Consider the following 72089-nt stretch of genomic DNA (forward strand, 5'->3'; position numbering starts at 1 on the left):
ACAGGGTTCAGTGCTAGGACCAATTCTGTTTACATTATACATGCTTCCCCTAGGCAGCATCATTAGAAGACATAGCATACATTTTCACTGCTATGCAGATGACACCCAGCTCTATCTGTCCATGAAGCCAGATAACACACACCAATTAGTTAAACTGCAGGAATGTCTTAAAGACATAAAGACTTGGATGGCCACTAACTTTCTGCTTCTCAACTCAGATAAAACTGAGGTCATTGTACTCGGCGCTGAAAAGCTTAGAAATATGGTATCTAACCAGATTCTTACTCTGGATGGCATTACCTTGGCCTCCAGTAACACTGTGAGGAACCTTGGAGTCATTTTTGACCAGGATATGTCCTTCAACGCACATATTAAACAAATATGTAAGACTGCGTTCTTCCATTTGCGCAACATCTCTAAAATTAGAAATATCCTGTCTCAGAGTGACGCTGAAAAACTAGTTCATGCATTTATTACTTCCAGGCTGGACTACTGCAATTCATTATTATCAGGATGTCCAAAAAACTCACTGAAAAGCCTTCAGTTAATCCAAAATGCTGCAGCAAGAGTACTGACTGGGACTAGAAAGAGAGAGCATATTTCTCCTGTTTTGGCTTCCCTTCATTGGCTTCCTGTTAAATCCAGAATTGAATTCAAAATCCTGCTCCTCACATACAAGGTCTTAAATAATCAGGCCCCATCTTATCTTAATGACCTTGTAGTACCATATCACCCTATTAGAGCACTTCGCTCTCGCTCTGCAGGCCTACTTGTTGTTCCTAGAGTATTTAAAAGTAGAATGGGAGGGAGAGCCTTTAGTTTTCAGGCCCCTCTTCTGTGGAACCAGCTTCCAGTTTGGATTCGGGAGACAGACACTATCTCTACTTTTAAGATTAGGCTTAAAACTTTCCTTTTTGCTAAAGCATATAGTTAGGGCTGGACCAGGTGACCCTGAATCCTCCCTTAGTTATGCTGCAATAGATGTAGGCTGCCGGGGGATTCCCATGATGCATTGAGTTTTTCCTTTCCAGTCACCTTTCTCACTCACTATGTATTAACAGACCTCTCTGTATTGAATCGTATCTGTTATTAATCTCTGTCTCTCTTCCACAGCATGTCTTTATCCTGTCTTCCTTCTCTCACCCCAACCGGTCGCAGCAGATGGCCGCCCCTCCCTGAGCCTGGTTCTGCCGGAGGTTTCTTCCTGTTAAAAGGGAGTTTTTCCTTCCCACTGTCGCCAAACTGCTTGCTCATAGGGGGTCATATGATTGTTGGGCTTTTCTCTGTATCTATGAAGCGCCTTGAGGCGACATTTGTTGTGATTTGGCGCTATATAAATAAAATTGAATTGAATTGAATTGAACTGGCCAGCGGTTACAGTATCACACCCCAATCAGGGACCTCACCGACTCTGGGCTGGGCACACAACAGACCCCACCACCAACCATGCTTTCACCCCAGACTGATCTTGGTGTGGCTCCAGCTCATGCACCACCACTGCCAGCCTATGGAGGCCAAATGCAGGTGCCCTCACACCTATCTGAAATTCGCCCAAGTTCAGTGCCAACCAATCAGACAAGCCAGTCCAACAACAGCCCTCTAACTACAGCCCCTCCAGTGTTTCAGCCAGATGTACAGATAACTATGCCCCCTGCTTTTTCCCCTCAGGCCCTGTTGTTTACACTGGTCGTAAGGTACACATTCAAGCAGGGAAAGAGATGGATTTAATGTGCAAAATAAAAGCTGGACCACAAAGAAAGACTTATACAGCCCTAATTGAAGGCCACCCCTCCCTGCGGCTCAGCCAAGACATCCTGGTCGCCAGAGTTCTTGCTGATGTAAAGAAAGGATGTGCCCCGGTAAGAGTGATGAACCTGTCCCAGCATGCTATCACTATCAAGCCTCACACGCATCTGGCCAAGGCATCTCTGGTGGAAAGTATTGTGGGCTTTTCAGACAGGGTGCGGGGCAGTCATCACATTAGCGGAGGCAGAGAAGCATGCCTGGGTATGGACCACGCTGTGGCAAGCCAGGAAGTGGATTTAAGTGGAGCAGATGTCGAAAATGAGCACCAGCATTCCCTTCTTAAAGAGCTTGTGGAAAGGAACGTAGGTGTGTTCTCACAGCATCCCATGGATTATGGCCATACAAAGACTGTGCAACATGAAATCCCTCTGGTTGACTCTAAGCCATTTCGACTGCCTTACCGTAAGATCCCCCCATCACAGTGGCAGGATGTGAGAAGGTTGCTGACAGAAATGGAGGCAGCAGGAGTTATCAGGCCCAGCAAAAGTCCATATGCTTCACCTGTTGTGATCGTAACCAAGAAAGATGGATCACTAAGGCTGTGTATTGACTACAGGAAACTGAACTCCTGTAGCACGAGAGATGCTTTTCCTCTCCCCAGAATAGAGGAAGCCCTGGAGGCTCTAGGGCAGGCAAGATACTTCTCCACCCTTGACCTCACTTCTGGTTATTGGCAGGTAGAGGTGGCGGAGCATGACAAACACAAAACGGCATTCAGCACCCCTATGGGGCTTTTTGAAGCAAATCGTATGCCCTTTGGACTGCAGAATGCTCCCTCCACCTTTCAGAGACTCATGACCTGCTGCTTTGGCGATCTGAACTTCACCCACCTCCTAATCTATCTTGATGACCTCATCATATTCTCCAAAACCTTTGATAAGCATCTGGAAAGACTGCAGCTGGCGTTCGATCGGCTTCGGGAGCATGGCTTGAAGTTAAAGCCTTCTAAATGCCAGCTTGTGAGAAAGGAGGTTCAGTATTTGGGTCACTTGGTGTCTGCTGAGGGGATCCGGACAGACCCAGAGAAGATCAGCAGGGTGAAAAACTGGGTGAGGCCCACAAACCGCAAAGAAGTGTTGCAATTCCTGGGATTTGCTGGATACTATAGGCGGTATGTAAGTGGGTACTCTACCCTAGCTGCTCCCCTGTACCGCCTAACTGCTGGTGACCCCAGAAAGAAAAAGCGAGGGGGAAAGAAAAGTCTGGCCACCGATCCACCCTTTTTGTGGACAGATGAATGCGAGAAGGCATTTAAGACCCTAAAAGAAAGGCTGACAAGCGCTCCAGTGCTGGGATATCCTGACTATAGCTTGCCTTTCGTTCTCCAGATGGGCGCCTCAGGGGAGGGTCTGGGCGCCGTTCTAGCTCAGGTCCAAGGGGGAGCTGAGAGGGTCATAGCCTTCGCCAGCAGAGACAAGGTATCCTGCACACAAACTCGAGTTCCTTGCTCTCAAATGGGCGGTCACAGACAAATTCTACGACCACCTCTATGGGCGTAGGTTCTCTGTCCAGACAGACAATAACCCTCTCAAGTATGTTATGTCCTCAGCAAAGCTGGATGCCACAGGCCAGCGGTGGGTGTCTAGGTTGGCTGCTTTCGACTTCGATGTCCAGTATCGGAGGGGACAGAGCAACACAAACGCTGACGCCCTCTCTCGCATGTCTAACCAGAAGGTCATGCACATCCTACAGACATGCCCTCAGTGGGTGGGTGTCGATGAACAGGGGCATGGTGTGACACAGGCAACCCAGGATACTCAAAGCCTCACTGGCCATGGCACGCCTGCAGGGGAGGAACTGGAACTTGGGCCCCCTACATCCACTGAGCCTTACAGGGATGTGGGGATGGAATCCCTGCCCACCATGACCAAACAGGAGATCCGTGCAGGGCAGAAAAAAGACCTTGTTATTGGCCCTGTCTTGCACTATAAGAGTATGAACCAGAAGCCAAGCCGCAGTGAGCGAATGAGTGCTGAAGGGCACGTGTGCCTTCTCTTAAAGGAGTGGAGAAGGTTAGTGGTAAGGGATGGCATCCTGTACCGCTGCGTCCAAGACAACCAAAGGGGAGTAGTTAAGCAATTGGTGCTACCAGAGGATTTGCGTATATCAGTGAAGACTGCTCTCCACGATGACTCAGGCCACCTTGGTTTTGAGAGGACATTGCACATAATAAGGGAGAGATTTTATTGGCCACGGATGTTTCAGGAAATCAAGGCTTGGTGCGAGCAATGTGAGAGGTGCTGCCTTAGGAAAACTCCAACCGCAGGGGTCAGGGCCCCCCTGGTCAGTATCCACAGCAGTGCCCCCTTGCAGCTAGTTTGTGTGGATTTTTTGACTCTTGAGAAACCAAAAGGTGGTATCGAAAATGTCCTCGTTGTCACTGACCATTTCTCACGCTATGCACAAGCAAACCCCACTAAAGACCAAAGAGCCAGCACAGTGGCTAAGGTGCTGTATAGAAACTTTTTCTGTCGGTTTGGCTTCCCAGCAAAATTGCATGCAGACCAAGGGCGCAATTTTGAAAGTGCTGTGGTGAAGGAGCTTTGTAAATGCACCGGAATCACTAAGACCCACACCACGCCCTATCACCCACAGGGTAACGGGTGGGTGACTGAACGGTTCAACCGCACCCTCATGAACATGCTGGGGATGCTAGAACCTCACCTGAAGCCCCGGTGGCACGAATATGTGGATGCAATGACACACGCCTACAACTGCACCCGCCATGATTCGACAAGGTACACACCATACTACTTGATGTTTGGCAGGCATCCACGGCTCCCTGTCGACTTGGTTTTAGGGCTGTCAACCACTAATGGGTCGGGGGGATTCAATTCAATTCAATTCAATTTTATTTATATAGCTCCAAATCACAACAAAAGTCGCCTCAAGGCGCTTCATAGATACAGAGAAAAACCCAACAATCATATTACCCCCTATGAGCAAGCACTTTGGCGACAGTGGGAAGGAAAAACTCCCTTTTAACAGGAAGAAACCTCCAGCAGAACCAGGCTCAGGGAGGGGCGGCCATCTGCTGCGACCGGTTGGGGTGAGAGAAGGAAGACAGGATAAAGACATGCTGTGGAAGAGAGACAGAGATTAATAACAGATACGATTCAATACAGAGAGGTCTGTTAACACATAGTGAGTGAGAAAGGTGACTGGAAAGGAAAAACTCAATGCATCATGGGAATCCCCCGGCAGCCTACATCTATTGCAGCATAACTAAGGGAGGATTCAGGGTCACCTGGTCCAGCCCTAACTATATGCTTTAGCAAAAAGGAAAGTTTTAAGCCTAATCTTAAAAGTAGAGATAGTGTCTGTCTCCCGAATCCAAACTGGAAGCTGGTTCCACAGAAGAGGGGCCTGAAAACTGAAGGCTCTCCCTCCCATTCTACTTTTAAATACTCTAGGAACAACAAGTAGGCCTGCAGAGCGGGAGCGAAGTGCTCTAATAGGGTGATATGGTACTACAAGGTCATTAAGATAAGATGGGGCCCGATTATTTAAGACCTTGTATGTGAGGAGCAGGATTTTGAATTCAATTCTGGATTTAACAGGAAGCCAATGAAGGGAAGCCAAAACAGGAGAAATATGCTCTCTCTTTCTAGTCCCTGTCAGTACTCTTGCTGCAGCATTTTGGATTAACTGAAGGCTTTTCAGTGAGTTTTTTGGACATCCTGATAATAATGAATTGCAGTAGTCCAGCCTGGAAGTAATAAATGCATGAACTAGTTTTTCAGCGTCACTCTGAGACAGGATATTTCTAATTTTAGAGATGTTGCGCAAATGGAAGAACGCAGTCTTACATATTTGTTTAATATGTGCGTTGAAGGACATATCCTGGTCAAAAATGACTCCAAGGTTCCTCACAGTGTTACTGGAGGCCAAGGTAATGCCATCCAGAGTAAGAATCTGGTTAGATACCATATTTCTAAGCTTTTCAGCGCCGAGTACAATGACCTCAGTTTTATCTGAGTTAAGAAGCAGAAAGTTAGTGGCCATCCAAGTCTTTATGTCTTTAAGACATTCCTGCAGTTTAACTAATTGGTGTGTGTTATCTGGCTTCATGGACAGATAGAGCTGGGTGTCATCTGCATAGCAGTGAAAATGTATGCTATGTCTTCTAATGATGCTGCCTAGGGGAAGCATGTATAATGTAAACAGAATTGGTCCTAGCACTGAACCCTGTGGAACTCCATAATTAACCTCGGTGTGTGAAGAGGACTCTCCATTTACATGTACAAATTGGAGTCTATTAGATAGATATGATACAAACCACTGCAGTGCAGTACCTGTAATACCTACAGCATGTTCTAATCGCTCTAATAGGATATTATGGTCAACAGTATCGAATGCTGCACTAAGGTCTAGCAGGACAAGCACAGAGATGAGTCCACTGTCAGAGGCCATAAGAAGATCATTTGTAACCTTCACTAAAGCTGTTTCTGTGCTGTGATGAACTCTGAAACCTGACTGACTGTAAGTGGGTGTACCATGTCTAGCAAAAATGTCAGTGACGAATTTACCAGCTGCTACCTGAGATGTAGCTTCTTTGACAGCGCTGGCTTCAACCCATTTAGTCAAATAGTCAACAAACATGATCAAATAAGCATTACAAGTGGGGTTGCGGGGAAGTGGCCCAACACAATCCACACCCACATACTCCCAGGGTTTCTGGGGGACAATGGGAACCATAAGACCGGCTGCTTTTTTCTGACTTGGCTTGGTGAGTTGGCACACACACATAGCATTTCACATCAGCTGCCATTTTGGGCCAGAAAAACCTAAAACGCAGTCTAGCCAACGTCTTAGAAACACCCAAGTGACCTGCTGTGGGGTGGTCGTGGTAATAGTCCAGCAAGGTGCCTCTCATGGAAGTAGGAGCAAACAGTTTCAGCTCTTTCAAAGGGTGCAAAGCACATGTGGATTTGGGGTCTCTGTAATACAAAAGAGAGTCATACACAACATACTGTAACAAGGTGGCATTGTCCGAGCTGTTCAGAGAGTCTGCTTCAGTGTCTCTGAGGAGTGGACCTGTGACATGATCGTCTAACTGCAGCTGTCTCAATTGTGAACGGTCAGCCAGAATGACGGGGGGCAGAGTACGAATGTCCAGGCTGCCCATGACAGCATGATCTGGTAAAAGATCAGTCGGCCTGTCACAGGTCAGAGGCAAAGGGTTGCGTGACAGTGCGTCGGGAACTTTGTTTTGTGCACCAGGTTTGTGCACTATTGTGAAATCAAAGTCCTGCAAACGAAGTGACCAGCGGGCGAGTCGGCCCGTTGGGTTTTGAGGAGACATGAGCCACCTGAGACTGTTGTGGTCAGTGAAGATGGTAACATGAACACCTTCAACATATGGGCGGAAGTGTTTCAGAGCCCATATCACAGCAAGGCACTCTGAAGTGCAGTAGGGGAGTTCAGCTTTGTGAAGGGAGCGACTAGCAAAAGCCACAACATACTCACGACCCTTGTCATCCTTTTGCATCAACGCTGCCCCGAGACCAATGTCACACGCATCTGCGTGAATGGAAAAGGGATGGTTGAAGTCCGGAAATGACAGGACCGGGGCTGATGTGACATGGTCTTTCAAAGTGTCCATGGCACTTTGACAGCTGTCGTCCCAGCGGAAAGCATTGTCCTTTCTGGTGATGGCGTGAAGAGGTTCGGCATGTCGGGCATAATTCTGAATGAAGCGCCGATAATAGCCAGTCAAGCCAAGGAACTGACGGACGTGTTTCACCGAGGTTGGTGTATCAAACTCCTTAACCGCCTTTACTTTGTCTGAATCGGGCTTAACACCTGATGATGTGATGCGGTACCCGAGAAAGGTGAATTCATCGAGGCAGAATTGGCACTTTTTGAGCTTCAATGACAAGCCAGCAGCTTGGAGTCTGCCCAGCACCTCCTCAAGATCCACCAAGTGCTGTTCAAAGGTAGGTGAGGCGATAACAATGTCATCCAGGTAGACTGCGCACGTTTTGTAAATAAGGCCAGCAAGCACAGAGTTCATGAGTCTCTGAAAAGTTGCAGGTGCGTTGCAGAGCCCAAAGGGCAGCACCCGAAACTGGAAGAGACCGCAGTGAGAGATGAAGGCAGTTTTTGGCTTCGAGTCCTCTGCTACAGCAACCTGCCAATAGCCTCGCGCTAAGTCCAATGTCGAGACAAACTTTCCCCGTGCCAGAAAGTCCAAAGACTCATCTACACGAGGCAGGGGATAAGAGTCTTTTCGGGTAACTTGGTTGAGCCCTCGAAAGTCCACACAAAACCTTGGTTCCGTGGCCGCTCTATTTACAATGACTACAGGAGCTGCCCAAGGGCTTGTGGAAGGTTCAATGATGTTGTCCTTCAACATTTGTTGCACTTGTTCTTCAATCACACGTTTCTTAGCAGGTGACGTGCGGTAGGGTGGGAGATTGACGGGTGTTGCATTGCCAGTCTCTATGGCGTGCTCAGTGAGAGCCGTTCGACCAAGTTGACCATCAAACAAGGAGGTAAACTTGCTGAGCAGATTGAGTAAAGCATCCTTGTTGTTCTCTGAGAGACTTGCTTCAGACAGTTTGGCTGTTAAGTCTGAGCGAATCAAGTCCAAAGACATTAGTGTTCCAGGTGAATGTGAGTATTCATTTTGAAGGTCCTCTTCATCGTCTGCGAGTGGGCAGGGGATGTCCTCAATGTAGACTGTTCTAGTGGGAATGTGAATAGAAACAGAAGCTCTTGCCATAAAATCCATTCCCAGAATGAAAGGAGAGGACAAATCTGGTATTATTGCAAAACGCTGGTAAAAGTTCTTGTTCATGAATCCAATATTGAGCCAAATAACACCCTCAGGGATACAGGGAGCATTATTGGCGAGGTTAACTGCAGGACCATTCCACTTACTTGTGTTTCTAGGGTAAGAGTCATTTACTCGAATGAGATCTGTTCGTACAGCCGAGAGGGAAGCACCCGTGTCGAGGGTAGCATCCACAGATGAAGCATTGAAGTTCACTTTCGTTCTTAGCGGGGTATTCCAGTGGACTTCTGAAAAATTGTTTTCCAAGTGTCCAAGACTGTGTCCACCCTGTAGTGAATCGGGCATGTGAGGCTCCGTTAGTAACTGGGGGAAGGTTGGCCTCTGTGAAATAACCTCCCCCCCTGTAGTTTCCCGACTGCCTGTATTGTGGCTGGGATGTGGTGCTGCTTAATTCCACCTTTTCATGGCCAGGGTCAGAGGGGCCAGGTGCCGGCAATGGCTGGACTGGGCCATGCTTAGCGGTGTTTGAGGCTCGTTGTGGCAAATGAGGTTGGGTGTTACAGTTTGGGCAGGTGCGTGTAGTGAACCCTGGCTGAGAGCATTTGAAGCAGTAAGGTTCAGGCTTATAGTTGTCTTTGCCACATAAAGCAGACTTTATGGTCCAAGCACTGAGTGAAGCTCATGAGCACGTAGCAGCAGGTCCATTACAGAAGTGACATTAGCGCCATACAGGGCAACTCTGTATTTTTCAAGAGCATGTTTACTAATCAGGTCGATTCTGTCTTTTTCAGGTGGAGGACTCTTCAGTTTGTCAAACTCACTCAACATGTGAGCAACAAAGGTTGGGAGCGGTTCGTCCTGAGCCTGAACACGATCCAAAATTCCTCTCAGGATGCGTTCTTGGTTGTCGGAGGGCAGAAAAACTGTCTTAAACAGTTGACAGAATTGAGCCCATGATGTGGTGTGGGAGCTCAATGCCTTGAACCATTTCTTTTGCAAGAAAGTGTGGAAGTTCGTTTAGCAATTGCCCATCGGTTAGGTTCAATGAGGCTTTGTATGTGCCAACTGCATTTAACCAGTCCTCAGGTTGCACTTTGCCGTCCCCAGCATACACAGGAGGCTCCAGTTTGGCATGATGTAAAGCTGCCGCAATCACTCTGGAAGTGCTGCTGAGCTCGAGTGGGTGAGATGGGAGGAAAGGATTTGTAGGTTGAAATGGGCTGCTAGGCAGGAACGGATTGGTACTGTTGGTGGGTTCAGTTTTGTCCCTTGCAGGAACATGAGGTGTCGATGTGGCCATTGGGAAAACAGGAGACTGTTTGACTGCAGGAGGGGGAGAGTTCCCCGTTGTGAGTTGATCCCACTGCTTTAGTAAACTCTGCTGTATGTTCAGTGAGTCACGTAAACAATCACTAAGCTTATTCACCTCAGTTCTTAACTCCACCACTTGTTGGCTAAGGCTAGGAGTCACATTTTCAACTATCTGGCACATAGGTAACGAGGTAAGTTCCATGTCTGAGTCAGAGTCGTCTGGGTAGTGTGCCATTGCGATTTCAAAAAAAATTAAGCCGCTCCAGGGCACAGCGCAGTTATTGATATAGCAGTAAAAGAGTCAGCTAGGTCAGACTAGAAAGACAAAACTGCAAAAATGCCATTCAAGATTAAATTTAGAAAAACCACAAATAAAATTTCGCCCAACAACTGAAATTAGGCTGTAGTGATCAGAACCATGTTATTACAATAGCATGTCTGCAACACTAGAGCTCAATGCAAGATTAGTTTTAAATCGTTTCGTTATACTGAGCCGAAGACCAGCACCAACGGTTGTAGTCGGCCAAGTTATCACTTACATGTGCTACAGTCAGTCTAGTCTCAGCAGAGGGAAAGGGGCATGAAAAGCCAGCAGAAATGTTCATGTCCAGGCTCTCCACAGAAGAATTAATCCTTAGAAGACGAGACCAACAGCACGTCCAAATAACAGATCCACAGAGTCCATTCACGTCGCGGAGTCAGCTTCTCTCTTTTTCTTTCTCCCAAGTGGAGCAGCGGCACACCGCGGTATCCAGAAATTAGTCGGGTCCCACCTGAGCTGAGGCTGCGGAAAACGTCCGAGCGTCCGCAAAAGTGGGGGGATTTCCGAGACAGTTCACGTGCTAGAAGAGAAGAATCCTCGGCGGGATACAAAAATCGTCTGAAGTCCAAGGGGAAAAAGTTCGGGCACCAGTTGTAACGTGCGGTGGAGATGAAGCCAGCCGCGGAGGTGTGCAGGTGGATAGCGAATGAGCAACAGCTTCTGACTTTCCAAAAAGTACTCATTTATTTACAGTATCAAAAATAAAAGTGCTACCTCTACCACACATTACTAAAGAGCACACTAGTCCGCGTACACACGGGAGCATCCATTACAGGAGGAGTGCGAAGAAGAACAAAAAGGGGGTGACACACCAATCATGAGACAGGAGGCGCCGCCATGTGGTGATACACTGCATTACAATAGCAACTGTTACACTATATGACATCATACTGTAGCCTGGGAAATGGTTAGCCACACAGGACACAATTACTGGGTTCTTAATGTGCAGTTTTATTGTCAATGCCGACTGAATAAACAAAAAAAATGTCCTTTGACCTTTACTTTTGTCAAACAGCGGCCATGTGGACTTGTACTGAACATCGACAGCACGAGAGGTAACGTGGCAAAGTAACAGAATAACCGACTAAACAAAGATTCGCCAATACAATACAAGGAATAAAGGAAATGAAATACAAAACACAAAAATACGGCAGTGACCTCTGTGTGCAGAACAAAATACAAAGAGCTAAATCACACAAGGCTCCTTTAAAAACTGTGGAAGTGTTACATACATTTTTATAAACACTTACATTCCACAGAAATCTCAGCTCACTCGGATACTGGAGCACACAGACGATCTCGCAACTCATCCCTTGCATGGAGAAAATGGCCGCTCCACGCTGCACATACAGGTCCTTTGCATCATACATTTCAGAAATACATCATCTTGTTAAAATACTGATGTTTTGCCACTGCACTACAATTATACCAATATGTTTCAATGAGTTATGTGCATATTTAACAATTCCTTACCAACAATTTAACTCCTTCACAACATTCCCGTTCCACATCCACAAAAAAAAGAAAAGTCCCGAGATGCAGTTCTTGTTAAGTCTTTTTTTGGAAAACTGCAGTTAACCCTTAAGAACTGCCCCCCCCCTCCCCCCCAGTGACCACAATATGCAACTACACAAACCTATAAGATTAACAGTTTCAAGTGCACGCAACATGCAGATAGCCAAAGAAATAGCACAAGCAATAACATTAAATTACCCAATAACATTCTTGTCTTACCATACATGGAAACAAAGACACAACATTTTAAGACCCCTTTTTGAACCTTAAATGGACATTTGGTTAACTGAAATGGAAAATATTATTATTAATTTACCACTCAGCTAAAATACTGTATGCCTATATGACATCATACTCTATGCCTATATGACATCATACTGTATGCCTTATATGACATCATACTGTATGCCTATATGACATCATACTGTATGCCTATATGACATCAATCTGAATGCATATACGATATCAAGCTGTCTCGTTCCAGGACTTCAAGCTGAGTGCATACATGAGACAAGGCTGTATGACATAAATGACACCAAGCTGTATGACATATATGACATCTGTCACGGCCCAGCGGCACGAGGTAAATAGGATGGACACAAGTGCAAGATCCAAACCGGAAGCGAGACAGTGAGTGAACAAAAAGGTTCATTTCTAGCTGTCCACAGCCTCGATGTCCATACCTTGGATGTTCAGTGGTTGCAGTGGAGAATGCTTGTGCCTGTGGAAGTCTACCACCAGCTCCTTGGTTTTACTGGTGTTGATCTGGAGGTAGTTCAGCTGCACCAGTCCACAAAGTCCTGAGTCAGTCCTCTGTACTCCTTGTCGTCCCCATCAGTGATGAGGCCGACTATTGCAGAGTCATCAGAGAACTTCTGCAGGAAGCACTGGGTGGAGTTGTGGGAGAAGTCTGCAGTGTAGATGGTGAAGAGGAACGGAGCCAGAACCGTTCCCTGTGGGCCCCCGTACTGCAGACGACCCTGTCCGACACACAGCCCTGAGTCCTCACATACTGTGGTCGGTCGGTGAGGTAGTCCAGAATCCAGGTAGTAATATGACATGAAGCTGAATGCATATATGACATCATACTGTATGCCTATATGACATCATACCACAAGGCTTATATGACATCAAGCTGTATGCACATATGACATGTTTTCGTCATGATCCTGGTGTTTCCCAGTTTTTTGTGTTTGTGTTCTATTTCTGGATTATTGGTTGTTCATGGTTTTGTTCTTTTGATGTTATTTGTTGTTCTTGTTTCTAGTTTAAGTAGCCTGCCCACAGGCTTAGAGTCCACATGAATTCCTTACCATGAATAATTATTCTCTGGATTTTAGGGACCAAATCAGCCGCTGTAAACTGGCAGGACTTTAATGCCACCACAGCAGATTGCGTCACAGTTTTGCAGCTGGGTGCGGTGATGGATTGGCTGGTACGTCACATCATCCCTGATGACAACAACACATCTGAGATGCACACTGACATTTCAGAGGGTAAGCTGAACGTTAATTCTTTAACACATTCACATTACAAGGCTTGAAAATTCGGTGTTGTTTTCGGTGTTGATCTTCTCTCTTGCTCTTGACGAAGGCGGTCGCACTTTTCTCCTCTCCTCCTCCTCTCCTTTATCTTCCCTGCTTAGCCTCTTGTGTCCTTGTCTTAGTCACAAGGACAGATTTCAAAAGAGCCGATGAAGTTGGGTGTAAGTTTTTTGGATTCGGTCCTGACAGGAACAAAGCGGGTAGAGAGCCACACCTTCTGGCCGACAGAGTATTCGGGTGCTGGGGTCCGGTGCCGGTCTGCGATGCGTTTGTTGTTCTCCTTCGTGCATAGTAGGGCCGCCTGAGTTGCCCGCCAAACTCGTCGGCACCTGCGCAGATGAGCCTGGACGGAGGGTACAGAGTGCTCACCTTCCACAGCAGGAAAAAGAGGAGGCTGATATCCCAAGAAAGCTTCAAATGGAGACCGGCCGCTGGCAGAGGCAGTCAAGCTGTTATGGGCGTACTCGATCCACGGCAACTCCTCACTCCAGATGGTTTGATTGGTGGAGGCGACGCAGCGCAGGGCGGTCTCCAGTTCCTGGTTGGCCCGCTCGGACTGGCCGTTGCTCTGAGGGTGATAGCCTGAGGATAGACTGACCTTTGCTCCCAGAGAGTTGCAGTGAATTGAGGCCCTCTGTCGGACACTATGTCTTCCGGGATCCCATGCAGGCGGAAGACGTGCGTGGCGGGTAGGCGTGCAGTCTCTAGAGCTGTGGGAAGCTTAGTCAGAGCAATGAAATGAGCCGCTTTAGAGAAACGATCGATTATGGTGAGAACGACGGTGTTACCTGCTGAAGGAGGTAGCCCGGTGATGAAGTCCAGAGCTATGTGAGACCATGGCCTGGAAGGAGTGGATAATGGATGGAGCTGACCCGCCGGGGGTTGGTTCGATGGTTTGTTTCGGGCACAGACCGTACAAGCGGTGATGTATTCTTGAGTATCTTGGGTGAGTGAGGGCCACCAGAAGTACCGCTGGAGAAACTTGATGGTGCGATGTATCCCTGGATGGCATGAGAACCGGGCTGTGTGAGCCCATTGCAGGACCTGGGATCTGACAGAGCGCGGAACATAGAGTCTGTGGGTGGGTCCCCCACCTGGGTCCGGTTCGGCTTCCTGAGCCGCCTGGATGGCCGCCTCGATCTCCCAGGTGATTGCCCCGATAGTACAGGTTGCCGGCAGGATGGAATCTAGATCCGCCTTTTCTTCAGCCGCGGAGAACTGACGGGAGAGAGTGTCCGGTTTGACGTTCCGGGAACCGGGTCTGTAGGCGATTGAGAAGTGGAAACGGGTGAAAAACAGGGCCCATCTGGCCTGTTGAGCGTTGAGACGTTTCACCGTTTGAAGGTAGGCCAGATTTTTGTGATCGGTCCAGACCACAAAGGGTTGAGTGGTGCCCTCCAGCCAATTCCGCCATTCTTCCAGGGCGAGCTTAATCGCCAGCAGCTCCCGGTCGCCCACATCGTAGTTACGTTCTGCAGGGGTGAGACGACGGGAACAAAAAGGCACAGGGGTGCAGCTTACCCTCCTTCTGTTGGGAAAGGACGGCCCCCACTCCTTAGTCGGATGCGTCGACCTCTACCACGAACTGAAGAGTGGTGTCAGGCTGGACCAGGATGGGCGCTGAGGCAAACCGTTTCTTGAGCTCCTGAAAGGCTGATTGGGCGGCGTCACTCCACTGAAAAGCAAGCTTGGGAGAGGTTAACTGGGTTAATGGTAAGGCTATCCTGCTGAAGTCCCGTATGAATCTCCTGTAGAAGTTAGTGAAGTCAAGAAAGCGTTGCAACTGGCGACGGTTGTTTGGCTTGGGCCAGTTCACAACAGCCTTGACTTTCACAGGGTCGGGTCGGAGATCTCCACGCTCGATTATGTACCCTAGGAAGGCAACAGTGGGCACATGAAACTCACATTTCTCGCTTTTGACGAACAGCCGGTTCTCCAGAAGGCGTTGCAGTACCAGCCGGACCTGGGTCTCGTGTTCAGCCTGGGAAGAGGAGAAGATCAGAATGTCGTCTAGGTAGACAAACACAAATCTGTTAATAAAGTCCCTTAGAACATCGTTGACCAGAGCCTGGAATACTGCAGGTGCGTTAGTGAGGCCGAACGGCATGACCAGATACTCGAAATGTCCAAGGTGGGTATTGAACGCTGTCTTCCATTCATCGCCGTCTCAAATCCGAACCAGGTGGTAAGCGTTTCTTAAGTCCAGCTTGCTAAATATGGTGGTGCCCTGGAGAAGTTCGAAAGCAGAGGTGAGCAGAGGCAGTGGATATTTATTCCTGACCGTAATGTTATTGAGTCCCCGATAGTCAATACAGGGTCGGAGGGTCTTATCCTTCTTTTCCACAAAGAAGAAACTCGCTGCGACGGGTGAGGAAGAGGCACGGATGATGCCGGCAGCGAGGGATTCCGTTATATATTTCTCCATAGCCTCCCGTTCTGGCAGCGAGAGGCTATAAAGGCGGCTGGTCGGTAAGGGAGCTCCCGGCAGCAGGTCTATGGCACAGTCGTAGGGCCGACGGGGTGGCAGCGACTGGGCTCGGTCCTTCCGAAACACCTCAGCGAGATCGTGGTAAAAAGACGGCACATCCGCTAAGTCGGAAGACCGTGGTGGCTCTGGGCCGGTGACCGATGTGTTAGGAGGTAAGGCAGCCTTAAGGCAGGTCATATGACACTCCTCTCCCCAGCCAGTGATGCCTCCTTTCCGCCAATTAATAGTGGGGTTGTGTTGCTGGAGCCAGGGATGCCCGAGAACTAACGGCGTCTGGGTGGAGTGAAAAACAAAAAAGCTAATCTCCTCCGAATGATTGCCAGACAGTGTGAGGGTGAGCGGTTCAGTGATGTGCGTGATGTCGGGGAGGCGCTGCCCTGACAACGCCGTGACACGTAAGGCGTGAGGCAGTGACTCCACAGTTACACAGAGTTGTTTTGCTAGTTCAGAGTCAATGAAATTTTGTTCTGCTCCTGAATCAATGAGCACAGAAAGAGAATGACACTCTGAGTGGACCAGAAGCTTAGCTGGCAGGGCTAAACGTGGAGGAGATTTATCCTGATTCAAACCGCCCACCAGTACTCCTACCATCACTGGCGGGCGCGGCCTTTTGCTCGCGACGGGAAGGAGGCGATCATGTGTCCGTTGTTACCACAATACAGGCACTCACCGGCCGTGATGCGCCGCCAATGCGCTGCCAATTTGCATGGGTTGTACCTCTCCGTCGGCGCCCTCTGGTGTCCGGGAGGACCGGTAATCAGCCGAGGCCTCCGCCCCTCGTTGCCCCGCGGCCTCCTGGGAACTGGAGTTCCGTGCTTGTCGACGAGCCCGTAGCCGCTCATCGACCTTAATGCACAAAGACATCAGTTCATCAAAAGCAGTGGGAAGGTCCCGCATAATCAATTCATCCTTCAGATCCTCTCGAATGTTATTTAACAGTGTGCTCCTGAGCGCATCCGGTCCCCAGCCGGTTTCTTCTGCCAAAATCCAAAAGTCGATTGAATAGTCTGCCATACTCCGCTTACCTTGCTTGAAGTTAAGGAGGCGGAGCGCCGCAGCCTCAGCTCCAGAGCCTCTGTTAAACACAGTCTTAAATTTAGCCATAAACAGCTCAAAAGAAATCCCAGGGTCGGAGTTTAATACCACCTGGGCCCATTTCAAAGCACGATCCCTTAGCATCTGTACAAAGAAAGCAATCTTCGCCCCGTCATTGTTATGGAAGCGCCGCTGTTCGCGGAAAATCAATGCGCACTGGGCCAGAAAACCAGAGCACTTTTCCGACTCACCCGTAAAGGGTTCAGGCGAAGGCAGAGGACCGTCAGAAGATGGAGTGGCTGCCGATGAGGGGCTTGCTGTGGCCGCCGCGAGTGTTTCCTGCGGGGCAGGGTGAGCTGGCTGGGGATTCCCCGGCTGTACGCCCCCTGGTGTAGTCAAACGGGAAACAGCTTGGGTTAGTGTGGCGATCTCACCTCGCAGCTGGTGTAACATTTGTTCGTGGCGGGTCAGCGCCGCTTCTTGGGCAGCCAGTGCCTGTCCGACGGTATTCTGGTCTGCTGAGTCCATGTTGTGGCTGGATCGTTCTGTCACGGTTAGCGGAGCGGACTCAGGCACAGACCACAAGTTCCTTCAAATCAAAAGTGAATTTATTTACAGTGTTCTCCACAGTGACATATATATACACACAACGGTGTCTGGGGAAAAGGGGCCGGGGTTCCAGGGTCCGGGAGTGAAAGGGGCAGGAGTCCAGGGAGGGGAGATTCCCATACAGCTCTCGCAAACACACACAGCTCCTCTTCTTTCCTCTACCACTCTTGCTCACGCTCAGTCACAGTGCACAGGGAAACGGGTCCGGGGGGAATCTATACACAGACAGAGAAACAGTTAGTCTCCAGGTTCAGACGTACTCACGACCAAAACTTTGCAGAGTGCAGGACGACTGACGCTGATGGCTCAACGATCCAGCGACGAGTAGAGCAGACTCGCCATCTTAAGTAGTACTCTAATTCTCGTAATCAGCGGCAGGTGTGCTGATCATCCCCAGGTGCGTGGGCCAGGGGCGGGAGCCCATACTGAGCTCCGCCCCGGCAGGAGAAAGAGAGAGGGAGAGGACGAGAGAGAGAAAGAGAGCAGAGGCAAGAGAGGAGAATAAACAAAACAAAACATAGCGCCTGACTGCTGTCAGCTGGCGAGGTGCGGGGACCATGACAGTTGTGTACAACTGGTCCAAGCAGATGCACTTACTGAATTCAAGAGTCAAGTTCTTGCATGAGTTGGACCAATAATACAGACTTGTAATAAATGCTCTTCCTTACCAGTGAGTCCGGAAGATCTTTTAGAATATCCTGTGTTGTCTGTGTTTCCAAATCCATGAGGGTTACCTAGACTTGAGTCTCCTTTTATATGAACTCAAAACTCCTCTTGCAGTCCCACCCACATTTAAATTAACGAGATTCAATCATGAAACTAATGGATGGCTAACAACTGTCGTAGCACCCCATTGTATTTTGTTGTCATCTTTTGTCTCCAGTAGCTGTTGAAGGTTTCGTAAGGTTTTAATCAGAGGCATCTTATTAACACATAAATTAATGATTCCCTGAACTATTCAAAAGAAAGAATTCCCCAAATAGGAGCACTAAGTAAAGAGGAAAACCACAAGTGTTTCCATTTGAGGGGTCTCTATTTGAGATGTTCTGTAAGTGAACCGTGTTATCTAAAGTTTGCTTCAAAGTGTCTAATTGTTGTAAACTCATATGTAAGGTCACTTTGAGTGGGTGCACTTAGGAATGCAACCACCATCAGTGTCTCCATTCAAAGTGATCTTGATATGAAACATACAACTCAATTTGATAGACCTAACATGGAGGGTCAGGTAGAATTTGTAGCAGTTGTTGTGTACAACTGGTCCAAGCAGATGCACTTACTGAATTCAAGAGACAAGTTCTTGCATGAGTTGGACCAATAATACAGACTTGTAATGAATGCTCTTCCTTACCAGTGAGTCCCGAAGCTCTTTTGGAATATCCTGTGTTGTCTGTGTTTCGAAATCCATGTGGGATACTTAGACATTAATCTCCTGTTATATGAAATCCAAACTCCTCTTGCAGTCCTACCCACATTTAAATTAACGCGATTCAATCATGAAACTAATGGATGGCTAACGACTGTCGTAGCACCCCATTGTATTTTGTTGTCATCTTTTATCTCCAGTCGCTGTTGAAGGTTTCGTGTGGTTTTCATACTCTGACACGCACTGAGCAGTTGTCATACTCTGACACGCACTGAGCAGTTGTCATACTCTGACACACACTGAGCAGTTGTCATACTCTCACACGCACTGAGCAGTTGTCATACTCTGACACGCACTTAGCAGTTGTCATACTCTGACACGCACTTAGCAGTTGTCATACTCTCACACGCACTTAGCAGTTGTCATACTCTCACACGCACTGAGCAGTTGTCATACTCTCACACGCACTTAGCAGTTGTCATACTCTGACACGCACTTAGCAGTTGTCATACTCTGACACGCACTGAGCAGTTGTCATACTCTGACATGTGCTGAGCAGTTGTCATACTCTGACATGTGCTGAGCAGTTGTCATACTCTGACATGTGCTGAGCAGTTGTCATACTCTGACATGTGCTGAGCAGTTGTCATACTCTGACACGCACTTAGCAGTTGTCATACTCTGACATGTGCTGAGCAGTTGTCATACTCTGACATGTGCTGAGTAGTTGTCATACTCTGACACGCACTGAGCAGTTGTCATACTCTGACATGTGCTGAGCAGTTGTCATACTCTGACACGCACTTAGCAGTTGTCATACTCTGACATGTGCTGAGCAGTTGTCATACTCTGACATGTGCTGAGCAGTTGTCATACTCTGACACGCACTGAGCAGTTGTCATACTCTGACACGCACTTAGCAGTTGTCATACTCTGACACGCACTGAGCAGTTGTCATACTCTGACATGTGCTGAGCAGAAAGAGAAACCCTCAACAGAAGAGTTGAGAAACACAAAACTTGTGTGATCTGAATGTCCTGGTGAGTCTCCACCTGTTACAGGTGGGTGCTGCCTGCACTGTCTCAAGACAGCCCAGACCAGGTGCACCACAGACACTTCAGACCTCATCTCAGGACAAAAACTAAAAGAACAACATAAACTAGGAGAAAACTTGCCTTAGAAACATGCAGGGTTAGAGGAGACGGCAGCCGTGTAGAGGTGAGCCTGTGTGAGTCCTTTTTCTTTTAGTGAACAACAGAAAAACAGAAAAAAGAAAGAAAACTTGCCTTAAATATCTGTAGGGTTGTTTTCTCTGAGACATGTTGGAATCTGTAAGCAGTTACTCCGAAAAGGATCCAGATGTTTCAAAATACTTCTCTGGTGAACGTTTCAATTCTGCGAACATAAATGCTGTGATTAATGGACTAAAAGTCATCGCTTCTCACCCCTATTTATGGATTCAAGGATCAAAGGATCAAATTGGTGGTAAGATTCTAAATATATGTGATGTCATAATCCTGTTAGTTTGGAATACACAAAACAATAAGCACAGTTGTACAGACACATACACACACTCCCAAAAACTAGCCAGCCCTCATGAGGAGGTTGCGACGCCCTCCAGGTGCGGGAAAGAAAGCAGGAAAAACCGGGAGTGGGCCGCCTCACCGCTCTTTACATTAATGGACCGCCCCAAAGAAATCCAAACACGGAAATGCTTTCACACACATGTGATTATGCACAGAGGTCCATCCTAGCAGCCAACATCAGACCTCCATGCAGGCACACATTAATGCACATACATCTGCACACATCCAGAGATAAACTCCCCCAAAGAAATCCGAACATGGAAACTTTTGCGCACACTGCAAACACATTCAGAGTTCATAATGTACTGGTGAGTCTCCACCTGTTACAGGTGGAGACCTGTAACAGGTGAGTACATCACCCTCGTGATGGGGTGGACCTCCTCCAGGCCTCACTGCCTTCCCCTCCTGAGAGAAACCCTTTATAGAAGATATGTCTGTGAAGGTTCTCAGTCATCCAGGTCATCGTAGTCAAAGGAGCTTGCAAAGAAAAGCGTCTGGACTTCTTTAAGTTTATAGAAGAGTTGAGAAAGACACAATTTGTGAGGTCTGAATGTTCTGGTTTTTCTCCTCATCTCAGGAGAAAAACTGAAAGAACAACATAAAAAAGGAGAAAACGACCTCAGAAACATGGCCAACATCTGTTTGATTAGACTAACAGATAATGGTTGACCATTTTCAGGTGCTCGTCTAACCTTCAGTAGTTGTTCGAGGTCATTGAAACGCTTAGGTTTTATATATCCAGTTTCCTTGGATTGATAATCTGTCTCGTATTGAAATTGTTCTTTGGTCAGTTTTACCTGTTGCAGAATTTCAGGGTCGCTCTTGTTGACTTTAATAGCCACGATCTGTCTGTTTGCTCTGTGAATTGGTTAGAAACAAAACTGAACTTGTTTTGGTTTCTTTTGTAAAATGCTCTGAAAACATCTGGAAAGGGTTTGGGTTGGTGTCAGGTCAACGTCCGTTATGCCATAAAGTATAATGGGTGAGCGCTCGTATTATGGGTTTTAAATCAAAGCAAAGCTACCACGTCATGAAGGATCGAAGTAAAGCTACCGCGTCACAAGGGATCAAAGTGATTCTGATGTATGCGCAGGCGCACACACACGTTTGTTTGTGTAATATTGTTCACACTAAAGTTGACCGTAGGCAATTTAATATGAGTCAATCAAAGAAAATGTTAGTTTTGGAGAATTTTGAAATTACGAAACTGGCAATTACGAGAATTTTTGTTCGTGTATTTTTTTTTCTTTTGCATAACATGTCGAGCTTTTCTGTATATAGCCATGTCGTAGATTTCGGAGCAAACAAGAAATTGATGAAAATGTTCTATTTTATTTTAACAATCATCAACTGCATATGCAGGTTTCGTACGGGTGCTTGAAATCCTTGAAAAATCTTGGATATATTGTAGTGCTTCTATTTCGGATTTGGTGCTTAAAACGTCTTGAAACTGTATTTCATTCACCACAAATAACTATCTGATTGAATAGTTTTCTTATCAGATAGAGAAATAAAATGGCAAAGTCTAAAAGCAACATTTCTCTGCCTGGGCTGCCTTGTACCTCTGCACGTCAGTCTGTTTCAATGTGTGACCCCCCCTCCCCGAAAAGTCGGGGGTGAGCGCACTAACGTGCCTGGAGGCCGTTTTAATGAGTGTTTGCTGGAAAACGAAAAATACAAGAAGGAGTCTGCAAGAAGGATTTGTACGTTTTCACTGTGGAGGAGTTTGCGTAAGTCCTAGTAAATCATTTTCTCCAGTGTGGACGTTACACATGCTAATTTTTAAAATCGTTTTTATTATTTTGCTAGCTAGCAAACTCGCGGGATAAATGATTGAAATGCACTCAGTGTGATGCAATACGGTGCCGCTATTCTAACAGTTAGTTATTGCAGGGTAATTTCTGGAATATGCTGTGAATTTAACCAAGATTACACAGCAGTAGCAGTAATGCGAGTTACTTCCCCAAAGTGAAAGCTTTAAACGTTAGCCCGATGCTAAACTAGCCAACTCAAGCTTTCTGATTGAAGGCTAAAAGCAGCGTTGTCACCAAGTAAACAGAATATTGATTCTATTTTGGTGTATTGCTGCAGTTTTTTCAAGTATTAACTTGGTGCTTTTGGCAACCTTAGGGGGAAATAATGGTAATATGACTGATCCATATGGACACAAAGAATATAGACTTTTTTGTGCTACCGAAGTTCCGTGGCTTTCATTCAAAATCGGTTTATCGTTAAACAACTTGAACATTATAATGGCTTCAAACTCACATTGAGGCCTGTGGGGCACTATCAGCCACTGAAACAGTAGACAAATGAATATTTCATACCTTAAGGCTGCCTGTTTATTTAAGGGAGATGAACAATACATTATAATTGTATATAATAATATCACAGATGATAGATTAAATAGGTTTTTGATAGATGCTTGTGCATTGTTAAAGTCTTATATGTTGAATTGATCTGAGTATGTCATCTGTTCAAAGCCTCTCCCAGTCAGTGCTGTTCTCTATGCCTGTCTTACTCTACATGATCTTTTTTAACATCAGCATGCTAAAGGACTTGTTTGGAAGAGACTGCTATTTTATACGCTAAAATATGTTTTTCTTCTGGTTGGTGAAAACACTTTATTATCCTCTAATAGATTTTTTAAATGCTTGGTGATGGTAGTACCCAAAACTAGCTGCATCAGGTACTTCCCTGTGTATTTGGAGAGGATCAGAAGTCCCAGGAATAAAAAAGCAACTAATTATTTATCTGCACAGCCGTACAAGTGGCTGACTGCTAGTTTGGTCCTCTGAGGCCGTGTCCTAGTCAGTGTGTCTCGCTAGATTTCTCTCTCTTCTGTTAATTGAGCCTTTTTGTTTGTTTTGTGCAGTTCTGGTTAATAAGTGAAATGAATAAAAGCCGCAGAAATATTTTCATTGCATTTCTGTTTGTTCTGTACTTGCTAACTGTCAGTTCAGAAGAAAATGTAGCTGCTGTTTGCCAACAAACTCAGTTCCTTTTCCCGATAATTTACTTCAAAAAAATGCCTACATATATATTTATAAGCTGAGTTATTATATAGCTGAATAATTATATCTTTCAATTCATAACTAATAATGTTTTATTTTAAATTTGTGTCTTTTAGCTTCTTCTGCTTATTATTGTTATCCATCCATTTTCTTCTGCTTATCAAGGACTGGTTTACCCGGGCAGCAGCCTAAGCAGAGAAGCCCACATCTCCCTCTCCCCAGCCACCTCCTCCACTTCTTCTGGGATAACACCAAGACATCCTCAGGCCAGCTGAGAGATATAGCCTCTCCAGAGTGTCCTAGGTCTGCCCTGGGCCTCTTTCTCCTTTTCTCATCAGCCTCTCTTCAACGTGTAGGAATAGCAGCTCTACTCTGAGCCCCTTTTGAGTAACTGAACTCCTCAGCCTGTCTTTAAGGGAGAGGCAACACCCTTAGAGAAAGCTCGTGTTTTTCATCTGTCAGTCCTCTGCTCACCTGTCCCCAAACTCGTAAACAAGAGAAGATTAAAGTCCTCCGCTTGATGCTGCAAGTCATTGTTTTTTATTGTCTTTTTCTTAATATATTCAGATAATTCTAAAAATATATGTACAACAGTTTGTTTATGCAGTCAGCATTTGTATATATACAGCAGTATTCTCAAACAAGCAACAGTGAACGCACCTGTGTGAGGCAAATTCCACAATCACAGTTCAATCAGTCCCCCCACCCTGACACTTTTTTCCACTTTAAGTGAGGAAATGGAATTAAATCTGACACATCTTTATCTTTTTTGGACATATCAACATATCTTTTTAAGGTTAAGAGAATATGGTCATCAGATTGGAGAAGCTGAACAATCAGAGCTGTGATAATGATATTTAAGGATATTTAAGGTGTGTTGACTGGTTCATAACGTCAGCTCATGTGAGAAAACATCCCATGCTAAAAGTTGCCGCTAGCTGTTGGTTGATGGTGAATTTATTGTGTGTTTCCACCGTCTGTACAGATGAAGAGTAGCAGAGCTGGAGATGAGGCAGGAGGAAGAGTTGACTCAATTCAATTTCAGTTTATTTATATAGCGTTAATCACAACAACAGTCACCTCAAGACACTTTATACTGCAAGGTGGAGGCCCTATTGTAATACAGAGGAAACGAAATGATCAAAACAAGCCCTTTTGAGCGAGCACTTGGTGACTGTGGGAAGGAAAAACACCATTTTAACTGGAAGAAACTTCCAGTAGAAGCAGGTATAGGGAGGGGCAGCCTCTGAGGACTGGTTGGGGTTGAGGGGAGGGAGAAAGGACAAAGGACACGCTGTGGAAGAGAGCCACTCTATGAGCTGTTCATTCAGTTTGTGGTTTAGCTTGACTCCATGACGTTTCTGAACTAATGCTTTGCTCAATTAATGTTGCAATGAATTATGGGTGGATTTTACTGATATTCTATCTTTATGTTGTCACCAAACAGATCTACAGATTTAGGATTAGCTACAGGCTCCTCTACCCCTGCTAGCCCTTCTGTCCTGCCAGGATGGCGCCCCTGGTGCCCCCTCATAAGGTCCAGCAGTCCTACTGTCCATCCAACAGCTCCTTCTCCCCTCTTACAGCCCCTATGGGAGCTCCATCTGTGGTGGCTACAGGCCTTACAGCTACAGCTACGGTGGCGGCTACAGCCTGGGAGGATACAGACACACACCTCACCTTGAGGACGTCCCCCCAGCAGGTTTGTGCAGCAGGCTGAAGAGATGGAACAGCAAGCACTCACATATTCATATGAGTACATTTAGTTGTTTTGAGAGGTGTACTCAACACAGGACAGTGGCTGCAGGTGCTGATTGTTTTGAGTTCAAAGTAATTAAGGCTGCTGTTGCAAAGTTTGATAATAGAATCTGAAGCTGGTAATGTTCAGGGCTGCAGTACACGTGTAAAGATGAGTCTGCTTGTATGACATCATATGTGCCTTTGTGTAACTCAGTGGCAAATAAATTGGGTACCATAGCTCCATATGCCATTAGTTACTTTACAAGTGTAAGGAAAAGCAGAAGGACTTGTTTTTGGTTAAGACCAGTTAAAATGATGAATGTCTTTCATTCAGTTTCCTTGCTTGGTTTAGACACTAACTGGGCGAGCGAGGAGGACGACCACGTGGTGGCCAGAGGAGAATATGACTTTACAGCTGCTTCTCAGGAGGAGCTTTCTATGCAAGCTGGAGAGATGCTCAACCTCGCTCCTAAAGGTGATGAGCTTTTTACTGGCTGCGGGACATTTGATTCTGAGTGCTTTGACCCAAAACCTGCTATTTTTGTTTTCCTTATCTTAGAAATAACAGATGAGGGCTCTTCTTTTGTGTGAGCGTGCCCCATGTTTACAACTATCTCCCTCGTGTTTAGAGCCACAGCCCCGTGTGCGTGGCTGGCTCCTGGTCAGCGTGGTCGGTGAGACCACCGGCTCGTCCCAGCAAACTACGTTAAGATCCTCAGCAAGAGAAGAGACCGCCGGGCCACAGATGTGGAGAGGCTCGCTCAGGCCCAGCAGGCGAACACGCAGGCACCCCAAACAACCTCAGCTGCACAAATCTGTGTCTCTCCTGCAGCCCATTCTGGCATTGATATTTGAAATCTCAGAAGAAAGACGAGTCCTGTATTGATATTTGATGTCAAACATCAATCCCAGTCAGTCAAGCCAGAGCTGAAATCACCAGAAAGTGCCGATGAGAGTGGCTTGATGACAAACTGTGTGACCTATATGACATGCCCTTCAACGGGGAGTGAAACAGAGCACACTGGATCTTTTCCAGGTGGAGTTCCACCAACAGCATGCTTCCAAGTCGTGATTTTTTCACCCGTGTCGCTTGAGGTCATGGCATGTTATTGACTTTCTAAGGCCAAGTTCATGGCTTCAGTCCCCAACCTGGCCATTCGAGCCTCGTTTGAGTAGAGTCTCTGTTGAAGGACATGAAATTGACAACAGCGTAGCAATTTTGGATGACATAAAGCAAAGAAAATCTGAGGCAAAAAAAAGAAAAAGAAACAACAGAAGTGTGCAGTTTAAGCACACCATCAACACGGAAAATAAATGATCAGTAATCCATTTTAATAGCAGAAGTCTTTATGCCAACTTCAACAATATAAAGGAATATCTAAATGAGTTGACAAATCCATTTGGAATTATTGCCATTTCTGAAACATGGATCAATGCGGAGAAAGGACTGGACTTTGGACTGGAGGGATATGAAGTGAATTTTGTAAATAGAAGGAACAAGAGTGGAGGGGGAGTAGCTGTGTATGTGGATAAAAACCTAAATTACAAGGTGGTAGAAAGCATGACAACTGTAATTGATAATTTATTAGAATGTATAACAATTTAAATTTATAAGGAAAAAGAGAAAAATGTAATAATTAGCTGTATATATAGAACACCTGGCTCTAGTATTCAAGTATTTAATGACTTCATAGAGTAAATGTTCTCTAAAACAAATCAAAAAGTTATGTTTATCTGTGGTGATTTTAATATTGACATGATGAATCCGAAAAAGCATATAATGACCGACGAATTCCTAAATACTATGTACAGTTTGAGTTTACACCCTAAAATAACCAGGCCTAGCAGAATTACACCACATTGTGCCACCTTACTTGACAATATTTTCACTAACAATATGGAAAACAACATTGTTAGGGGAATATTAATTAATGACATCAGTGATCACCTACCAGTTTTTGCAGATTATGACACTAATTATAAGAAAAATCAGCATGAAGAACAACTGAGATACAGACGTGTAAGGACAGAAGAAACTATGAATGCACTTAAGAATGATCTATTAAATCAGGACTGGGACAATGTGTACAAAGAAACTGATATTGATATTGCATATGGCATATTTTTAAGAATATTCATGGAATTGTACGATAAAAACTGTCCAACAATAAAATACAACAGAAAGCACAAATATTCAGATAGACCATGGATCACTAAGGGTTTACAAAATGCATGTAAAAAGAAAAATACACTCTATAGGGAATTCCTAAAACAACGAACAAAAGATGCTGAAAATAAATATGAAAAATACATAAATAAGTTGACCAATATTATACGTGTATGTACAAAGGAGTATTATAGTAAAATATTGAACAACAATAAACATAATATGAAGGGAATATGGGATGTTTTAAACGGTATCATTAAAAATAATTCTGGACAACAAAGTTATCCTCAATACTTTATCGACAATGGCAATATTATGGAAAACACTGCTGATAAGGTCAACAGCTTTAATCATTATTTTGTAAATATTGGACCAAAACTGGCAGAACAAATTCCTGAGTCACTGCCATCAGTAGACTGTAGTGAAAACCTGATTGATAGGAACCCTAACTCAATGTTCCTCACATCAGTGGAGGAAAAAGAAATAATTGACATTGTACACATGTGTAAATATAAAACATCAACTGATTGTAATGATATTGACATGGAAATCGTCAAGAAGGTCATTGAAGGAATTGTAGGACCTCTAACATATATTTGCAACTTATCATTTCAGATGGGAAAAGTGCCAAACAAAATGAAAATAGCTAAAGTTGTGCCGCTGTATAAAACTGGGGATAGACGCCACTTAACAAATTACAGGCCTGTTTCTTTACTATCACAATTCTCCAAAATCCTAGAAAACCTGTTTAATAAACGATTAGACAAATTCTTAGATAAATATAAATTACCCTCTGACAGTCAATATGGATTCAGATCAAAAACATCAACATCTCTGGCATTAATCGAATCAATTGAGGAGATTACGAATGCTATAGATCAGAAACAGTATGCAGCTGGAGTATTTCTGGATCTCAAGAAAGCATTCGACACAATCAATCATGATATATTAATTAATAAACTGGAACGGTACGGGATCAGGGGGGTTGTACTGCAATGGGTGAAAAATTATTTAAGTGACAGGAAACAATTTGTGAAGCTGGGTGTCCATTCCTCATTATGCTTGGACATTGCTTGTGGTGTTCCACAAGGCTCTGTACTGGGTCCAAAATTATTTATTATTTATATAAATGATATTTGTAAGGCATCTGATATATTAAAATTAGTATTATTTGCAGATGACACAAATATTTTTTGTGCAAAATTAAAAAATGGTTTAACAGGAACAAACTATTGCTAAATCTAAGTAAAACTAAAATAATCTTATTTGGGAATTCCCTTAGAAATGCACAAGTGCAGATTCATATAAATGGTGTGGAAATTGAAAGAGTAAAACATGAAAGCTATTTGTAGTTGTGGTTGTTCATTTTCTTTTTGTTTTGCTTTGTTTATTTGTCTCTTTTAATTCTATGTTGTTGTACTTTTTTAACATGTTCAAAATAAAGATTCAATCAATCCAAGGTTGGCCTGCTGCAAACAAACTGGGAAGGCATGCCTGCTCCTCAAGGACTCACAACCAACCACGACCACAACCAACCACGTGGCTTGGCAGAAGTTTCTACTTTTCATGAACGTTCGTTTGAGTCTGTTTGAGCCAACTGCTGGTGTTGGGTTGGTCACATGGCTGGTGGATATTGCTTGATTGTTGCTTGAAATAATTGATTGTTGCTTGAAATAAGTGCATGCCACAGCATTTCTCCCATGTATCATGCTCTTAAAAACGTAGTCCTACCTGCCACATGCACAGTGGATGCACCCACTAAGCCAGAGTATCATCTGCCAATGGAGGTCATAAAGCTTACGTGGCCCGATCTGTCACCTGAAAGTTGGCAGAGGTTTTTTTCTTGGATCCCACCAAACAAAAACCACAATCTACCATGAGACAGCACCTTGGACAGTTGCTGGAATGGCCAGTATGGGGATTGAACCCATGACTTTGGCGTTATTAGCACCACGCTCTGACCAGCTGAGCTAACCGGCCTACAACTTGTACCTAAACCGACCCCTTTTTTTGTCTAATATACCAAACAAGACTGTGGAAGAACTGTTAAGAACACAAGAGAAATGTGTGTTTACAAGAAATTACTTCAACATAGTGGGAAAAAAAAGTCTTCTGTTGACTTACAAAAATCGCTTTAAGAAGAAATTTGCCACAAAACAATACATGGTGTGCGTCTTCTAATGTTAGGGTCGATAGGTGTGATATAAAGCAGCAGTTTTTGATGCAGTATGCTGTGTCAGACTTTGGAAATGAGTGATTTATCCAGAAAGTAGCTGGAAAAGTGATTTGGAGATTGTAGCTAAGCATGTAATGTATTCATTAGCGTGCCATGTGTCAGTGAATTTTGTGGTTTGCTGTCATTTGTAGTTGTGTACATCACTCACTTGGAAGTTGGCAGAGGTTTTTTACTTGGATCCCACCAAATAAAATCCACAGTCTATCATGACACAGCACCTTGGATGGCTGGTGGAATGGCCAGTATGGGGATTGAACCCATGACCTTGGCGTTATTAGCACCACGCTCTGACCAGCTGAGCTAACTGGCCTACAACATGTGTGTGAACCGATCCTTTTGTTGACTAATATACCAAAAAGAGGGTGGAAGAACGGTTAAGAACACAAGAGAAATGTGTGTTTACAAGAAATTACTTCAAGCTGTACCAATGAAAACCAACTCTTGGAAGCTCCTACTGATCAGAAGCCACCTATGCAGTTCAGCTGATGAACAATGTGGCTGGAGAAACTAACAAAGTCATACTTTAGTAAACTAAAATAGGAAAACAGTCGAAAGCAGTGTGTTTCCTAATGAAAATTCTTCAAGTATAGTGGCATGGCTGTTTTTTGAACAAACTCCAACACATTCCTTCAACGGGCAGTGAAACAGAGCACACTGGATCTTTTCCAGGTGGAGTTCCACCAACAGCATGCTTCCAAGTCGTGATTTTTTCACCCGTGTCGCTTGAGGTCATGGCATGTTATTGACTTTCTATGGTTGCTTCTAAGCCAAGATGACTCGAGCCTGGCACTGATAAGGCCAAGTTCATGGCTTCAGTCCCCAACCTGGCCATTCGAGCCTCGTTTGAGAACTCGTAGTCTCTGTTGAAGGACATGAAATTGACAACAGCGTAGCAATTTTGGATGACATAAAGGACGCGAGGTCGGCCTGCTGCGAACAACCTGGGAACGCATGCCTGCTGCTCAAGGACTCACAACCAACCACGAAGGGACTCGAACCCTCAATATTCTGATCCGAAGTCAGACACCTTATCCGTTAGGCCACGTGGTTTGGCAGAAGTTCCCACTTTTCATGAACATTCGTTTGAGTCTGTTTGAGCCAACTGCTGGTGTTGGGTTGGTCACGTGGCTGGTGGATATTGCTTGATTGTTGCTTGAAATAATTGATTGTTGCTTGAAATAATTGATTGTTGCTTGAAATAAGTGCATGCCACATCATTCCTCCCATGTATCATGCTCTTAAAAACGTAGTCCTACCTGCCACATGCACAGTGGATCCACCCACTAAGCCAGAGTATCATCTGCCAATGGAGGTCATAAAGCTTACGTGGCCCGATCTCTCACTGATAAGGCCAAGTTCATTGCTTCCCTAACCTTGCCTTTTGAGCCTCGTTTGAGAACGCGTAGAGCACAGGTGTCGGACTCCGGGCCTCGAGGGCCGGTGTCCTGCAAGTTTTAGATGTGTCCTTGATCCAACACAGCTGATTTAAATGGCTAAATTACCTCCTCAACATGTCTTGAAGTTCTCCAGAGGCCTGGTAATGAACTGATCACTTGATTCAGGTGTGTTGACCCAGGGTGAGATCTAAAACCTGCAGGACACCGGCCCTCGAGGCCTGGAGTTTGACACCCCTGGCGTAGAGTCTCTTTTGAAGGACACAGCCAGGGTCTGCAGCCTTAAAGGCTGCATTTCAAGACCGATTACGTCACAGCGACGCGATGAAGGCTGTCCCAATTCAAAGGCTGCTCGAAATGCGGCCGTCAAATGCGTCCTTCATATCCCTGAATTTTAAGGATGGGTCGCTGTAGCCTTTATGGCCCAACATATCCCAGACTTCATAGCTCGGCAGTGGTGTAGATAATTTTTCTGAAAAAAATGGAGCGGCCGAAGAGTAAACTTTCAAAAGTAAGTAATGAATATTATGTCACTTATTTATGCGCAAATGTTTAATAATGAAGAACATTAAAACATTACTGTTGGCCACATGTCGGGAAAGCTATGTGACATTAGTGATGTTTGTACTAACTTGGTTTTAAAGCCTTTACTTCAAAATATACGCCGTTCAATAGTCGGCCTTAATCTTACAAAGAATGTGATGATTTTATGGATAATTAAAGTCAGTCATATATCCACAAACACAACAAGCTGAAATTCAGTGATGCTGCTCGGTTTGCAGTCCTGAATATCACGGCACAAGCAGGATTCACTGCACTGTTAATGTTAGCTATGTTAAATTGCTGCCTCTGTTCGGTGGTGTCGAGCCAAACGGACTTCAACGTGTGTTTGAACGAGCTGACGGTTCACTCGTTACGCTGAAAGAAAGATGCTTTAATCACAGGAGTCACACATGTGTCCACTGTACCAGCTGGGAACTCTTCTTGTTTAGCACTCGTAATAACACAAACACTAAAACCTCCTTCTTTTGTGCTGTTTTGTAGCAGTGTAAACACCTGAGACTGTCACCTGTCTGTCTGTCCTGCACTCTCTCTCTGTTTCTTTCTCTCTGATTGTGTAATAAAAGTATGAACATGTATTTATAAGTTACACTTGTGTTTGAATCCTGCAGCTTATCACACATTTGATTTCCATGTGTGACAACTGCAAGTGTCCAGAGTGAGGACAGACTGAGGGACCCACTGCTGCACATCATCTGTGAGGCTTTGCACCCCTGATGATCCACCAGGACAAACTCAGCAGTGTGTGAGGAAGAGGAGGAGGAAGAGCCGGCAGCAGCTGACAGATGGAGAGAATAGACAAACTGTTCCCTGCTTGTGAAGGACTGCTATAAAAGTTTAGCATAACTATTTGTCTGTCCTGAATCAGTCTTATTAGGTAATGTTCAAATAGTTTTATCATTCCAGTGTTTTTAGTGAGGGAGAAAGTACTCAGGGCCTTCAAGTTACACACTATGAAAGGCAGCAACAAGTTTAATATTCAGAAACCTAAAGTATGTATCAGCAGCAGAATCGACCTAAAAATAAATGTTTGTTTCAGTTCTATGAAGCTGAGTATTTTGGATTAGTAGTACTGCTGTGTTTGTTGCATCATAATGCTGTAATGGTTTATATGCTTTCTATATTCTGAGGTAAGTTGATCTATAGTGTTACATCATATTCTATAAGGACGATATGTGTTTGTATACTTTCTGCCCAGTTTGACCCATGACCCATCAGCCTGTTTAAGGCTCTGATATCTATTCTGTATGACTTAAAGCAGTTATGACATGTTATGATTTTCTTACCCAATAAACGAATATTTAATATATCAGAAACAGTTTTCACAGCTCGTACATTTTCTTTTTACACATATATGTAAGCATTGAGCCAAATTTAGTTATGCAAACATACTGAAGGAACAACATTTGTCTCTTATATATGATACACCTATATATACACTGTCAAAGATACTTGTCTTTGAGTGACAATTTAAGGTGATAAGACATAAATAACTCCAACTTGAATCTGTACTGAAGCTCAGTATTTGAGGTCATGTTCACTGCTGTAATAGCTAATAATGATTAATATAATAACTTTAATATTGGCCATATTATATTTACATTACCAAAGTGATATTACTTTAGTCTCATGAACAACATTAGCTAATTGTTATTTACTAGCTAATTTTAAAATGACCGTTCAGTACAGAAATGAAGGCCAAAAATCATGTTTTACAGTCCTGTCGTCTCAGCCTCAGATACTTATCAAATCACACAAAGATCATGTAGAAACAAACAAACAAATGAACAAAATATGTTCTCCTTCATTTCTGTCAAACAAAATTGTATAACACGTTTCCAGCGGTTAGTATCATGGTTGCTAGGCAACCTGGGCAGCGCGACTGAGACTTGTCACGATCGGGCGGACTACGCACGGTAATTCGGCGTGCCCGTGTGGCGTGCTGGCTAGACCCAAACGCAGGGAAGGCTAGCGATGGGTTGGAACAGACACGCAGTTAGTCTAGTAACGATCAGTGCACGAAGCGTGGCTTCGGACTGGCGTTACAGAAAAAGAATCGAGAGGGAAAACACTCACGGTTGCTGAATCAGACGGACACTGATGTCGGCAAAGAGTTGGAGCTTCTGACATGAGGAGAACGATGTCTGAGCGGCGAACAGTTGGGTGGCGTCTCTCTTTTAAACCCGGCCCCGTGATCAGCTGGCGATCAGCTGATCACCGGCTGACAGGACCCCCCCCCCCCCCCCCCCGACGACCGGCACCCGACGGTCCAGGACGGAAAACCGGATGGACCTTCATGGCGGGCGGAAGCCGGAGACGGTAAGTCACGGGGTTGAGCCGGGCAGTGATCTCGTACGGACCAACGAATCTGGGAGTGAGCTTCCTGGACTCGGTGTGGAGCCTCAGGTGCCTCGTGGAGAGCCAGACGCGATCCCCAGGCTGAAAAGGATGACCCGGGCGATGGCGGCGACGATGCTGCCTGGCGTACAGAGCGTTGGCTCGGGAAATGGCCGCCCGCGCCTTGATCCAGGCCTGACGACAGCGGCGGACCATCTGTTCAGCAGCAGGAACATCGACCTCCACCTCCTGATGGCCGAAGATAGGAGGATGGAAACCATGACAGGTTTCAAAGGGCGAGAGACCGGTGGCAGAAGAGACGTGAAGGTTATGTGACAGCTCAGCCCACAGCAGGTAACGAGGCCAAAGCGACGGTTGGGCAGAGACGAAGCACCTCAAGAAGCGCCCCAGCTGTTGGTTGGTCCGTTCAACCTGCCCATTGGTCTGCGGGTGATAGCCGGACGAGAGGCTGGGAGAGGCTCCAATCAGGCGGCAAAAGGCTTTCCAGAACCTGGCGGTGAACTGGGGCCCCCGGTCGGAGACAATGTCCTCGGGGAACCCGTGAAGCCGGACGACATGGTCCAAGAAGAGCTCGGCCGTCCGTTTGGCAGAAGGGAGGCCAGCCAGGGCGACCAGGTGCACTGCCTTCGAAAACCGGTCTACAAAGGTGAGGATGGTGTCAAGACCGCCCACGGATGGGAGGCCGGTAACAAAGTCAAGGCCGACATGGGACCAGGGACGTCTCGGCACAGGGAGAGGGTGAAGGTCGCCAGTGGGAGGCTGAGTGGAGGACTTGGCCCGAGCACAGGTGTCACAGGCGGAAACGAATTCACGGACGTCCCGGGCCATGGAGGACCACCAGAAGGCACGACGGAGGAGTTGCAGGGTCCTGTCCGGCCCCGGGTGACCAGAGAGCGGGGAGGAGTGAGCCCAGAGCAAGGCCTCCTGACGGCACCGGGAAGGTACATAGAGCCTCCCAGCAGGGGTGTCAGGCGGAGGCGGTTTGGCGGTCAGGGCATCCCGGATAGAGTCCTCCAGGGGCCACCGAAGGGGGGCAGCGAAGCACTGAGAAGGTAGGATAGGTCCAGGGTCTGACGTGAGGCCATCCTGGGCGAACTGTCTCGAGAGAGCGTCTGCCTTAGCGTTCTTGGAACCAGGGCGGTAGGCGAGGTGGAAATTGTAAGGCTCAAAGAACAGGGCCCAACGGGCCTGCCTTGGGTTGAGCTGCTTGGCAGACCGAATATGGATTAGGTTCTGGTGATCAGTCCAGATCAGAAAAGGGTCTTTTGTCCCCAGGAGCCAATGCCTCCACTCTTCTAAGGCCCACTTGATGGCCAGGAGTTCTCGGTCCCCGACTCCGTACCGTTGCTGCGTGGGCGAAAACTTCCTCGAGAAATAGCAGCATGGGTGAAGTTTTCCATCCGGACCATGTTGAGAGAGGACGGCGCCAGCGCCAACATCGGAGGCATCCACCTCCACCACAAAATCTCTGGCAGGATCAGGGTGGAGCAGGACGGGGGCCGTGGTGAACCAGTGGATGAGGTCGCGGAATGCCCGTTCTGCGCCTGGGGGGAGGCAGAAGGGCTTAGGCAGGTTAGCTGGTTTGGTGAGGGATGTCAGTGGGGCGACAACGGTGCTGAAATTCCGAATAAAACGCCGATAGAAATTGGCAAAGCCCAGGAAGCTCTGTAGCTGCTTAAGGCTGGAGGGCTGAGGCCACTGGGTCACGGCTTGGAGTTTTTGCGGGTCCATGGTCAGGCCATCAGAGGAGATGGTGAAGCCTAGGAAGGAGGTGGACCGCTGATGGAAAGCACACTTCTCCAGTTTGCAGAACAGCTGGTACTCGAGCAGCCTGCTCAGCACGGCCCTCACATGGCGAACATGGTCCACTTCGGTGCGGGAGTAGATCAAGATGTCATCCAGATAAGCAAACACCCACCGGCCTAGCATATCCCGCAAGACGTCGTTGATTAGATGTTGGAAGACAGCAGGGCTGTTGCAGAGGCCGAAGGGCATCACCAGGTACTCCCAGTGCCCGTGAGGGGTGATGAAGGCCGTCTTCCATTCATCCCCTTCCCTGATGCGCACCAAATTGTAGGCGCTGCGTAGGTCCAGTTTGGTGAAGACGCAGGCCTGGGCGAGGGAATCGAGGGCGGTGGATAGCAGAGGAAGGGGATGGCGGTTCTTGACGGTGACTTTATTCAAGCCCCGATAGTCTATACAGGGGCGGAGCCTGCCATCTTTCTTCTTGACGAAGAAGAATCCAGCAGCAGCAGGAGAAGTAGAAGGGCGAATAAAACCCTGTTGGAGAGCCTCAGCAACGTACTCCTCCATGGCCTTATTCTCTGCGGGAGACAGAGAGAACAGGCGACCACGAGGAGGGACCGCTCCCGGGAGGAGCTCAATGGCCATGTCGTAGGAGCGATGAGGCGGTAGAGGCTCGCCTCTTACTGAAGACCTCAGACAGGTCATGGTAAGCCGGAGGGATCTTATCCAGATCAGTGGGCTCCGGGGGTGAGGCCTCTTCTGACTCCGGGTCCTTTTTGGTCCGAGAGAGAAGGCAGCGGCGCGGACACTGGGGACCCCAATCCAGGACCTGGCAGGAAGACCAGGAGATGTGGGGGTCGTGTTGACGGAACCAGGGGTATCCAAGGATGAGAGGAGAGGTAGTGGCCGAGACTACAAGAAACCGGATCTCCTCCTGATGATCCCCAATAGACATGTGAACCGGCTGGGTCTGGAACTGGATCGGGTAGGGTTGGAGGGGTCGCCCATCGACTGAGGTCACCGGGAGAAATCGATCAACAGGAGTTAACGGAATGCGTAGTCGGGAGGCTAGTGTTTGGTCGATGAAGTTCTCAGCGGCTCCGGTGTCCAGGAGGGCTTCAGAGGCGAACTGGCGGTGTTTCAGGTGGAATGTTACTGGTAACAGAAAACGAGAGGGGCCAGAGAAGTGTGAAGGGCCAGGTGGGACTCCCCTGCAGCCTACCTGGCGTCGTCGTTTCCCGGACGTAGCGGGCACTGGGGACGACGGTGTCGAGCTGATCCACAGTAGGCGCAGAGGCCCTCTCGCCAGCGTCTCTCTCTCTCTCCCTTAGGGAGTCCACCCAGCTGCATGGGCTCCTAGCTGGATGCACTGCGTGAGCTAGCAGCAGCTCCTTCAGAGGGGGGAGGAGACTGCGAAGACGTGGCCCTCTGAGGCTGGAAGGGGTTGAAGGCCCGGGGGGTGTGGCGAGGCCGCGACATCACTCGTTGGTCGATCTTCAGGGCGAGGTCCACGGCCTCATCCAGAGTTTTGGGGGCCTCACGGCCGGTCATCTCGTCTCGGATGTAACCAGCCAGTCCCTCCAGAAAAATGGAGCGTAGAGAGGCGTCACCCCACTTCAGCTTAGCGGCCAGGGTACGGAATTGGGAAGCAAAGTGACAGACAGGTTGACTGCCTTGGCGTAAATGAAGCAGCTGTGACTCCACTTCCACTTCACTGCTCGGGGGGACAAATGTCTTTTTTAATTCCTCCATGAACAGGGCATAATCATTGCAAGCTGCAGATTTATTGTTGTAGAGGGCCGCGGCCCATTCCTGAGCCTGGCCAGACAAGAGAGAAGTCAGCATTGCCACTTTTGCACGGGCGGTGGCATATTTAGTGGGCTGACATTCAAACAGCATGTCTAAAGTGGCAAGCAACCCATCAGGCCGGCCATCAACTCCATTCCACTTATCTGGTAGTCCGATCCGGGGCTCCGCGCTCACCGGCGCTGGCTGACGTTGCAGCTTGGTGACGGAAGTGGAAAGCTGGAGGACATTCTCGGTGAGGGACTCCATTTTTGTGCTCATCCGATCTACCACACCGCGAAGATATATCACTTCGGCTTTCAGCCGTTCGAATTCCGCTGGGTCTATTCGTGGCTCAGACATCCTGTCACGATCAGGCGGACTACGCACGGTAATTCGGCGTGCCCGTGTGGCGTGCTGGCTAGACCCAAACGTGGGGAAGGCTAGCGATGGGTTGGAACAGACACGCAGTTAGTCTAGTAACGATCAGTGCACGAAGCGTGGCTTCGGACTGGCGTTACAGAAAAAGAATCGAGAGGGAAAACACTCACGGTTGCTGAATCAGACGGACACTGACGTCGGCAAAGAGTTGGAGCTTCTGACATGAGGAGAACGATGTCTGAGCGGCGAACAGGTGGGTGGCGTCTCTCTTTTAAACCCGGCCCCGTGATCAGCTGGCGATCAGCTGATCACCGGCTGACAAGACTAGACCGTCCCATACAGCCCATGTGTTTGCAACAAACTTGCCGTTTATTTTGCAATTCAAGCTCAACACTGCCCCTAGCGTCCTGGAGCACTTCCGTTGTGTTTTGGAGTTTGCATGTGTTTTGAATTTTGTAAGTGTTTTGGAGTTTGTAAGTGTTTTGGAGTTTGTACATTCTTTGTCTCTAGGGGCCACCGTACTACACCTCGTGAAAGACCTACCTGTTGACCACTGGGGGACCACTTCCACGTCGAGGGAACCAAAAGAAAAGAAGTCATCGTGTTGGGAGACGTGACTGGATGGAGACACCTGAAAGCAGTGACTGTGAAAACTCTGAAACAGCCAGAGTACAGTACTGACTTAGAGTATCACCACAAGCTCAGCATCAAACATTTTCATTTCTTTGGCTCTCGGAGGAGGCGGACGCACTTTTTCTCCTCTCCCTTGTCTTCCCTGCTAGTTCTTATGTCCTTGTTTAGTCTCGTGTCTTTTTTGGATTACTTTCCCTGGAACACTCTCTCACAGTCTGTGTCTAAAACCTAAAAGAGAATTATGGATTTGATCAACTGGTCTCTGAATGCTATTGACACCCTTTAACGAGAAGTCTGGGCTCTGGAGAACCCGAGTGCCCTGGAGGTACTTTCCCTGCCGGATACACGATGGATGGGTGGCAGAGGATCGTGTGCCTGGCGGGACTGTCGATCGAGGACGCTGAAGATATCTACCTATTCGGAACCATGATAACAGGGTTCTTGCTGATCGGAGCTGGCTTGGCCCTGGTTTATCGGAGAATTAAGAGAGCAGAACCGGCTGTTCAAACCCCCACAAGGCTGCCCGCTGGGATTGGAGCGACAGGTGCGACTTCTCAGAAAGGGCTCACTGAAGGCAGCATGGTTAAGAGCTTGGAGGCGCTTACGACTGCAGTGAATGCTCAGAATAACACCTCTGAGCGTATGTATGTTGGATTACATCAGGAAAGAATCAACTCAGAACAACATCTCTGGGCGGAAGCTGGATTACATCTCGGATCAGTTGGCTGCGGTCGTGAGGTCTCAGAATCTGCTATGTGAGCAAAAGAGTGACAAGACCACGGAATCGACGGCTAATAACATCATGGAGAAACTCGCAGCTATTAACGGGAGATTGAGAGACCAGTGTCGGAGTGTTAAAAACAGCTTGAAATTCTCATGAGTTGTTTGCAAAAGAAAACCATCATAATGCGGATACCCCTTCGGCGCCAGCTGTGGGCTCAAGGCTGGAGCCGAACAAAAACTCCCTGATAACGACTGTGTTGAGTCTGTTCCTTCCCATTCCCTACAAGGCCACCTGGGTTGGCTGGAAGACTGTTTACTTAGCCTGGCGGGGCGAAGGACACTGTCTCAGCTGAACTCTGGACACGCACACACATACATATACTGATACTGATAAGCACTCACTGACGCATCACCCTCCCTATCCAACGCCACCTCCAACGCTTACCTCCCCCATGATGTGGACATCGGGTCAGCTGGAGGCGCAGTCGAAGATTGCAGCGGTCCCAGATCAGATTTACACACTGGAACACTTTCACATGTTGCCTAGGGGACTGGCGACACTTTTAAGGCAAGTGATTACTTGCCAGGTAGCTGCAAAACTGCGACGCAATCTGCTGTGGTGGCATTAAAGTCCTGCCAGTTTACAGCAGCTGATTTGGTCCCTAAAATCCAGAGAGTAATTATTCATGGTAAGGAATTCATGTGGACTCTAAGCGTGTGGGCAGGCAAGGACATTTAAACAGTGAGGCTGATGACCTACCATTTCTTCATGTGACTACTTCTGGTCTAAAAGGGACTCCAATACCAAAATCGATGAATTTGACACATAGAAATGCTGGATGATCAGGCGATGTGTCAAACACAATGTTTTCTGGCTTAATGTCTCGATGGTAGACACCCTTGGATTGCATTTCAGCGGCTGCATGTACCAGCTGTCTCATTATGACCAGACAGACAAATGAAAAATACGTTCAAATAATCAGATTTACATTATCCATTAAAGTTTGCCATATATGTTATCTTGCCACTCGCTGACCTTAACCTCCCTCTCGTGCACAAAGGTTCTTCTGTTTGCCAGGTAGGCTTCCAAGTCTATGTTTTTTTTGGCCTTTCAAAGACCATAATGAGTTCGTCTTCCAAGTCATACCAGTCGTTTTAAGCGGGCGTCACATTGCTGCTCGTAGCCTCTGGTCCTGCCCCCACTTTTATTAGCAATGCCACCTCCTTGGGAATCTCGGTCATTTTACCATTAAGAAGCTTGAGAAACAGAACATCAAGGTCAGTGTTCAAATATTAGGCTGTTTGAGGTACACGTTGGGGGAAAACAACAGAAAAAGACAAACATTTCTTACCACTGGTAGGTAGCTGACTAAAAATTGAGCAACATGCTTAATCACCACCTGCATTACAGAGAAAATGTGTTTTAGAAAAAGAGAACAGGAGGAACTAGAAGAATTGTAAAGTGCACACATAAGAAGCCATACTGGGAAATTGTCTTCTCTGCGTTTTCCAAAGAAGACAGTCCCAAAGCCTCCTTCACCCAGCTTATCCTGCTCTTCGTATTTTTCTTCAAAGTCCTCTACAGAGAGACAAAATAAACACAGGGGTTGTGATTAGTTGTACGTAGGAAAGCTGACTTTGCCTCAATGTACACATTCATACAGTCTTTGTTAGAAGCTTCCTAGTGATTAGCAGATGGATACCAGCTAAACTCTGAGAGCTTGGGAAAGAGGCTCTATCACTGCAGGTGTGGTGTGAACTTACCTATATACTTCTTACCTTTAGTGTGACTTTTGTATGTGCTGTGTGTATCTGACTCATAGACGGAGCAGCTGGCCTCCTCCTGTGAGCTTGATGTCTTGCTCTTTTTACTGCGTGGTTGTTTTGTTCCATCGGTGCTTGACTTTCCTTTGCTGCTCTTCTTTCTGAAAGCAGCTGCAAAAACCAAAACCAATTAGACCTCTGAACTCCACACAGGCCTACAGATGATCAATAACTATAAAACAAAAAATCTCTGAATCTCTCACTTACACTTCTCCAAGACAAGATGGCTGAGGCCAACTGGACTTTTGCTGTTCTTGCTTCTTTGGGAAGCTTTTTCCAGTCTTTCTGTAGCACAATCTTTCCGTTTGGAGCTCTTGATTCGCCCATCTGACGTCCTGTCCTCTATCCTGAGGAACCAGGGATCAGTGTGGCGGTCTGCAGTTTGTACAAAGATCACTTGGTTACTACTGAATCAAAACACCTGAAGTAAAAGCCCCAAATTAAGATGAATTTAACAGGTAAAGGACTTTACTCACCTAGATATTTATACACACCCACAGCACGTGGTGTGGTAAAGGTCGGCCAAGATTTTGACCACACGTCAGAAACTGGATCAAAATTGGACTAAAGTCACTTGAACTCTGACTTTGTCTGCACTTAGAACTATCACAAGACATTAAAACAAAACATCGGGCATTGATGACATCACAGGAATCTAACATTCTAATCTATGCAAACTGTCTCCATGGCTACATGATATCAAATTAAATCATAGCAAAGGAGTAAAAAGCAGGATCAGTCTTAGGGTGTATGTTACATGTTTGCCAGTTTGGATGAGTGAGTGCAATACTTCATCGGCCTGTGTTGTAGCAACCTGTTGAACCTGCTGAGAAACTTTTCTTTGTCCACTCTGCCCCAAACTTCACATGCTCCATAAAAGTCGAGGCCTAGAGACCTCTGCATAGAGAGGGTATCCGGATGAAGTGATGTTAATTTTTTACTTTAGTGCAAACAGCTCATATGAATTTCAAAGCAGTTCTACAGTCCAACACTGGTCCCATTGGAGAGCCGCGAGCTTCGCCATACTTGCTTTCTGTGATGTTGTCATTTGTCATCATAAGCCAGTCAAAGATCTGCACATCACAATGGACTGAGATGTCGACTTCCTCCCACCAAAAAAAATAAAAAAGTAAAGTCGTCATGCAGCAGGAGAACAAAAAGTCATACTACAGCTACTGCACCCTCTAATTTATTAGATTCTTTCAATCATGTGTTTCATAGGGGCCTCGGAGCACTTCTGCACACTAAATGAGCTGTGCTGGAACTTACACCATCACGTAACCCATAAAGGAAATCTCTTATTCATAAAAAGAAACAAATGTTTGCTTTGATTCCTCCTTGAGAAACTGAATGTCACGGTCCTGGGTCGCTGGCTCAGTGTTTTCTGTTTTGTTTTATTAATCTTTGATTTCTTGATGTGTGATGTTAGTTCTTAGGTTTTGGTTCTGTGTCCCCGCTGTTCTGTGTTGGTACTGTGCCTCTACAGAAATAGCATATTTAATATATAAATAGTCAACAACAACAAAAAAGTTAGTACCCAGGGATAAAAATGTTGTGTATGAAAGGGAAACCTAATGGACAGATGTGATGCCTGAACAGTGGTGGCTTTAAGTGATGTATCAACTCAAACATGCATCCATGGTCTATGTTACATAAGTACGGTGATCGGTGGTGACGGTTGGCACCGCTTTGGAAGCAGAAACTGTTGGTTTGAAAGCCTTTAGTGTCTCCTTGTGGCAGGACTCTTATACTGCACTGTAAGATGTTCGTCAGTGTCAGCCGTACGGATTGAAAAGAAAAATGATGGCACCCTTGTAGTTCACACAAGTGGTGATGATTCAGGGTTTTAATTTGTGAGGTTTTAATTTTGAGCCATCATAAATTTTAAAACAGGAAAGTATACTATTTAACATATGTTAAGTCAAAGCTATTATATCTGCTCATATATAGCTATTTATAATTAATGGGAACAGCACTCTTTGTGTGGTTTGAGAAAACAGTCAAGTTGTTAAGAACTATGACTGAGAAGAATCCGCCTGTGTACAGCAGCAGGCTGCCTTCCTACAATTTGGATACCCCCGTGCGCTCGTCTCTGCATTATGTGCATTACCTCTCTTGGAAAATAAAAACCACAGCAACTTTTTATAGTTTTTTTTCATTCACTATCAGCTTACACCAAAAGTCTACTCTGAAGAAGATTATTCAAAGCATTCAACACAGACTAACACAAGTTTAAATTACAATTAAACAAATCAAAATCTTGTGGACGTATGCCTTTTACATGTTGGTAAAATATTTAGGATGAGATGGAGATATAACACTCATGCACCCTGAAAATTATGAAGGTCTAAATATGTATCAAAGGGGCTCACTGAACATCAGTGGATTTCTATGGGGCAAATGTACTTAAACTAGCCACTGTGACCATTGCGGCAGAGCAGAATGAATGATACTGATGGGAACTAAGAGGGTTTGTAGTTAAATTGCAGCTCTTACAGGACCAGTGAGTGTCTGTTTAAAGATTATTAACATACTTTTACATCACTATGGAACATCAGCATTTCTGCAGAGAACAGAACTCCCTGCTTTAATCTACCAAGATGCTCTGTGTTATGTTGTCATGGCAATATGAAGTCAAATAAATACAAATATACAAAAATGCACATTTAAAGGAGGACAAGAAGACAGGCAACTGGAAGAGCTTTTGAAGCAGGAAAACTTTTCTGGATTTCTCTTAATTTAACTGGAAATTTTGCAAATACAATTCAAGGAGGAAACAAGGAGGCAGCTGGTTGGATTATATCTGAGGACAGGACGCATGAAGGAGAAGCATGAGGAGAGAGAAAACAGCAGAGCGATGGTGCAGAGCTAATCATGGATCAAGTCGAAGAAGGAAGCATCAAAACTGTGAGTGAACATAACACACAAAGACTGAAAAATTACTGTGCTGATTATGGAAACATTACATTTGATTAGTTTGGGGTCTGCAGCTTCAGGTTTGTGGATTCAGTTGGTCTAAAAATTGAGGAAAGACAAAAAATGTTTCTTTTGAAAGGTTTTTGGAGGATTCTTACTGTAAGAAATATCTGGGTGTGCATCTGCTTTTATTTTAAAAAGTTGAATTGTATTTAGTCACATTGGAAAGGGAAAATTGGAGGATCTGGACAATAATGTGGCCAGATTTACTGTTTCTTTAATCAGAACAATAATTTTGATCTGAACTAGAAATTTTAAAATGGGTTATTTTCTTTCTTCTCTACTGATCACTGTGTTAAATGTTGAGTTACGTGTCAGTCTACATTAATGTTAATGGTACTTTTAAAAAATGCAGTTTATTCGTAATTTTGTAGAAAAAGGCTCTGCACCTCTGAAAAAAACAAGTATCCACACCCCCAAAATCACTGTGGATCAGAGTAGCTAAGCCCTGGTTAACTACAATTATAATACAGGAGATGAAAAATATTGGAATGATTGAAAGAAACAAAGATTGCTTCAGGGTTTGAAGATTTGACTTTCTTATTGAAAGAGACGAAAACTAATCTATGTGTGACACTGAGAAAAAAACTGAAAGCTTAAAAGATCTTGAGGTCTGACTGTTGTTATACAAATGTGCAAACTTGTTTTAATGACATGAGAAAGAAAAATGGGATGTTTAAAAAGGTAATATATAAAATTGATTTTTATATTACTTGAAAAAATGATGTTGGTTAGCGCTGCTGTATTTGGAAAAATGCTGGGTCACTAGTAAGCTGAGATGAGTATGAGGACAGGGAGACACTGTAAAAAAGTTATGAGCTGTCTTGCTGCAGAGAAAGTGGAGTCTGTCATCCTTGACAAGCTCCCAAGATAGGCAGCTGGCAGGATTGAATGATGCTCTGCCTCTGTGGTCAAGTACAGACATAGGCCTTAAGCAACCAGGAGCCACTGATAAGCGAGAGAAATTAGTGCACTTAATGCATGTTTACTAATTATATACGTATGAGCCACTAATAGGAGAAAATGAGCACACAATAAAGTGGACTTGTTAGGGAGAGATTGTCATCAGAGTTAAAACACTCCAACTCAATTTTGATGATAGACACAACTAAAATACAAATGAGCGTTTTGTTGGCACTGATGACAAAACCCTGATCAGATTGTTGGGTCTGCGCTTCCACAGGCCCCGCTGGTTTAGAAACGTATTCTTGTTAACGACAAAAACAAGACAAGCATCTTTTACTTGTTAGGAAGGGAAGGATGGTCGAAACCAAGCTCTTGGAGCTCAACGCTCCTCACCTGTCTCCAAAACAACTTCTTCAACAAGCAGCCCTCCTCGCAGCTATTTATTTCCATGACAGTTACAGTTTACAGTTTACACAAGCACCTCCCCTCATAAAACCCCCCTGTGGTTCTAAAAGACAAAGCTCTATGTGTGTATGTGTGTGCACGTGTGCATGTGTATGCATGTGCAAGAACGTGTGTGAGAGTGTGTGTGTGTGTGTGTCAGCACACACACACACACACACACACGCAGCACCAGCAACTGCTGCCGCACCTGCCGTATTAACGGGAGAGGACGTGCAAACGTTACCGCTGCTGCTGGGTTGAGATTCACGAGTCCGGAGCGGAATTAAAAACACGACATTCATCTAAGGTCATCGCGTGTAAGCACACGCACTAAGCAGTTGTCATACTCTGACACGCACTGAGCAGTTGTCATATTCTCACACACACTAAGCAGTTGACATACTCTCACACACACTAAGCAGTTGTCATACTCTGACACGCACTAAGCAATTGTCATACTCTGACACGCACTGAGCAGTTGTCATATTCTCACACACACTAAGCAGTTGACATACTCTCACACACACTGAGCAGTTGTCATACTCTGACACACACTGAGCAGTTTTCATACTCTGACACGCACTGAGCAGTTGTCATACTCTCACACGCACTGAGCAGTTGTCATACTCTGACACGCACTGAGCAGTTGTCATACTCTCACACGCACTGAGCAGTTGTCATACTCTGACACGCACTGAGCAGTTGACATACTCTCACACGCACTGAGCAGTTGACATACTCTCACACGCACTGAGCAGTTGACATACTCTCACACGCACTGAGCAGTTGTCATACTCTGACACGCACTGAGCAGTTGACATACTCTCACACGCACTGAGCAGTTGACATACTCTCACACGCACTGAGCAGTTGACATACTCTCACACGCACTGAGCAGTTGTCATACTCTCACACGCACTGAGCAGTTGTCATACTCTCACACGCACTAAGCAGTTGTCATACTCTGACACGCACTAAGCAGTTGACATACTCTCACACGCACTGAGCAGTTGACATACTCTGACACGCACTGAGCAGTTGTCATACTCTGACACGCACTGAGCAGTTGTCATACTCTCACACGCACTGAGCAGTTGTCATACTCTCACACGCACTAAGCAGTTGTCATACTCTCACACGCACTGAGCAGTTGTCATACTCTCACACACACTAAGCAGTTGTCATACTCTGACACGCACTGAGCAGTTGTCATACTCTGACACGCACTGAGCAGTTGTCATACTCTCACACGCACTAAGCAGTTGTCATACTCTCACACGCACTGAGCAGTTGTCATACTCTCACACACACTAAGCAGTTGTCATACTCTCACACGCACTAAGCAGTTGTCATACTCTCACACGCGCTGAGAAGTTGACATATTCTCACACACACTAAGCAGTTGTCATACTCTCACACGCACTAAGCAGTTGTCATACTCTCACACACACTAAGCAGTTGTCATACTCTCACACACACTGAGCAGTTGTCATACTCTCACACACACTGAGCAGTTGTCATACTCTCACACGCGCTGAGCAGTTGTCATATTCTCACACACACTGAGCAGTTGTCATACTCTCAAACACACTGAGCAGTTGTCATACTCTCACACGCGCTAAGCAGTTGTCATATTCTCACACACACTGAGCAGTTGTCATATTCTCACACACACTGAGAAGTTGTCATATTCTCACACACACTAAGCAGTTGTCATATTCTCACACACACTGAGAAGTTGTCATATTCTCACACACACTAAGCAGTTGTCATATTCTCACACACACTGAGCAGTTGTCATATTCTCACACACACTAAGCAGTTGTCATACTCTCACACACACTAAGCAGTTGTTATACTCTCACACACACTGAGCAGTTGTCATATTCTCACACACACTAAGCAGTTGTCATACTCTCACACACACTAAGCAGTTGTTATACTCTCACACACACTGAGAAGTTGTCATATTCTCACACACACTAAGCAGTTGTCATATTCTCACACACACTAAGCAGTTGTCATACTCTCACACACACTAAGCAGTTGTTATACTCTCACACACACTGAGCAGTTGTCATATTCTCACACACACTAAGCAGTTGTCATACTCTCACACACACTGAGAAGTTGTCATATTCTCACACACACTAAGCAGTTGTCATACTCTCACACACACTAAGCAGTTGTCATACTCTCACACACACTGAGCAGTTGTCATACTCTCACACACACTAAGCAGTTGTCATACTCTCACACACACTGAGCAGTTGTCATACTCTCACACACACTAAGCAGTTGTCATATTCTCACACACACTAAGCAGTTGTCATATTCTCACACACACTAAGCAGTTGTCATACTCTCACACACGCTGAGCAGTTGTCATACTCTCACACACACTAAGCAGTTGTCAACCAAAGAAACGAAATTCCTAGAAATCCAAACATGGAAATGTTTGCACACAGTTGTGATTTTGTGCAGAGGTCCAACCTACCAGCCAACCTCAGATCTCCACGCATACACAAACTATCAGCTCATGTGAGAAAACATCCCATGCTAAAAGTTGCCGCTAGCTGCTGGTTGATGGTGAATTTATTGTGTGTTTCCACCGTCTGTACAGATGAAGAGTAGCAGAGCTGGAGATGAGGCAGGAGGAAAAGTTGACTCAATTCAATTTCAGTTTATTTATATAGCGTTAATCACAACAACAGTCACCTCAAGACACTTTATACTGCAAGGTGGAGGCCCTATTGTAATACAGAGAAAGCGAAATGATCAAAACAAGCCCTTTTGAGCGAGCACTTGGTGACTGTGGGAAGGAAAAACACCATTTTAACTGGAAGAAACTTCCAGTAGAAGCAGGTATAGGGAGGGGCAGCCTCTGAGGACTGGTTGGGGTTGAGGGGAGGGAGAAAGGACAAAGGACACGCTGTGGAAGAGAGCCACTCTATGAGCTGTTCATTCAGTTTGTGGTTTAGCTCGACTCCATGACGTTTCTGAACTAATGCTTTGCTCAATTAATGTTGCAACGAATTATGGGTGGATTTTACTGATATTCTATCTTTATGTTGTCACCAAACAGATCTACAGATTTAGGATTAGCTACAGGCTCCTCTACCCCTGCTAGCCCTTCTGTCCTGCCCAGGATGGCGCCCCTGGTGCCCCCTCATAAGGTCCAGCAGTCCTACTGTCCATCCAACAGCTCCTTCTCCCCTCTTACAGCCCCTATGGGAGCTCCATCTGTGGTGGCTACAGGCCTTACAGCTACAGCTACGGTGGCGGCTACAGCCTGGGAGGATACAGGCACACACCTCACCTTGAGGACGTCCCCCCAGCAGGTTTGTGCAGCAGGCTGAAGAGATGGAACAGCAAGCACTCACATATTCATATGAGTACATTTAGTTGTTTTGAGAGGTGTACTCAACACAGGACAGTGGCTGCAGGTGCTGATTGTTTTGAGTTCAAAGTAATTAAGGCTGCTGTTGCAAAGTTTGATAATAGAATCTGAAGCTGGTAATGTTCAGGGCTGCAGTACACGTGTAAAGATGAGTCTGCTTGTATGACATCATATGTGCCTTTGTGTAACTCAGTGGCAAATAAATTGGGTACCATAGCTCCATATGCCATTAGTTACTTTACAAGTGTAAGGAAAAGCAGAAGGACTTGTTTTTGGTTAAGACCAGTTAAAATGATGAATGTCTTTCATTCAGTTTCCTTGCTTGGTTTAGACACTAACTGGGCGAGCGAGGAGGACGACCACGTGGTGGCCAGAGGAGAATATGACTTTACAGCTGCTTCTCAGGAGGAGCTTTCTATGCAAGCTGGAGAGATGCTCAACCTCGCTCCTAAAGGTGATGAGCTTTTTACTGGCTGCGGGACATTTGATTCTGAGTGCTTTGACCCAAAACCTGCTATTTTTGTTTTCCTTATCTTAGAAATAACAGATGAGGGCTCTTCTTTTGTGTGAGCGTGCCCCATGTTTACAACTATCTCCCTTGTGTTTAGAGCTACAGCCCCGTGTGCGTGGCTGGCTCCTGGCCAGCGTGGACGGTGAGACCACCGGCTCGTCCCAGCAAACTACGTTAAGATCCTCAGCAAGAGAAGAGACCGCCGGGCCACAGATGTGGAGAGGCTCGCTCAGGCCCAGCAGGCGAACACGCAGGCACCCCAAACAACCTCAGCTGCACAAATCTGTGTCTCTCCTGCAGCCCATAAACGTACAGCATCTACCCGCATCATGTACAGTACATGAAGGACCCGTCTCGTCAGATTCATTAGGCTCAGCTGTGTCCCCCTCCTGTGTTTCCTCGTTTCCCTCTGTGTGTATTTATAGTAGTGATGGCCAAACAAAGCTTTCTGAAGCTTGTGTTGAAAAACGATTCATTACTGGAAGCTTTTTAACACAGTCCTCTGTGGTGACATCTGCTGGTCAAAAATATGAAGAGCAGCTTGAATCTACAAAAAAACTGAACTGCTTCATTATGATTGCCCACTCTGCAGAGTGGAATTCACAATTGGACGTCACTGATCACGTGACTGTGGCCAAACGAATCGAGCATCGACAGAGTGCTTCTGAAGCGGTGTGTTGGTGTTTTCGACACACGCGCCGGAGCGTCAGCTTCAAGCGGGCCATCACTAATTTATAGCATTCGACCTCTTGTGTGCGTTACTGGTCCGTCTGTGTTCCTCCATGCTGTTTTTCCTGCTTGTCATCGTGTTTTAACTCCATTCCCTCGTGTCCAGGTTTCTTATCTGGTTCTCAGCTTTCCCAGTTTAGGTTTTCCTAGTTTTGTTTCTCGCCTCCCTCGCCTTTGTTTGTATGTCACTCTCCATAAATAAAGCTCACTCACATCAGCAGTGCCTGCATCTTGGGTCCTCCATTCATATCTCAACACGCAAACCCTGACATTTATTGTGTAGTTACATACTGCTAGGAAGTGCTGACAAAATATGAAATTATGATGCTGGGTGTCCGCAGACGTGGGAGAAGATACCGTCGCAGACATTAGACAATCTCAATAAACATGTAGGATGAACATCAAAATGTGGTCCAATCAAGTTTTTTTTTAGATAATATATGTTGTTGTTGTTTTGTGTGTGTTTGTTATCAATGTTGTGAAAAACGTTAAGCTTAGTAAGCCATCAAGCACTGATTACTCGTAGAAGAGCACCAATAGGAGACAGAACTAATTAGAAGGTGTTATTATTCAGTCTGTACATCGAATAGAAGGCACTAACCACAAGGTGATCTTCAATGCATCTCTGTGTGAATGTGAACGGGGCGAGAAGACCCCCACTGACTGCATGTCTTTAGACTGTGGGAGGAAGCTGGAGAGAACATGCAGACTCCACACAAAGACCCCGGCCTGATGGGGTTAGGGTCCTGAGTTTGATACCCCAAACTGAACGCAGGACAGAGGAAGGGATGGGTGATGTTCATGTGTGCCCAGGTGTATGATGTGGCTCTTTGCGGTGACACAGTAAAAAATGTGGCTGTTTGTCTGTGACTGGTTGGCTGCCCCAGCCCTGGCCCTTCATGTATTTCAGTAATGTCTTTTTCTCCCGTCTCCTCCTCTCATTTACATGTTTTGCCCTTGTGACCCATTCCTTCTGTCACGTGTGTTTTCCCCCCAGCCATCATGTTCTGTTTGTGCTTAGTTATGTCCATGTCTCATCTCTAGTCCTCTTTTCCCTCTGTATGTATTCACAGTGTACGTGTTCCTCGTCGGTTCGTCATGCTAAGTCTGCGTGTCTTATTCCGTCATGTGTCATGTATCACTCCAAATCTCACTGACTTTAACTAATAATAACTGTTTGCTGAGTGTTATGTCTAAAAGGTATTGCACAATCGCCTCTAGTAGAGGATCAGGTTTGTTTTCCACTGATAATGGATTTTAACGTGACTGACCAATGATTGTGGAGCACGTCCATGTAGGATCTTATAAATACAACGAGCAAACTTAAATGTTTTAAAATGTTCAAAACTTAATATATTATATTTCTGAAGTATGACGGAAGGAAAAAATTTCATATTAAAAAAAAATCCAATTTCATATGATCAAATTTATGTCAAAAAGTTCATATTTATTCCTCCTATGTCATGTGTGAGTACTGTACTGTAAATGTCATATATATCAGATGATACTGATAACCTAATGCTAATAACTATGCAGAGGTCTCTAGGCCTCGACTTTTATGGAGCATGTGAAGTTTGGGGCAGAGTGGACAAAGAAAAGTTTCTCAGCAGGTTCAACAGGTTGCTACAACACAGGCCGATGAAGTATTGCACTCACTCATCCAAACTGGCAAACATGTAACATACACCCTAAGACTGATCCTGCTTTTTACTCCTTTGCTATGATTTAATTTGATATTATGTAGCCATGGAGACAGTTTGCATAGATTAGAATGTTAGATTCCTGTGATGTCATCAATGCCCGATGTTTTGTTTTAATGTCTTGTGATAGTTCTAAGTGCAGACAAAGTCAGAGTTCAAGTGAGTTTAGTCCAATTTTGATCCAGTTTCTGACATGTGGTCAAAATCTTGGCCGACCTTTACCACACCACGTGCTGTGGCTGTGCGTAAATATCTAGGTGAGTAAAGTCTCCTTTACCTGTTAAATTCAATTTGTTTTGTCTCTCTGTAGAGGACTTTGAAGAAAAATACGAAGAGCAGGATAAGCTGGGTGAAGGAGGCTTTGGGACTGTCTTCTTTGGAAAAGGCAGAGAAGACAATTTCCCAGTATGGCTTCTTATGTGTGCACTTTACAATTCTTCTAGTTCCTCCTGTTCTCTTTTTCTAAAACACATTTTCTCTGTAATGCAGGTGGTGATTAAGCATGTTGCTCAGTTTTTAGTCAGCTACCTACCAGTGGTAAGAAATGTTTGTCTTTTTCTGTTGTTTTCCCCCAACGTGTACCTCAAACAGCCTAATGTTTGAACACTGACCTTGATGTTCTGTTTCTCAAGCTTCTTAATGGTAAAATGACCGAGATTCCCAAGGAGGTGGCATTGCTAATAAAAGTGGGGGCAGGACCAGAGGCTACGAGCAGCAATGTGACGCCCGCTTAAAACGACTGGTATGACTTGGAAGACGAACTCATTATGGTCTTTGAAAGGCCAAAAAAACATAGACTTGGAAGCCTACCTGGCAAACAGAAGAACCTTTGTGCACGAGAGGGAGGTTAAGGTCAGCGAGTGGCAAGATAACATATATGGCAAACTTTAATGGATAATGTAAATCTGATTATTTGAACGTATTTTTCATTTGTCTGTCTGGTCATAATGAGACAGCTGGTACATGCAGCTGCTGAAATGCAATCCAAGGGTGTCTACCATCGAGACATTAAGCCAGAAAACATTGTGTTTGACACATCGCCTGATCATCCAGCATTTCTATGTGTCAAATTCATCGATTTTGGTATTGCAGTCCCTTTTAGACCAGAAGCAGTCACACATGAACATCACCCATCCCTTCCTCTGTCCTGCGTTCAGTTTAGGGTATCAAACTCAGGACCCTAACCCCATCAGGCCGGGGTCTTTGTGTGGAGTCTGCATGTTCTCTCCAGCTTCCTCCCACAGTCTAAAGACATGCAGTCAGTGGGGATTGGTGTGAATGGTTGTCTGTGTGTTAGCCCTGCCACGGGCTGGCGACCTGTCCAGGGTTGACTCCGCCTCTCGCCCTATGACAGCTGTGATAGGCTCCAGCCCCCCACGACCCTGATAAGTGGAAGAAGGTGGACGGACTTTGATGACCTCAGTGGACGCCAGGCAACTTCTGAATGGATTATCGTGTTTACAGACACAGTGACACCAACGCTAGCAAACACAGAAGCTGCTTGGCAGAAGTTATGTCACATTATTGTAACTGAGAAACGTCACAGCATTGCTCACAATGTGAGGGCGGGGCTGCAATAACCCTGCTGTGCTTTCTAATGTTTCATATTAAGACTAATCTGTGTTGACCTTTCTCTGATTAATGTTTCATAATGAAGAAAGGTCAGATATTACCAAACACATATGAAAAACTCATCTAAACAACATGTAGTGTAAAAATAAATGTCTTGGAGACAGCAGCTAATCAGATATTTTAATTGTCGGGTTTGGATTCAGCACATTAAAATAATAAGAAACAGGACTTTATATGTGAAACAGTCGACTTCTGAAAAGTCCAGCAGAGTAAGACAAGCAGGTGAACAGCAGCAGTATATCATGAAGCCTTTTATGGGCATGTTGGATGACAACAGCCATTTTTATGTTTCCTGTTCTTGTATAATTTACCAAGAAACAGTTGCACAAATGAACCAGAGAAACCCACACAGTGTTTTGAAATTGAGCTGCAAACATGTTTTCTTTTATTAGCACGTCAAGCTTCACCCTGAAGACGAGCACGAGCTGCGTCTGCTCACAGAGACTCGGAGATGTGATTGAAAGCAGCTGAAGGATGGTTTTGGTTTATTTTTTTACAAATGAGATGTTTTTCATTTTTCTAATTCTCCATGTAACTTTGCACTGTCCACCGCTGTAACAAAACAAATTTCCCACGTGTGGGACTAATAAAGGTTATCTTATCTTATGTAATTTGACATATTTTGTTGTTTTGTGTGTGTGTTTGTCTGTGTGAAGTTTTGATGTGTATCTGAAAAACACAATTTTGAAAACACTGGAAAACCTCAAGACATTTTTTCCTTGACTTTCTATGCAAACAAAAATTCCCACCAAGGCTTTTCAGTGTGAAATTTAGTGTGTATAGAAAATACCTGTGCCAGGTTGTCACCATCTAGTGGTGAACATGGCCTTTCCACTACATCAGGTGAGTTTTTCACTGTGCACAGTGACACAAAACTCATTTAACAACACAAACTATTAAAAAAAAGCATTTTAAAATGATGTAGGCAGATCAAGGCAATGTTACAGATTCAGTAAGAACTGAAGTTTATCGTAATCCTTCAATTATGCAGGGCGTCACACTAACACAGTTGTTTATGTTCAGTATAGCTCTTTTAGTATCAATTGGATTCAAAACGCGACCAGTTTAATGTCTTAAACTAAACTGGCATTAAAGTTTCAATGAACTAAAGTGGTCCCCCTGAGTCAGCACCAGTGGCGGTCCTAGCCTGTTTGGCACCCCGGGCGAAACACGCCCTCTGGCGCCCTCCACACACACACACACACACACACACACACACACACACACACACACAAAACATATTAAGGATTGTACATTAACATAAAGCTGTTGTACACACACACACACACACACACACACACAAACTTGACCAACACTGGTGGGTCCTGTGTCACATACCCCGAGTCCTAAAGTGTATATTTATTTTCTTACTCTTCTTATATTTATTGTTTGTTTACATGCACTGCTGTAACTGGAGCCTCGTCGTCTCGTCTCTCTATATACTGGACTGTATGTAGTGGAGATGACAATAAAGTTTACTTTGACTTCAGCAGCGAGCAGGCGCACCGAGGGCTCGCGCTCACTTTTCGCATACAGAATTTTGAAAAAACATCGGTGCAAATTATAAGTCTGTATCATGATGTCTGGTGTTTTCGTGTTTGTTGGTTTGTTTTTATTTTGTTTTATTTTGCGAGTTGGTTATTAGATGCTGCTCCAGCCACCAGAGAATCCCCCGCCACCCCGCCCTCTCCTCCCTGTGCTGCAAGCAGCAGGCGCACCTCGCAAGCGGAGGGCGCCCTTACTCCCAGCAAATAGGCGACAGAAAACCGATCGGTGTCTGTGACATTCCCACTATGTCACAGGCTGGCCGTGATGCCGCCCCCCACCACGATGCCGCCCCGGGCAACCGCCCGTGTCGCCCGTATCTAAAACCGCTACTGGTCAGCACCCAGAAAGCTCGTGTCTTTGAAAAATGTGGCCATAAATACCAGCGTTGCTAGGATCTTAAAACACTGGGGCTAAATCCAGAGCTGAAATCTTTGAAAGTTTCTGTCGCGGTCCTGAGTCTGTGGACTCAGTGTTTTTCTGTTGTATTAGTTATCCTTGATTTCATGATGTGTTTTGATTCTCTTGGTTTTGATTTCTGTCGCTATTATTCCTAACTCCCTAGTTCCTTGGAATTTCTTGTGTTCTCGTTCTTAGGTCGTGGTTCTGTGTTACTTCAATCATTATATATACAGTCATTTCTGTCAGTGTGTCTCTTGTTCTCTGTATCCCCTAGTTTAGTCCACGTCTGTTCAGTTTCCTGTTTTACTTTGAAAGTCTGTGTACTATGTAAGTAAGTAAGTAAAGTTTATTTATTATGCACTTTTCATAGACAGGTAGTCACAAAGCGCTGCACACAGAGATTAAAATAAACAGTACGATAAATAGCAAAATGCACAATATACACAATATAGAGTTTAAATGTAAATTAAAATATAAAAATGTAAAAAGCATTGGTAAACAGAAAGCTTGTTTAAACAGTAAAGTTTTTAACTGTTTTTTAAAGGATTCCACAGAGTCAACCAAACGTAGTTGTAGAGGTCGACTGTTGCACAGCCTTGGTGCCACAGACAGCGGATCTTACCGCTAGCAGCACAGGAATAAAGCCCCCAAAGATCTGCCTCTTTCCGAAGACGACGGAGCAGGACAAGAAAGCCGGCTCTCTTCCCCCGCTTCCTCCGACGAGGCCTCTGAAGCAAAATTGAGCTGACCGGCAAGAGTGCAGGTGAACCGGGTGCTGCGTCACGCTCAAGCGGCGGTGGGAAAACAACGTCGTATCGTTGACTCTGAAAGTTATCCATAGCAGATTTGATCGCCAGTAACGCATGGCGATCATAAATCCGAAAGGAAATGACACCGGACAAAACTGTAGCAAGAACACTTGCATAACATATAAAGTAAACAAACACACGGACGGAGGCAGCGGCACAGCCAAACACAGGCGCCATCTTGCTTCTCCAATACGTGGCACTGTCAATGTCAATGTGTTGAGTTTTGCCTCCCCTTGTCTTGTCATGTCTGATGAGTCCCAGCTGTGCTCTCCTCCTGTTTCACATTCCCTAATCACCTCAGTATGTATTTAAGCCCTGTGTTTTTCCCTGCTAGTTGTTGCGTCCTCCACGTTTGTTGTGTGCGTATTCTTCGTCGTCTACCTTCAGGTCAAAGGCAAAGTCATATGCATCTCCAGTCTAGTTAGTTTAAGTTGTTGTTTATGTATTGCCAAGTGTGTCTCACCAGAAAATTAAGCTGCCGTTTAAGTTAATGTTTTGTCTCCGAGTCCTGCACTTGGGTCCAGCCACTGACAGCACACAGCTCATCGTGACAGAAGGACGCAACCATAACATGGACCCAGCGGACTCACCTCACTGAGAAAGAGAGGTGGACCTTGCTCGCATCCTGGGACTGATGACTCGCATTAGCCACGCCTCGGATTTGCAGACATTCTCAGTCGGGCTGAATGCAATACAAGCCATATTCGACGGAAATCCTCACCTGCGCCAGCTCTCTATAGCTTCGGAGTTCAGCCGTTCGCTGACCCAGGCTAAGGAGGCAGCCAAAACCCGGGAGCTGGCCCAATTCACCCTCATCTCCTCGTCCACTCAGCCTCAGTCACAGCGAGCGCGCCCTCTCACACCGCCACAGTGGACGGAGCTTTCTTCAGCTCCGCTGCATCAGCTGCAGTCGCAGCATCAGACTCTTTCCTCCCTCACGTCTGGTCCTGACCACCCCTCATCTGCCTCATGCCTGGCAGGAATGTGGTCGGAGGATGAGGGCCTGGTCACCATTGCTCCAACACCTTCCGTTTCCTCTGCCGCTCCTGTTTCCAAAAGAAAGCAGCGTTCTCGTCGTCACCGTCCCTCACCGCAATCTGAGTCCAGTTCATGCTTTGAACAGCTGGACGTGGTGAGTGAACAGATCAATTTTCACCCGGCTTCTTCCACGCGGGGAATTTTAAGCTCAGAGGCAGTGAATCCAGAGTCGGTTAACTTTATGACTGTTAACTCTGAGTCTGTAAGGATAGAAACTGATGATCCCAAGATGGCTGACTCTGAGGTTGCTTTTCGGGACTCTGAGCATTCTAATGATCCATTTTTTGTTTCCTCCAAGTTTGAGAAAATTCAGGAGTCAAATGACCTTATTTCACCAGAATTGAATGAAGTTTTGTCTTCTGTAACTAAGAGTGTAGTTTCTGGATGTAACTCTGAAAAAACTGGAGTTTCTGTTTTCACTTCTGTGCCAAGTTATGTTGATCCTGAGCCACCTGTTTTTGGATCAGTTAATAGTACAAGGAAGGCTTCGGTAGTGCTAATTAATAGTGAGCTTTCAGGTGTAGATTACATGTGTGAATCTGTTAGGGAATTTTCTGACTTGGACAATCAAAATCTCACTCAGGACATTAAAAATGCTGTTTAAAAGACTATTTGCTGCTCTGCTAAAAAGACAATGTCTCCTACTGCTAAACTAAACAGGGACAGTTCCATTTCCCAGCCAAATTCCATCTATGCTGTTCAGGCAACACCTCATGAGACTGTTGTTGGTGTTGCTTCACCCATGTGTTACGCGGCTCACCAGCCAGTTCATTCTGAGGCTGCCTGTGATAAACCTCATGTTTCCATAACCTCTCCTGACTTAAATTTCACAAGCCCAGAGTATGCTCATTCAAAGACTGTTTGTGTTGCTCATTGAGAACTCTTCAAGACTGTGCGTTCTGTGATTGTCCAGGTTAAGAGCAACAAGGTGTCACCTGCTGTTAACAAGCTGGCAAAAATACTTGGCTTGAACACTGCAGAGTTGGTTGCTCAAGTTAGAGTTTCGGTTCCACGATCATGTCTGTATAACTCTGTGCGCCATGCTTTTCAGCAAGTAGCCCTGGAAACTGTGTGTGGAACTTCCCAGGCTGTGTTTTGTAAGACTGTGTTTAATGTTGCTTCACACCCAGTTTATTCAGACACGGTTTGTATGATTTCTCCAGCACCTGTGACTGCCCCTGAACTCACCTTTCCTAAGACTGCTAATGTCAACCTGGACGACTTAAGAGTAGCAGTTTTACCAAGGTCAGCCTGCACTAAGTCTCGGTTTTCTAGAACAATGTCTGGTACCATAAACCTGGTTTTCCCCGTGACTGTTACAGCTCCTCTGCTCTGCTCTCCGCCTCCAGTTCCGGTTCCCAGGGCAGCTCGGGCCCAGCTTTCCCTTGCGCCAGCACCCCTTGGGTGGGGGTGGCTGAGGTTCAGCTGATCTGTCCTTCATTTCCCAGGCAAACCATGGCTCTGTTCATCCCTGCACCCGTACCTGCTCCTTGGGTGGGGATGGAGGGCGCCGGTCGTTGCCTGTGCCTGTTCTGGTTCCCCGTGCGAGGGCAACTGAGACCCTGCTCACTCCTGCACCCGTTTCAGTTCCTCAGGTGGAAGCAGCGGCGGTCCAGTTAGCTCCTGCACCCACACCGGCCCCCAGGGTAAAGGCAGCCAGAACACAGCTCTTCCCTGGACCTGTATCTGTTGTTCAGGTGGGGATGGCTGGTGTTCGGCCAGGCCCAGTACCCGTCCCTGTTCCCTGGAGAAGAGATGCTGAGAGTCGGTTACCAGCTCTGTTGCAAGTTCCAACCATCACTACCACTACTATGGTAACTCAGCAATTAGTGCAAGCACCAATTCATCTACCTATGCAGCCAGGGGTCCCACTTGCCTCTGGCCCTACATCTGCTCCAGCTGGAGGGCCTGATGAGCCTGTCCAGCCTCAAGTCACATTGGCTGGGGGTTCAGGAGAACCCAGCCAGCTTCCTGCTATGTCGGCTGGAGGGCCCGAGGAGCCCGTCCAGCACCACGCCTCGTCAGCTGGGGGTTCAGGAGAACCTAGCCAGCATCAAGTCTTGTCTGCTGACGGTCCAGGGAGGTCCGTTCAGCCACCGCCTGCAGCATCACCGCCTGCAGCATCACCGCCTGCAGCATCACCGCCTGCAGCATCACCGCCTGCAGCATCACCGCCTGCAGCATCACCGCCTGCAGCATCCGCATCACTCGGTAACAGCACCTTTTTAATATTATTGACTATATTTTATAGTCACATTTACATGAAATGTCAAACAATCACAGAGTAACACTGAACTAAACAATCAATGGAATTTGAGTTGTTCTTGTTTGTTCTTTATATTTGATTTATTGCAAGCAGCGGGAGTAAAAGCTAAAGAAAAAATACGAAAGATATGAATGAATCTCTGCTCTTACAGTTTTTATTGTGCCATAATGTCTCCTTTGAAACTGTCCTCTTGCTCGTCTTTTGGATGCTCACCTCTTCTTCACCTTTCCTGTTCCTTTCACCAAACTGCTGCACTCTTGTTCTCTGCTCTCGCCTAGAATGCAGTCAGCATGTGCCAAACAAACTCCCCCCAAATCTATCATGTTTGATATGATGACATGATGATGATTTTAACATCTTATTTATGCACTTATTTAATGCACTGAGCAAGTTCATGCCATAAGAGCTAAATAGCCATCAAAGAAAATCCTGAATGCCTAATACAGGACAGGCCAACATTATCACGTGTTGACAATATGTGATTAGAAAATGAATTAAGAAAAATTGAAAGTGCTGTCACATTGGGGAATCGATCCGGGCCCTCCAGCTCCCGAACCGGAAATACTAAACACTAATCTCTTAAACATCCCAGGGAGGTGAGGCAATGTCCATGGCAGGCACACACACCGTCCTCTTCTACTCAGTCTGCAACTCACTCAGATAGTCCAATCCAGAATGGTTCTGCGTGATCTCTGTCAAACAACCCCTGCATAAAATCCATAAAGTGTCTCTCCATCTCAGGGCGTTTATTTAATGTGCGGCGCAGCGACTCTAAGCGACTTAGTGCTTGGTGTCTGTTGTTTGGGAGGCGGGTCGTCGGTGTACGGAAAGGAAGTGGAGCTGTCCAGCTATTTGCATCGTCTTTGTAAAAGTCTCTTTCCATTATTTCCAGAAAGACTTGGTCCTCAAGGGAAGGGGCTAGCTCTTCGTCCTTTTCACTTTGCTGGAATATGTGTTTCCCTATTTGACATGAACTGCGAGTGTCCCAGGATTTGTTGTGTGACTGCTCTTTGACATGAAAGCTGTTCTGACAGGGTGTTAGGAGACTTGGACGCCCGTTCTCTAGAACACTCGTTCTGTATGTGCCTATGATGGCTGGCTTATGGGCTCCTCCTAAGCATACATCACCTACAATAACCCACCCAAGTGCAAGTCTCTGGGCAAATGGAGCATTGACTGGTCCATTCACTCGTTCATACACTTTGTGCACTTGTATTATGTCTCGGCCTAACAGCAACATAATCTTGGCCTCAGGGTCTAGGGGCTGCATATGATCTGCTAGGTGTTTGAGTAGAGCAATGTCTTGCGTTGGGATTTCATTCTGGTTGTCTGGGAGTGAGTCACACTAAAGCAAAGAAGGCAGAGGAGAGCTGAACTGGCCATCAATGGACTGAGGTTCTCAGCTAAGCGGACATTTGTGACTTCGCTAATGACCTATTGCTCTGGTCTTCCATGATAGCGTAAACCTTGACTTTTTTGTCTGGATGCCCCTTTGGATAAATGTAGGCTTGACATATTTTTGAGCAGGAACGCCCCCCACATAAGTCCCTACAAACTTGAGTGCATGCTGAGCTAGTCTCCAAGTCTAGGCTACTCTCACCACCATGCTCCTCCCTGTCCTGGTCTGGGGCAATGTTTTGAGCTTTTGTGTTTTGTGTCCATGGAGCTGGACCTGCATGCAGCGCTGCAACGTGTTTGTTGCTGTTGCACTCTAGGCAAGTAATCTCTTCCTTACAGTGTCTGTGAAGGTTCTCAGTCATCCAGGTCATTGTAGTCAAAGGAGCTTGCAAAGAAAAGCGTCTGGACTTCTTTAAGTTGCTTGAAGATGTTTCACCTCAAATCCGAGAAGCTTCTTCAGTTCTAAGGTCAAATGGTGGAGAGTCCCAGATATAAACCTAGTGGGAGTTTCCCCCCACAGAGGGACAAAAGGACCCCCTGATGATCCTCTAATCGCCTGAGCCAAGGTGTGAAACTGGGTGTGGGTCCCAATCAGCCAGAGTTTCGGGTGAGTTCATTGTGAAACTTACAGTCTTTAGCTTGGTGAGCTGAGGAATCGCAGCACCTAAAACATATGTTGTGTTCTCTGAGGTATGCCTTACGCTCGTCTAGTGTCTTTTCCCTGAAACCTCTACACTTCCTTAACGGGTGCGGTTTCTTGTGGATGGGAAAGAGTTTGTTTGTGAACTCACTTGTGCTGCCTAAGCTTGGTTTGTGAGTTTTGTTTACCTCTGTTTTATGGACGGCAACAGGCGGTCTTGACTTGACAAATCTGGTATAGTGGTTGTTGTGAGTTATTGGATAGGATGTGGGACCTGATACAGTAGACTTAAAACCAGGGTCATTTCTCATTTTCGCTTCATCTTGTATGAAGCGACAGAAGAATGAGAATGGAGGGAAATATACATCATGTCTCTGCTTGTATTTAGTCCCCTCTGACATCCACCTGTCTTGAAGATTTGTTGGCAACTTATCAACTATCGGGGCAATGCCATGTGATGTGTCCAAATACACTAGCCCAGGTAAAGAGCCGTCTGATTTGGCTGAATCAATTTCAGAAAGTAGGTCGCCAAGTTCTCTGAGATTCTGTGGGTCTTTGTTTGACACTCTAGGAAAGCGTTCAAGTCTGTCAAGGAGCGACTTCTCAATAGCCTCTGGAGTGCCATAACATTCTTGTAGCCGTGTCCAAACTCGACGTAGGCCCTCTGCTGGATTGTTGAGATGGACAGAGCGTATACGTTTGGCATGCTTAGACGACTCTTCTCCAAGCCACCGGGTGAGCAAATCTAACTGTTCGCTATATATGTGATGCAATAATACAGATTACTATTAGGAGAAGAATGAAACATTTCATAGTGCAGTTGTTGGGTGTTAATAGGTATTAACAGGTATTGCACACTGATATATGTAAAGACCCCAGTGTGTGCATATGTGGTGTACATTCACTGCTGTTGTGCAGTGTACAGGCAGCAGCTGGAGGGAAAGGCCTCCAAAATCTCCCCTTTGCACACTGTGGGTGCAGCAGCCTATCACTGGAGGGAAAACAGTGTGTTAGTGTTGTCAGGGTGGCCTGTATGGGGTGGGAGCTGTTATCTGACAGAGATAACTACCTCCACTGGGTCAAGAGGGCATCCCAGAACAGAGCTAGTTTTCTTGATCAACCTGTTCAGTTTCTTCCTATCCCCAGCAGACCACACCATAAAACATGGACAATACCACCACAGAGTCCTAGAAGGTCTTCAGGAGTTCTCCCTGCTCCGTTCCAAAAGACTTCTCTGTTGCAAATACAACCGTCTCTATCCTTTTGTGTTGATGGACTCTCTGTTGTTACTCCAGATCAGTTTATTGGTCAGATCACTTGAGTCAGCTATCTTAATGCCCATTCTCTGGATGTTCACTGGTGTAGGTGGAGTCCACTACCTGCTCGTTGGTTTTCGGAGTGTTGATCTGGAAGTGGTTCTGCTGGCACCACAAGTCCTCAGTCAGTTCTCTGTATTCCCTGTTGTCCTGTTGTCAGTAAAGTACACCGTGAGGAGATGCTCTCATTGCCCACTCATTATTTTAAAATAGAGATAGCCTACATACTTCATACATATGAGAGACTATTATGAGCCAATTAGGAGAAAGCATTAAATGAGCTGTGGGCCACTGCTGGCACTGTCATCACATTGGAGGGTCACTTTAGTGTTCAAGTAGTATAAAAACAAACGAGAAAAAACCCACAAATATTTCAGAAAATATACGGTTTTGTTTGTTTGTCACTGAATAGTGTTGGAATAAAGTGTGAAAATTGTGAAGGATTAAAATATTCCAAAAGCTCAAATTACTTCACCAAAACATGTTTCAATCATATTTTATCAACACTAATTGCACAGGTTTGTTGAATATGAATAACTTGTGTTAATTCAACTCAGTTGTTTAAGCTCCTGCCAAAGCAAAACATCTGTGTTCAACCAGTGTCCACTATTGAATTAAGTAAACCCAACATGTTTTTTTTCAGTGCATAATCACATTTAGTGTAATAAACTATTAAACCAGAATTACATATTAGGATTTATTCAAGTGTTAGGATGTAATGCAGAGTAGTATTTCTAGTAGGCTTGTTTTGATATGCCTGTTTTCATTTTATTTTCTAAATTTTAAAGAAGGCTTTGGAAAGGTCAAAATAAATCTTCTGTGAGGGAGTATCAGCTATTCTAGTAGAATTTATTTTACCAATGCAAGGGTGCATTAGTACCTTGTAATACAACATATCTATTTCATAAAGGGCAGACACAAATTTTCAAAGAGACTTCCTGGCAGCTGCCATTTTACGTATAACCTCTGGTACGGGCACATTCAGTTTGCAGCAGCTATACAACAGTGGCCTCTAGAGATGTTTACACACTATGACCAAATCAGACAATGCAACACAACACGCAGGTCGCCCCAATGAATTGATTGAGCTGGTAGCAGTGACTTGTTAACTTCTCATTTGTCAAGCATATCTCCCATGAATGATATGAAATCATTTAGAGACATAACATTAACATCACAAAGTAGAAGCTGCAATCAGTTTTTAGGAAAGTGAGTTTAATAGGAGTAGGTAAAATAATGCAGCAATTTCTTAGTTTTATAATCCCTTTATAAATCATGTTGGCTACAGCCTATTTAGCAGTGCAACAAGAGCATTGGACAAACAAACAAACAAATAAACAGTCAACAACAACAAAAAAGTTAGTACCCAGGGATAAAAATGTTGTGTATGAAAGGGAAACCTAATGGACAGATGTGATGCCTGAACAGTGGTGGCTTTAAGTGATGTATCAACTCAAACATGCATCCATGGTCTATGTTACATAAGTACGGTGATCGGTGGTGACGGTTGGCACCGCTTTGGAAGCAGAAACTGTTGGTTTGAAAGCCTTTAGTGTCTCCTTGTGGCAGGGACTCTTATACTGCACTGTAAGATGTTCGTCAGTGTCAGCCGTACGGATTGAAAAGAAAAATGATGGCACCCTTGTAGTTCACACAAGTGGTGATGATTCAGGGTTTTAATTTGTAAGGTTTTAATTTTGAGCCATCATAAATTTTAAAACAGGAAAGTATACTATTTAACATATGTTAAGTCAAAGCTAATATATCTGCTCATATATAGCTATTTATAATTAATGGGAACAGCACTCTTTGTGTGGTTTGAGAAAACAGTCAAGTTGTTAAGAACTATGACTGAGAAGAATCCACCTGTGTACAGCAGCAGGCTGCCTTCCTACAATTTGGATATCCCCCGTGCGCTCGTCTCTGCATTATGTGCATTACCTCTCTTGGAAAATAAAAACCACAGCACCTTTTTATAATTTTTTTTCATTCACTATCAGCTTACACCAAAAGTCTACTCTGAAGAAGATTATTCAAAGCATTCAACACAGACTAACACAAGTTTAAATTACAATTAAACAAATCAAAATCTTGTGGACGTATGCCTTTTACATGTTGGTAAAATATTTAGGATGAGATGGAGATATAACACTCATGCACCCTGAAAATTATGAAGGTCTAAATATGTATCAAAGGGGCTCACTGAACATCAGTGGATTTCTATGGGGCAAATGTACTTAAACTAGCCACTGTGACCATTGCGGCAGAGCAGAATGAATGATACTGATGGGGACTAAGAGGGTTTGTAGTTAAATTGCAGCTCTTAGAGGACCAGTGAGTGTCTGTTTAAAGATTATTAACATACTTTTACATCACTATGGAACATCAGCATTTCTGCAGAGAACAGAACTCCCTGCTTTAATCTACCAAGATGCTCTGTGTTATGTTGTCATGGCAATATGAAGTCAAATAAATACAAATATACAAAAATGCACATTTAAATGAGGACAAGAAGACAGGCAACTGGAAGAGCTTTTGAAGCAGGAAAACCTTTCTGGATCTCTCTTAATTTAACTGGAAATTTTGCAAATACAATTCAAGGAGGAAACAAGGAGGCAGCTGGTTGGATTATATCTGAGGACAGGACGCATGAAGGAGAAGCATGAGGAGAGAGAAAACAGCAGAGCGATGGTGCAGAGCTAATCATGGATCAAGTCGAAGAAGCAAGCATCAAAACTGTGAGTGAACATAACACACAAAGACTGAAAAATTACTGTGCTGATTATGGAAACATTACATTTGATTAGTTTGGGGTCTGCAGCTTCAGGTTTGTGGATTCAGTTGGTCTAAAAATTGAGGAAAGACAAAATGTTTCCTTTGAAAGGTTTTTGGAGGATTCTTACTGTAAGAAATATCTGGGTGTGCATCTGCTTTTATTTTAAAAAGTTGAATTGTATTTAGTCACATTGGAAAGGGAAAATTGGAGGATCTGGACAATAATGTGGCCAGATTTACTGTTTCTTTAATCAGAACAATAATTTTGATCTGAACTAGAAATTTTAAAATGGGTTATTTTCTTTCTTCTCTACTGATCACTGTGTTAAATGTTGAGTTACGTGTCAGTCTACATTAATGTTAATGGTACTTTTAAAAAATGCAGTTTATTCGTAATTTTGTAGAAAAAGGCTCTGCACCTCTGAAAAAAACAAGTATCCACACCCCCAAAATCACTGTGGATCAGAGTAGCTAAGCCCTGGTTAACTGCAATTATATTACAGGAGATGAAAAATATTGGAATGATTGAAAGAAACAAAGATTGCTTCAGGGTTTGAAGATTTGACTTTCTTATTGAAAGAGACGAAAACTAATCTATGTGTGACACTGAGAAAAAAACTGAAAGCTTAAAAGATCTGGAGGTCTGACTGTTGTTATACAAATGTGCAAACTTGTTTTAATGACATTAGAAAGAAAAATGGGATGTTTAAAAAGGTAATATATAAAATTGATTTTTATATTACTTGAAAAAATGATGTTGGTTAGCGCTGCTGTATTTGGAAAAATGCTGGGTCACTAGTAAGCTGAGATGAGTATGAGGACAGGGAGACACTGTAAAAAAGTTATGAGCTGTCTTGCTGCAGAGAAAGTGGAGTCTGTCATCCTTGACAAGCTCCCAAGATAGGCAGCTGGCAGGATTGAATGATGCTCTGCCTCTGTGGTCAAGTACAGACATAGGCCTTAAGCAACCAGGAGCCACTGATAAGTGAGAGAAATTAGTGCACTTAATGCATGTTTACTAATTATATACGTATGAGCCACTAATAGGAGAAAATGAGCACACAATAAAGTGGACTTGTTAGGGAGAGATTGTCATCAGAGTTAAAACACTCCAACTCAATTTTGATGATAGACACAACTAAAATACAAATGAGCGTTTTGTTGGCACTGATGACAAAACCCTGATCAGATTGTTGGGTCTGCGCTTCCACAGGCCCCGCTGGTTTAGAAACGTATTCTTGTTAACGACAAAAACAAGACAAGCATCTTTTACTTGCTAGGAAGGGAAGGATGGTCGAAACCAAGCTCTTGGAGCTCAACGCTCCTCACCTGTCTCCAAACCAACTTCTTCAACAAGCAGCCCTCCTCGCAGCTATTTATTTCCATGACAGTTACAGTTTACAGTTTACACAAGCACCTCCCCTCATAAAACCCCCCTGTGGTTCTAAAAGACAAGGCACTATGTGTGTATGTGTGTGCACGTGTATGCACGTGTACATGTGTATGCATGTGCAAGAACGTGTGAGAGTGTGTGTGTGTGTGTGTGTGTGTGTGTGTGTCAGCTCACACACACACACACACACGCAGCAGCAGCAACTGCCAGCAGGACGTTTGCACGTCCTCTCCCGTATTAACGGGAGAGGACGTGCAAACGTTACCGCTGCTGCTGGGTTGAGATTCACGAGTCCGGAGCGGAATTAAAAACACGACATTCATTTAAGGTCATCACGTGTTTTGTGAGCAAATGCTTTTGCATATTCGTAGTGTTTCCTCCCTTAAATGAAATATCTACTTTACAAGTATTGCAAGTTGCCCTGTTGTCATCCGTTCTTGTAAAGTATAACCAAACTTTTGAATGTTTGAGCCGCTTAGGCGCCGTGTTTCCTGCCAGGTAAATGACGCTCCGCAACATGGTGACATCATTCGGAGCGACTGGAATCGATAAGGGAATGTTTGCAAAAATGGCAAACAATTCCAAGGAATTGAAACAGTGGGAACCGGTTCTCAACAAGAACCGGTTTTCGATACCCATCCCTAGTTGTCATACTCTCACACGCACTAAGCAGTTGTCATACTCTCACACGCACTAAGCAGTTGTCATACTCTCACACGCACTAAGCAGTTGTCATACTCTGACATCCACTATCCCACCTATTTTTTGAGTTACACAACGTTTTGTAACTCCAAAAAACTGCGTTTTTCGCCTCTCACTGCGATCTAATTCTGACTGCTCATCAACCTGTTTTCCAGGTGCCAATTCTCTTTGCCAGTGGCGTGATTGGTAATGAAACGGATCTCCAGACCAAAGTTCGTGGGTTCGATTCCACCTTGTTCAACTTTTTTTTTTCACTACAAATTGATACACTATCACAGACCTGTAATTCATATTGATAATTTATTACAATTCTGCAACGTTTTATGATTTTGGCAGCTTTTCTAATATGGACCTCAGATTCTTGTTAACGCTCCATGGCAGAAATACATACAAGTACACAGCCTGATGAAGCAGACAGAAGCAGTACCTCTGATTGGTTCAGCATTTTCACCTCTTATCAGCACAAATCTCAGCCTCTTCTGCTGTTTTTATTAGAATTTTAAGCTTTTTCACCTTTTTTCAGTTACGTGAGAACCAGTTTGACTCAATGAGTAGCTGAAAAATGTCAGCCTCTTCTGCTCTTTCAGAAGAATTTCAGAGTTCAGCTTTTTCACTTGTTTTAAGCACAAATTTCAGTTTCTTTACCTCATTTCACAACAAATTTCTTCCTCTTCACCTTTTTTCTGCTAATTTCAGCTTCTGCTCCACAGTGCACATTTTTCCTCTCATCATATCTTTGTTTGTGCCCTGAACTCATTTAGCTCAGAGGGTTGAGCAGCTGCCGTGAGACCTGGTGGCCGAGGTTCGAATCCTACCTGTGACAATTGCCACACATGTTCCTTGCTTGCATACTCTCTGCTTTCTTGACACTCTCCAGTGTATCCTTACACATACAGCCATCTTCAGCAAGCACTTCTGCTTCTACACCTCTTTTCAGCAGATAATTCTGCTTTTTGAGCTTTTTTTCAGCAGATTCCAATACGAGGCATTCACACTGCATTTTCGCAGGAAATGCAACTTTTTCTAGTTACTATTGAGTTTGAGAAAATTAGTAGAGAACCATGAATTTAGTTCAGCTAAGCAGAGGGTGAGGGAGGATGGGGGAAGAACAGAATCAGGTTTAGTGGACAGATAAAGCTGGGTGTCATCGGCATAACAGTGGAAATGGATATTGTATTTACGGAAAATGTGTCCAAGCGGAAGAAGGTAGATAATGAAAAGAAGGGGGCCCAGGACAGATCCCTGGGGCACGCCAGTGGTCAGAGGAAAGGGCTGAGAAGTAAAGGATTTGAGTTGAATGAACTGAGTGCGATCAGACAGGTATGAATTAAACCAGGCTAGTGGAATATGGGAGAGACCGATGGAGGCTAGCCTACTGAGAAGAATGGAGTGAGAAATAGTGTCGAAAGCAGCGCTCAGATCGAGGAGAATAAGAATGGAAAGTAAACCGGAGTCAGCTGCCATAAGAAGATCATTGGTAATTTTTATAAGTGCTGTTTCAGTGCTATGGGAGGGGCGAAAACCAGACTGGAACTGTTCATACAGATTATTATTAGTTAAATGTGAGTGGAGTTGTGTGGCAACTATTTTCTCAAGAATTTTTGAAAGAAATGGTAGATTGGAAATAGGCCGAAAATTCTCAAAATTATTGGGATCTAGACCAGTTTTTTTTCAATATTGGGGTGATGGCGGCAATTTTGAGGGAAGAAGGAACAGTTCCAGTGGTAAGTGAAGAGCAGATGATGGCAGATATGAGGGGAAGCAAAGAAGGTAGACATGCCTTAACTAAAACTGTAGGAATGGGGTCTAGCTGACATGTAGGAGGTTTTGACTTACAGATGAAATCTGAAATATCAGTAATCGAGGGGAGCTGGAAAGCAGAAAAACAGTGTGATGGGAGAGGAATTACACAGGAAAAGCTAGATGGAACCTCGGAAAACAGATCTTGGTGTATTTTGTGAATTTTCTCAATGAAAAATAACATTAAAGAATGACAAAAGGAGGACGAGTAAAGGTGAGCAGGTAAAAAATCTGGTGACCTGAAAGAAGAGTTGAACAGTGAAAACAGTATCTTGGTTGAGTCATCATTTGAACAGATAATGGTGGAGTAGTGAGCAGATTTTGTTTGATTAATACACTCCTTATAATACATAATATGATTATTAAACATTTCCTTGTGGATATTCAGACCAGTTTTCTTATAAAGGCGTTCAAGTCGTCGTCCTTTTGCTTTCAGGAGCCTGAGTTCAGCTGTAAACCAGGGTGCTGACTGAAAGAATGATATAGATTTGGTTTTGAGTGGGGCAACAGAGTTTAAAATACTATTGAGACTAGAGTTATAATAGGAAACTAAGTCCTCTTGGGTAAGCAGGTTATGAAAATGAAAATGACTAGAGAAAGCAAAAGAAAGAGTATCACGATTGATTTTCTTAATATTCCAAAAAGAGATGGTACGAAGGTTCTTGGTTATAGAAAATGTCCTTTTGATGTTGAAAGAAAGAAGCAAGTGGTCAGAAATTAGCAGTTCATCAGCTTTGCAGTTGAAAGGAGTAAGTCCAGAGCAACAAACTAGGTCCAAAGTATGGCCCTTAGTATGAGTAGGAAAGTTTGTGTTGTTTAAAGCCAAAACTATCGAGGTAGGATGAGAAGTCTTTGGTGAGTGGATGATCACTGTTATCGATATGAATATTAAAGTCTCCCAGGAGTATTATATTAGGGGAAACAGTAGTTATGTGAGTCAGGAGACCAACAAAGTCACTTATGAAGACTTTGGGGGGCGGTAAATAACAGCTATGACAGCTGGAACAGGTCCTGAGAGTTGACAGACAATGGATTCAAAGGAACTGTAGACAGGTACAGACAACGGTGTGACTTTCCAGTTCTCGCGATAGATTACCGCGAGACCTCCACCACGGCCGGACTTACAAGGTTGGCAGGTGTAAACAAACCCCGGGGGGGTAGAGTCGTTGAGCGGCGAAAAGTAATTGGGCTGTTGCCACGTCTCGGTCAAACAGAAAAAGTCAAACTTACGATCTGTGAGTAGATCCCGAATTAGATGACCCTTGCTCGTAAGCGAGCGGATGTTAAGGAGGCCGAAGTTGACATCGGAGTTGTCAGACTGGACAGAGGTGTTAGCCGACCTGGGCAGGGTGGCTAAAACACTGTGGTCAGCAGCCCTGTCGGGGTTCCGTGGAGGACGACGTGAAGTGGACCAGAGGGACTGTATTGGCTTAGAGTCAGTTGTCATACTCTCACACGCACTGAGAAACATGGTAATGTTTGCACACAGTTGTGATTTTGTGCAGAGGTCCATCCTACCAGCCAACCTCAGATCTCCACGCATACACAAACTAAGGCACATAAGTCTGCACACATCCAGACATTAACAGATACACACACATGGCCACCCTTTATATCGGTGGACCTCCCCCAGGCCTCACTGCACTCCTTTTCTCAGAGAAACCCTCAACAGAAGAGTTGAGAAACACAAAACTTGTGAGATCTGAATGTCCTGGTGAGTCTCCACCTGTTACAGGTGGGTGCTGCCTGGACTGTCTCAAGACAGACCAGACCAGGTGCACCACACACACTTCAAACCTCATCTCAGGACAAAAACTAAAAGAACAACATAAACAAGGAGAGAACTTGCCTTAGAAACATGCAGGGTTAGAGGAGACGGCAGCCGTGTAGAGGTGAGCCTGTGTGAGTCCTTTTTCTTTTAGTGAACAACAGAAAAACAGAAAAAAGAAAGAAAACTTACCTTAAAAATCTGTAGTGTTGTTTTCTCTGAGACATGTTGGAATCTGTAAGCAGTTACTCCGAAAAGGATCCAGATGTTTCCAAATACTTCTCTGGTGAACGTTTCAATTCTGCGAACATAAATGCTGTGATTAATGGACTAAAAGTCATCGCTTCTCACCCCTATTTATGGATTCAAGGATCAAAGGATCAAATTGGTGGTAAGAGTCTAAATATATGTGATGTCATAATCCTGTTAGTTTGGAATACACAAAACAATAAGCACAGTTGTACAGACACATACACACACTCCCAAAAACTAGCCAGCCCTCATGAGGAGGTTGCGACGCCCTCCAGGTGCGGGAAAGAAAGCAGGAAAAACCGGGAGTGCGCCGCCTCACCGCTCTTTACATTAATGGACCGCCCCAAAGAAATCCAAACACGGAAATGCTTGCACACACATGTGATTATGCGCAGAGGTCCATCCTAGCAGCCAACGTCGGAACTCCACGCATGCACACATTAATGCACATACATCTGCACACATTCAGAGAAAAACTCCCCCAAAGAAACCAAATATGGAAATGTTTTCACACACTTGTGATTATGCACAGAGGTCCACCCTACCAGCCAACCTCAGATCTCCATGCAGGCACATATGATTGCACATACATTTACACACATCCAGAGATAAACTCCCCCAAAGAAATCCGAACATAGAAACTTTTGCGCACACTGCACACACATTCAGAGTTCATAATGTACTGGTGAGTCTCCACCTGTTACAGGTGGATGCAACCTGGACTGTCTCAAGACAGACGAGACCAGATCCACCAAAGAAACTGCAGATGTGAGGACATGCGTCTTTTTGAAATATATAAAACAATAA

The 72089-nt window shown here is 45.1% G+C and overlaps 2 long non-coding RNA genes, 3 other non-coding genes and 1 pseudogene across 6 annotated transcripts; 3 read left to right on the top strand and 3 right to left on the bottom strand.

Annotated features, from left to right (window-relative positions):
• The first annotated feature begins 21545 nt into the window (after positions 1-21545).
• Positions 21546-25703, top strand: LOC146504838 (uncharacterized). 2 transcript variants are annotated; one of them, XR_014877774.1, is made up of 3 exons: positions 21546-25034; positions 25425-25547; positions 25632-25703. It is a non-coding gene; the product is annotated as an uncharacterized LOC146504838 (long non-coding RNA). The 2 variants fall into 2 exon arrangements; XR_014877775.1 differs by lacking the exon at positions 25632-25703 and having other exon boundaries at positions 21548-22048; positions 23498-25034.
• Positions 25704-29145: 3442 nt separating this feature from the next.
• On the bottom strand, positions 29146-29219 carry trnai-aau (transfer RNA isoleucine (anticodon AAU)). Its single transcript has one exon. It is a non-coding gene; the product is annotated as a tRNA-Ile (tRNA).
• A 492-nt stretch (positions 29220-29711) lies between these two features.
• Positions 29712-29785, bottom strand: trnai-aau (transfer RNA isoleucine (anticodon AAU)). Its single transcript has one exon. It is a non-coding gene; the product is annotated as a tRNA-Ile (tRNA).
• A 667-nt stretch (positions 29786-30452) lies between these two features.
• Positions 30453-30525, bottom strand: trnar-ucg (transfer RNA arginine (anticodon UCG)). Its single transcript has one exon. It is a non-coding gene; the product is annotated as a tRNA-Arg (tRNA).
• A 7502-nt stretch (positions 30526-38027) lies between these two features.
• On the top strand, positions 38028-39589 carry LOC146504842 (uncharacterized; annotated as a pseudogene).
• Positions 39590-47574: 7985 nt separating this feature from the next.
• On the top strand, positions 47575-50253 carry LOC146504843 (uncharacterized). The gene is made up of 2 exons (XR_014877441.1): positions 47575-49060; positions 49215-50253. It is a non-coding gene; the product is annotated as an uncharacterized LOC146504843 (long non-coding RNA).
• The last annotated feature ends 21836 nt before the right edge of the window (positions 50254-72089 follow it).

Source organism: Neolamprologus multifasciatus, chromosome 13 (assembly GCF_963576455.1).
Source record: "Neolamprologus multifasciatus chromosome 13, fNeoMul1.2, whole genome shotgun sequence".
NCBI classification, from domain to species: Eukaryota; Metazoa; Chordata; class Actinopteri; order Cichliformes; family Cichlidae; genus Neolamprologus; species Neolamprologus multifasciatus.